The sequence below is a fragment of the Dicentrarchus labrax genome, unplaced genomic scaffold (genome assembly GCF_905237075.1).
Source record: "Dicentrarchus labrax unplaced genomic scaffold, dlabrax2021, whole genome shotgun sequence".
NCBI lineage: Eukaryota > Metazoa > Chordata > Actinopteri > Moronidae > Dicentrarchus > Dicentrarchus labrax.
Genome location: NW_026136710.1, coordinates 1,815,740 through 1,887,828, shown reverse-complemented (window position 1 = coordinate 1,887,828; position 72,089 = coordinate 1,815,740). Strand labels below are relative to the sequence as shown.

The window sequence follows — 72,089 nt, the reverse complement described above, 5'->3', positions numbered from 1 at the left end:
AACGGTATTTTTTAATTACTTTATATTTAATTTGTTATTTCAAATTTTCCCTGTAATCTATTATAACAATGTTTGAGTTAAAATAACTAATCACATTACAGTGCACTCATAAAAAACTTAAAAATAAAAAGTATTTTCCACATTATGTCAACACAACTTAAAGGTTTATTTAAATGATTTAATTAGAATGTCAATCTTACAACATTTTTAATTAAGTGGTGATAAGAGCTCTGGTTGACCTTCTTTCTGTTGCTGATCGTGTTTAATAATTATGTTGATCAAACTGAGTTAATAACCTCCCATCGAATATCTTTGGTGTTTCAGTTACCAGAACATTTCAAAGAAAATGACAACGAAGCATCGAAGCATCTCAGACTGACATAAGTTCTGTAGGAGCTTTATTTTGAGCTGCTTATGATGTTTTTATATGGACGTGTGAGAAATGTTTTTAAGACTTGAATAATGTGAACCTTTAATCCTGAGGTTGAGAATCAATTATAGATCTGAGTTCACTATTTATGACTTAAAATCATTACTGTATGATATCACTGCAACCATAAGTAATCCAATCTCTTAATATTTAGCAACTGAACACTATATACTGTGAAATCTAATCGCTAATGAATAATTAAAGTGGCTATAACCGCTATGTATCAAATGACAATGTGAAAGAGGTCACTCGTTGAATCACTCAGCTTTACGGAGCTTTAGAGTGAGTTTCAGCTTCATGGTTTATCTGTTTCACTGTTTGTCTCACAGCGTCATTTTCAGAAAGCCACCGTATACGACCTGCTCATCAGCCAACAGTGAACATCGGGGGAGCATTTAGCAGCTAAAGAGCCAGATATTCCCTCAGGAGCTAAAACAGAGTTAATATTGGACTAGTTTGCTGCCCCCAAGTGGCCAAAAAGCTCAGTTACTGCAGGTTTAATGTTTTATTTCATTTAAAGGTTTCATATATAACATTCAGTTGCCACTAGACGTCCCACATCAAGTATCACCTGACAGACACTTTTTAGTATAAAAAGCCTATAAAGAGGTAAAATACAGCGGTGCCCCACCAGTGTCTGATTTATATAAGAAAAACACTTTAATGCTTCAAAGGTTTCAAAATTCAAAGTCAGCATTGTTTTTGCATTGAACTGCATCTTTTTGATGAGTTGAAACATGAGCTTGTTTGAGGCAGTTAACTCTTACATTGAAAGAAGAATATTGAATAGAAAATTTGGTTTGTGGAACTTACATTAACTTTTTATTCTTATTTTTGAACTTCTAGTATAATTGTTTTAGGAAATATGCATGGCTGACCCAAAATTCCCCCGGGCACGGCTTCATAACGCTGGGGTTTGGCGTCTTCAAATCCCACAGAGAGCGTTTCATAAGCGGAGCGTCTTCAGAGCGTGTTGCTAAAAATATACAGAAATATATAAATAAATATGTAAATAAGTAAATAATAAATATACAAATAGATATAAATGAATAAAAGAAATACAAACACAAATGTAGCATTTATGTCTCATTTAATTAGTGTTTTATTTATGTATTTGAGATTTTTATTATATATCTTTCATGATTCTTATATTTAGTTTCAACCCTTAAAGCCTTCCATACATGCAAATTCCTCGTTTTATTCACACCCTCCTCCAGTTATTGTGTTCACTGTTTGGGTTCATTGTTCAGTTTATCAGCTGTTCTCTGCTGTTATTGTTATTATTCAATATAATATGAAATATAAATAAAATATAGTCAGTTAACTCGATGATAGAAAGCAGCTCCCTTAAGGAAAAAGGTTGGGAACCGCTGCAATAGAGCACTATTTCCTTCGTCCTATCCCCCCCCCCAGGACAGAAACTGGAAGCAAACACACAGTAAATGTTTCTTTGAGGAAAAGGAAGAGGACATGAGTTGTGTGCAGTTTCTCTCGTGTTTACGCTCCGTCTTTTCTCCCCCGTCGGCCCGTCTGGATGTGTCAGCAGCCGAGAGTTACAAGTGAAAAATCATGCAGAGAAGGGGCGAAACAGCTGTTGTAGCACAGCGTCTAATGAGGTGTGTGTGTTACTTCCTTCAACCCATGAAACCACAGACAGACAGACAGACAGACAGGCAGACAGACAGAAATTCTCTGGTTCCGTCTGTCTGAATTGCTGCTTTTTTTATAAATTGATATCACTGAATCATTGATAACCTTTTGTCATGCATTATAGACAGGCTGAGAGAGAGGCTGAGAGTTTGAAGCCTGTTATACAAATATATATATATATATATATATATATTCTTTTACATGAAGCTGCTGCTACAGATGAAAGCAAAGTGGGGCCCAGCCAGCTCAGATGTGTGCTACAGACAGTTCTGGTGACTCTGTGTAAAAGAGGTCAGTGACAAACCCAATGAGAACAATCACGACTCTGCAGTTCCCCTCGGCTGTACGGGGGCTTTTTGGTGCCATTCAGCTCGTTGGTTTGTGTTGGTTCGCTCTCACAGTGATCAGTGTTTCCAGCAGCAGGCAGCTGTTGTTAGAGAAAAAGCTGCTACCTGCAAACAGCAGCCAGCTCCTAGTGTCACCCATCGTCACCCCTTTTGTTTGTGGAGTACCGGTTTGAAGTCGAGAGATTGGTTCGCCATGTTGGAGCCAGCAGCGGTCTCGTACTGCGAGTTGAGCTTCGATCACTGGCTTGGTTTCGACTCATCCGTAGCAGGAAACAACATCGGCTTGTCTGGTCACACACAACCTCATATTGCGCTCGTGAAGCTCCCTCTGCAGTACTGCAAAGTACCACTAGGGAGACACGCATTTAAGTTGTTTTCGCTCTTCTCCAGACGCGGAGCAAAATGATGTCCTGCATTGTCATGAAAAACTGCTGGACAATGATTTGATTTGCGGGAGGAAACTCACAGAAGGTCTCACAGAATTAAGAAGGATTGGTCGGGGAAACACACCATCTTGCATCCCTTTTAAGGGCGAAATACACAAGTAAACAAAGTATGGCAGGCAACACGCTATGAAGACGCTCCGCTTCTGAAATGCTCTCAGTGGGATTTGAAGACGCACAGATTGCGGAGCCAAACCACGAAGTAGATGCAACTATGCAAATTTCAGCGTTACACAGAATGATCTGGGAATACGTAGTTGGAAACTGTTTGGAGAAGGCCAGGCACTTTCTATAAATCCCCGGCAGGTGATTGGATGAACCATCACTCCATCACAGAGCGAGCTTCAACCAATCAGATCAATAAACCAGATCTCTAAGTTTCCAGCTCTTCCAGGACACGCAGGAACCCTGCATACATCACCAAACTCACTTCTTCCTTTCTAGTAATGAAGATGCAGAGACGTGCAAGGAAAATTGCATTTTTATTCTCACCTGAACTAGAACAAGCTTTCAAACATCGTAATACACATCGCAATTTCTAAGAAAAGCTGCTGTAAAATCAGGCATTTTAGGCCACAACCATCCTGTGAAATCCTGGAAGGACTGAAATTTGTTAAAGAAGATAATAAATGCATAACCCCTCCGCCCGGATATGCTTTTGGTGTCACTCTGTAAGATTATCAGTGGCCCTATGGACCTTTGTTGTATGTATGCCAGTTCAATGTTCTCATAACAGATAGAAATTATGGCCAAAACTATGAAAATAAAAGCCAGAATTTCCTTTAATGTAAGTTCCCCTGCACAGCAACTGTTCAGAATATCCTCATTAACAGCGGTACATCATCTGCTAATGTCCCGCCACGTCTATTGTCCTGAGACTCTGAACAGGATCCTGGTCCACATGAATGAACTCCCTGATTTCTGCTGTTCTGTGCTGACACAGGCAGCGCTGTGTGTTCGCTGTCTCCTCCATCTCTGATAACAGAAGAATAAAATGATTAGACAACGGCCTCTGAAGGAGAAGAGATATCATTATTTCTATGAGATCAGCCCTCCTCCTCCTCCTCCTCCTCCTCCTCCACCTCCACCATCTCCCCCCCACAGCTCGCTCGCTGTGTCATCCGTCCTCATCCCCTGCTCATTCTCCCTCCATCTAATCCCTCCCCCCTTCTTCCATTTTACCCCCAATCTCATCTCTTTTATCTCTCTACTTTCCTCACATCGCTTCTGGTTCTCACGCTGCTGTTGTGTGTTTTCTCCTCAGATACATGTGAGTGGAGGATAAGCCTCCGCAGTGAGCCGGGGCTCAGCGACAGTCGGCTCGACGCTGCCACGTCTCTCTTTTCACGCTGCACAGCAGAGGTCACATTGAGACGAGGAAAAAAAACAACAAAAGTGTGGTTTGTTGAGAACTTTTTTTTTGCAAGAACACAGATGAGAGTGAACAAACAAGCAAAAAGCATTAAAGGAATTATAATCATTACCACAGACAGGCTGAGTGGTGTAGAGCTGAATATGAGGGTGGATGAATAAACGAAGATTTGCAGGCAGAGGTCGGGAAACAATCGTCAGTCTTTCTTGACTTATTTTTATAAAAGTTACCCACTGCATCTTTAATAATCCCTCCAGGAAGCTGCAATGTTGTTTATTCACTCTCTGTGAATTGTGTGCGACCCTGCAAATTTTGTCCAATCACCGCAACTTTTTCCTAAAATCTTTACCAGTCGTTGCAGTTTCCTGCAAAACGTTGAGTCAGACGTCACCAAACTCACTTCTTGTTTCTAGTTGCGATGATGCAACAGTAATGTCTTACATTTACCCCCCAAACTGAGTGATTTTATTCTCACAAATATTCTCTCTGCTGCTTTACATTTTTAATGAATTGTACAAATAATAAAAAAGTGCAACTGTCGGCAATTTTGCCTAAAAACTTTGCAACATGTGTCGCAATTTTGTAGAAAAGCATCAAATCAGGCAGTTTAGGCCGCAACAATCCCCAAAAAAGCCTGTGAAATCCTGGAGGGACTGTAAAATGAAATGTAATGCTGCCTAGATTATAGTTTTATCAACGTAGCAAAAAATATTGTTAATAAAAGTCTATAAGTGCTAAATGTTCACTGACAGTTAACCGCCTTATAGCAGCTACAGCATCATTACACTTTGTGTGGTTATATTTAGGCACTGATTGCACTGAATTAAAGGACCAGTGTGTAACTTGGAACCAACTGAACACCACTCGTGTCGTATGAGAATGGGCTGTGGAGTGTGTAGGAGAAACTACGGTGGCCACGAAAGGTCCAATCTAGAGCCAGTGTTTGGTTTGTCTGTTCTGGGCTACTGTAATAACATGGCAGCCTCTGTGGACGGCGACCGGCGGCATCTGTAGATAAAAACGTCTCATTCTAAGGAAACATAAGCACGAGTCCTATACTCAGGTGATTACACGCTATAGATCAATAGATGACATCAGTAACAAATAGTCCTGGTCCAGTAATTCCTTCAGTGTGATCCAGCAGTGCACAGACACTGAGGATGGACTTTACAGTGAACGGGGAGACATTTTAAGAAATGAATAGAATTTGCATATTTATAGAGTGTTGAATTTTTAATGAGGAAGAAGGAGTAGATGACTTTTTAAAGGATTTTAATGAGGAAATTATACTTTGTTGTGGAAATAGACCCACATCAGACCCACATTATTGTTCCAAGCAGACTCTTCGTATATATGTCTTAATCAGTAGCACATTACAGTTGCCTGATTACTAATACATTTCAGTCATAATATTACAGTTACTCCTTAAAAAATAACAGCAGTTGGTCACATTTGACCTTCTTTATTGTCTTTTTCCTCCTGTTTGTTTGTTTGTTTGTTAAAAACTACGACGAGTTGCTACTTTAGCTCTCTGTCAGCGTACTTTGTGGCCAACAGATTTTCATTTTGAAATGAGAACATCAGAACGAGAGACAAGCTGTTTCCCCGACTACCATTTATAAATAGGTTAACAAGAAATAGGAAAACAACCTGTTTTCTTTTTTTTTTTAAATTAAAAAAAAAAAATGTCCCGTTTTCTCTTTTGAAAATAAAAAACTAAAATAAAAAAACAGATTTTTTGTTTGAAAATAAAAATAAAACCTTTTTCATTTTTTTTGTTCTCCTATTTGTAAACGTTCAGAAAACAGTTTGTTTCCCAGTTCTTGTTTTCTCATTTCAAAAAGAAACCAACAGACTTTGTTCTGACTTTAAGACCTAACAGATTGTTGCTTTTAGTCTTTTATTGGGATTTATTGACAACAGTTAGAGTAAAGAACTTCACAAACCTTCTCCTTTAAGTGCTTTTGTTGCCTAGCAAGTCAGGAAACTGCATGTGGGGAAGCTGCTTAGTTCAACCAGAATCACCGCAGGGAAACAGAAACAGACGACAGCAATAACAGGCCGACAACGTCACGCAGACACTCTTTCTATTGTGCACACGCCACTTACTCAGACCACGGTATCGCAGACACAACGCCACGTCCACAAAAGCTGCCGGGGGACAATATTTTAGGTCACTGAGCTCCATCAACGGCCTGTCTGGGACATAAAATTAACCAACAAACCCTCAAATATTATCTCCAACACAGACACACACACACACACACACACACACACACACACACACACACACACACACACACTATGGCTCTTGCAGTGTGTGTGTTCAGATGCCCTGAGGCGGTGAAGATTTACTAAAGTGGAGATCCTCCATAGCTCCTCCATTGTTAAGATTCCCTAACAAGCCACATTTGGCTCCACTGGCCTGCAGCACTCAGATAAAGCACAACAGGAGAGCTGGAACGTTTGTTTGCCTCACACACACACACACACACACACACACACATACACACACACACTCTGATCTATGGACTGTATGAGCTGCCATATAGTAGGAAATCAATTAATTGCTTGGTTTTAATTTTATTTGCCTCCCCTCATCAATTGCATTAACAGAACTCTGGGAACACAAACAGGATCTATTTGGGACTCGTTATCCGCCGACAGTACGTTCAATCGCAGGAGTCGATCTGAGAGTGGGTGAAACACCAGCTCTGTGACGCATGACTATTACTGTAAATCATACGGCAATTACAAGCGAGGACAATCAGGCTCAATATACATAATTTCTGCTCAGTGTGGGGGTAGCGGGGAGGATGTGTGGCAGCAGAGATGTAATCACAGTGGAAGGTCTCCTACTGATGTGGCATACCTAATGTGCAGCTGTTCTCGGGCTCCTAATGAGAGCTGGCTGCTTCGCTCGCTGTTCACGGGGTTTCATATCTACGCAGGGATCGTGAAAGGAATACAGATTACACACACGTACAGTAAGTCGGCTGTGAAACGAAGACAACGCTCTCTTTACGGCGTATCATTCGTCACTGTCAAACATACTGTATGTACTGTATGTACTGTACATCAGCACCGACTTCTAACATTATTCACTATTATAGTTTATTCTTTTGCACGACCTGTGTTTGTTTGTTTGACTTCTATACAGATGTTGTATGTTGTTATTATTACTAATTAAATAATTAGTGGCCGGTTGGAGTGAGGCCAACAGAAGTGTCTCTAAATCTAGAGTTTGAAAGACATTTGGATTCTATACAAAGGAAGAAAAGTTGGACAAAAGCCTGTCAGTTTGTAAGATCTGTTGGACAGCAGTTAAAGTCCAGTTGAAATGTGCATGCCAGTCATAGCAGGACAGATATGAACACTCACCTGGTGAGGCGGTGATACCTGTGCAGGCGACGAGGAGTCTGTAGATGCTAATACAGCTAGCACAAGCAAGAACATGCAAGATATTCAAACACTTTCCAGCTGAAACTGAGCCCCAACTGTGCCAGGTCTAAAGTAATCACTTCAGAACGCCTTTATTGTCTGCGTCTGTTGGAAGACCAATAAACACAATGACATGTAATTCTGAAAATTAGACATTTATCTTCAGCAAAACAGCAAAAAGTTAATATTTTAAGGCACATTTTAGTTGAGGAATGGCAAATGGCTACACATTTTAACAACTGGGGAACGTTTGAGTCCCTTGAGCTCCAAAAGAAAGATAAATTAAAATTAAAATGTTCATTTACATATCATTTTCCTTGTCAGAGACACTAGAGAGGCACTAAAGAGCCGCAGCTAAAATGAATAAAGTCAGACCAACCTTGATGAAAGAGGTAATTCTTCGTGTAAAAGCAATAAAAAAAAGGAAAATTGAAACACATGGACAACTGCAGCAATATAGCAACATCAGATAATAAAGAATCCGTCTCTCTCCGCCCACACACACTCTGCAGATCCTTTTCATGCTGTCGGGACACGAGGTTGATCACGTCTTTTTGCAGGAGACAAAAGTCCTTCGATTTCACTGCCTGAAGGTTAATTCAGATCACCTGTTATTCACTGTTATAAAAGCAGTATTGATTAAGTTACAGATGCAGGTTCGTTTCACCGGTACAAAGATCAGCAGCGGTGCATAAAAACATTTACTGCCATTAAAGAGTTGGTTCTTTTCACTTGGAGAATCAGACTGAACAGACTTACATTAGTGGGGGGAATACAAGGTTTGCTCTTTGAGCTTGACGGGAACTCCCTCAGTATGAAGCTACAGCCAGTTAGCTTAGCTTAGCACAAAGACTTAAAATGGGGGAAACAGGCACGGCGAACTCCTCCTACCAACACCTCTAAAGTTTACTAATTCACATATATTATTTCGTATCTTTAATCCGTAAAAAAACAACAACAATTTTCTGTTTTATGTGCGTTGGCTCTTAGCTGTTGCCAGGCAACCAGAGGAGACTCCAGGAAGTCCGCTAACTAATGAATCGTGTCGCTTAAAGTTTAAGATGATTGATGGAGATATATATATATATATATCATATCACAGGTTGAAGAGAAATGCAATACAAAAACAAAGAAATAGATTTTTTTTCTTGGCATAAGTTGTTAAATATGTGAACAATATAACTGAGGATGTGATCTGAAAGATATACAAATAAAATACAGACATGAGTCTGACTGTCAACAAACATACATCCCAAAATATATAAATAATTATTCCTTACATGGAATGTACATGGCAACATTAAACTCCAATACACACCTACAGCATGAATGAGAAGCTAACACACAAATTTATACAAAAAGAAATTAAACTCTTACACATTTGCACATAAAACTGTGTATAATATATTCATGTTGTGCGTCACACATTGCAGGAAGGATCTAATGAAACAGGCCTGTTGCATTATGGGTAAAGAAGACTAAATTCAGGATATCTCTGCTGCTTTTATTAAGATCTCTATTTTTAAATAATCTGTCTCCTGTGAGTCACTCAACCTTTTAGAAAGTGCAGTGCTAAAACTGGCGGAGGTCAGATAAAGCCCATAATGGATTTATAATGTCATAACTGGAAACTTAAAAATAATAAACGTATACCAACTATAATAATGACCTTCTGGAGTCCCTCGGGCTCATTTGGCCAAGAAAAATGAGATAGAACGAGTTGGAGAGTAACCTTTAAAGTGGTCGTATTGTAAGAAAATTAATTAAAGAGCTTTTTTAAAAAAAGGTGAAAAGCAGCTACAGGTTGTGATTGTGTCTTCTGTTTCAGATTAACAACACAATGAGAAGCTGTATCTGTAGGTTCGTCCACAATCGGAAGATGAAGTCATTTAAACCTGAGAAATAACAGTTAACTTTATCTTAAATCAAACAGACTACACACACTTTTCCTTTGGATCCACACAAATCCCAGTGTGACACTCTGGGACACAGTCGTCTCGTAAAAAGTCACGTACCATTCAAATTAGAGTCGTCAAGAGGTCTGCAATTCAACAGAGCCACTTAAGATAATTAGGTCAAGCATCAAGCCAATCAGCGAGCACTAATGTATGATGGCGAGGCGGCTGAAGTGGGCCACGAGTTACGACACATTTCAACAGCTCGCAGCGACTTCAGTGCACACGTTAAAGTGGGGATAATCCACAATCCCTCCCAGGCATTCGGAGGGAAAACATTTAGTATAACGGCTGTTAAAAAGGGGGATTATCTTTATCTGAGTCTAAAATAAGGTTTTTTTTACAAAGGGCACTCAACTCCTCTGGAGATGGAGCAAAGAAAAATAAGTCGTTTTGAATTCTGACATAAGTTGCTAATGTTAGCATTTCCACACATATTTCCAGAAGAGAAGCTGCTTTCATCTACTTCTGTCTTAAATTGAGAACCACCACTTACACTAAGTAACTAACAATACTGAGAATTATCATAATTGTTGATGTAAACTGCACGACGGTAACAGAGGCTCCGTCTGCAGGCAGTAGGCTACTGTGAAGAAAAGAGCTCTTCCTTACAGATGACTTGACGGCTGCTGCAGTGGATGAAAAGCTGCGGACTCTCGGGAATTCACAAATAAGGATTTTTGAACCAACGCTACAGGATGTTGTGTTTCCTCTTTGCTGCAGTTTGTTTCATCTCCTTTCTTTATTTGACCGCTAGAAAAACAAGACGAGAAAGAGAGGAAACGAGCACTCAGCTCTTCCTCTGTGAACACCCCGTATTGATGATTTCCGAACGAGCCGATCAATCGGAAACTTCCAGCTCCGGCAGCCGGTTTTATTGTGCGACGGTAAAGATTACATTGATCAAACAATCGCAGATATATACAGGAGTTTAAAGCTGCTGAGTGGGTGCTGCAAAAAGTTGGAGACTGTGGAACCTCCAGCAGATCTCCAGATAATGGAAATCCATAATCCATATTAAGCCTTTAATCCACGAGCCTATCATCAGTAGTCGGAGATATTCTTATAAACTAATTATCCTGGTGGCTGTGACTCTTATCATTAATGTCACCTTAAGATTTCATTAGGTAGAGCAGGTTGAATGTTTAACGGCTGATTTCCTAAAGATCTGAGACAATTAGGTACATATCAAAATAAAAGCACTGAAAGAAAGTTGATTATATAAGATTTAAAGCATTATTATAACAGCTGTTCTCTATACAAAGACACAGAGTCACATGGTGTCTCTCTCCCTCTGCCTGTGTTGTATGGCAGCCTCTCTGTGGTTTGTTTCCATAGCCGGTCTGCTCCGACTGAAACTGCTGTTTTTATCATCTACGTCGGTGAATTAAGGATTTATTTCCACCAAACCAGAGTTGGAAACACTAACAGAGATGCTTTTAATCAGTTTTATTCTGTTTCTGTCCACCTTGAATGAAGTTACATAGCTTACGTTTCGTTTCAGCCCTTTTCATTTTTTAACCTAAATTGGGATTATTTCAACCAAACCAGTGTTTGTGATTGTTGGAAATACTAACAAAGATGATTTAGGTGAGTTTTATTTTGTTTCCGTTCAGTTTGAAGTCTATTTTATGATCAGGTTATCTTAGTAAAATTACCTGTTTTGTCCATAAAGTCTGGTAACGCCCATTGTTTTGGTGAAAGATACCAGTGCTCTAACGCAAGAAATATATATATTTCTAACCTTTAAGTCCAAAAAAAAATCACATAAATAAATAAGAAACCTTCAATGTCATGTTCCTTCTGTTTAGTAAGAAAAGCTGTAAAATAATTTAAGGCTTTTATTTGTTTCCATTTTTGCTAAAATGTTACAATAATCAATTACATTTAGTGTTGTATAATCTTTTCAAAAAGGGGAAACACTTCATTGATCTTTGAGAGACAATACATCATCTGTAGAACGATGCATCTGTAGAATAACGAAGCCTAAATACTGTAGAACAAATCTCAGAGTATAAAGTGGTGGAATATAATTTGGTTCTGGCTGTAATACAGAGAGCAGTTTTCCTTCAGACAGCGCTGACGTCTCTTCTGCTGCTCTCAGACTCGTTGTGCCTGCTGCAGATGGTTTTATCTGGAGTTACTTACAGTAAATGTTACCTCTAGCTGAACTCTGGCTCGGCTCCTGCAGAGCAACAGATGGGGATAAAGAACATAAAAAAACATATCCAGTGAAGTGCTGACAGTTTGGCCTTAACCCCCCAGACCTAAAAAAAAAGCTAACTTTAACTTTATCAAGAGTACACACTCCACCGTCATCAGCAGCTGACCGTGCACACGAGGCCAGCGCGTCGGTTTATGCTTCCAGTGTTTCACAACATTTTAATTGTCGACTGGAAGCTTTTAACTGTGGATAAGAAACCCAGATCAGGGTACTTTACTCTGAACGCCTTCAGCAGCTGTGAGTCCAGGATCACTCTGGACAGCTGCCATCTGTGAATATACACGATGATGATGGTGATCGGGCTGCGTGTTCTGCCATGTAGCAGCGCCGCCATTAGTGTGGTGGCGAGACGTAGTGACTGACTGCTTCATGGCAGCAGATTGACAACTTTAGGCAGGTTAATAAAAAAAGGTCATTTAAACGAGAAAGATCACATCCTCAGTTATATTCCCATATTTAACTATTTATTTAACGTAGCGTGCTGTTAGCGTGCAACCCAATCGAACACAACCTCCGGGACAGACAGAGGACAGTTTGACGACAGCGGTGCCGAGGTGATTTATGGAGTTTCCAGATGGACTTGCTGCTAATAGAAGCTCACTGTTGCCAACAGTAATGTTAAATGCTGTTAGCTGGTTAGCTCGTGCACCTAACATTAACCCCAAGGTGGGAGGAGTCAAAATAACACCTCAGTACTTTATTCCCTGTTGTCAAACTGTCCTCTGTCTGTATCAGATGCTGCATTCAGTCCGGGTCTATAGGACAACTGCGTCCATACTGTAAGGCGACCTCCTTTATTTCCAGTGTTTACTGTACAGAGAGAGTAAAAATAACACATAAACAAAAACTCACAAATCAAAACAAAATCAATTTCATTTTTTATTCATATACAAACAGTGCATATCTGAAAATACATTTGATTGAGTGCTTGTGGAGTGAATAAATGTATTTTCAGGTGGCTTTAACAAAAAAAAGCAACCATCCTTGTTGACTTCTGAAGTGTTTGATTCAGCCTCGACTGCAGCGCCTGCAGCCTGACGCTCACAGCTGGATGTGGACACACAGAGAGGCTGATGGGAAAGAACAAACAAAGACAGGATGGTCAGAGCAGGAAGGATGGTGTGAAACAGAGGGGAGCAGACACATATACAGGTCCAAGCCTGTATTTATCAAACACCTCAGAATAACTCCCAGGAAACGCACTCAAAGTTAAAAATACCGCTACCTCTGAGTCCAGATATTTATGAATCATGCTACACCAGCTCTCAGTGGGGAGCACAGGTTCTCATTTTAGAGGAACTGGTGTTACTGTTTCACAAACCCTCAGAACCAGAGAATGAATGACTCTTGTAGTTTCACATTTCCTGATAACGTGCTGTCTTGTATTGACAAGAAAACTCCTATTTTAGAAAGCGTGGGAACTCTGCAGTCATTCAGCTTGTGAACGCTCAAAATCACTTCCAATCAGAAAACAAAGGACAGCAGAGAAAGCTCCGAAGGGTTTAAAGACCGATTTTCTGGCTGACAGTATCTGCAGTCAGGTGAGGAAGGACCAGAATGCACCAGGTGTGCGGTCGCACCCTGATTGGCCGAGAGGAGAATGCACCAGGTTGCTCTCAATCATTGTTTAGGAGTCAGTCCTCACAAGCAACAGGTGATCTGAATAATCCTCCAATCAGCCCGGAGGAACTTTCACATTCAGCCATAATGAACAGAGGTAAAGGGAAATCAAATTACAGCAAGTACGAAAGAATGAGGTAATGCTACAAATGTTTTTCACTGCGATCAATCCAAGAGCTGTTCAGAGGTTTCAGTTCGGACCAAAGTGGTTATGGTTGCACCTAATAGGTAATGCATAAATAACAAAGTGAAAAATGTTGTAAATGTCTGCTGTATAATAAATGACGTCACCCACTGGTCTGTGAAGATTGAGGCCATAAACTGATTAGGAAACTGTTTACTGAGATAATAAATCAATGAATAGTAGTACTAATTTTTCATAAGGTTAAATACTATAAGAATTATTTTTGCAACCAGTGGAGTCGCCCCCTGCTAGCCATTAGAAATAATGCAGGTTTAAGGCATTTTCAGACCCGGAAGCTCCGTCCACTTATTATACTGCACTTTCAGCTCACTGCCTAATCTTTTCATCATTATGTGATATATTTGAGTATTTCACATTTTTGTGTTGTTTATTCGTCACGTCCCCGGTGTGTAAAGGCATTAAGAATTAAGAGTGGAATGTTTTTATGATCCTCTTAGACCTCGTAACTGGTTATAAATAAAGATCCTCACCTCATCTGGTTCAGTCAATCTCCTTTTTCAGGTATCGCTTCATGACTGAAGCCACGTCTCCCCCCTCACTGCCCTCTGCCTCCAGTCTTTCTCCCTGTGGCCTGTCAAACCTGCGTCTAGGCCCGCCGCCCTGGGAACTTCCTCCTGATCCACCTGAGCTGGAGGACTCGGTTTCAGAGCCCTTCCTGCTGCGGGAGGACGGAGGCAGCTCTCCGAAGTGGACGCTCAGCGCCCTCCTGCCTCCTCGGACCGAGCCGGCCAGGCTGCTGGTGGACTGAGCTCTCCGGATGGCGGGCAGGACGTCAGAGGCAGCGTCGTTATCCCCGGTCAGGCGGCGGTTTTGGAAGACCATAGGTTCTGAACCCAGAGAGACTTCACCTCCGTCCTCCGTAACCAGACTCCCCAGCATGCACCGCCTCGGTGCCTGAGGGGAGCGCTGTATGGGAGTCGCCACAGAGCGGAAAGGTTGCTCTGGGTCCTCCTCTGGGATGGACAGGGAGGGAGGGCGATGGCGAGCAGCCAGGGAGGACGCCAAGGAGGAAAGGCGTGGCAGCGAGGGGAGCGAAGAGACAGAATCACTCGAGTTGAAGCGGGAGAGTTTGGTGTCAGCAGGTGTCTGAGCCTCACTGACGGAGCGAGCGCTGGCGGCGCGAGGCATGAGCGGAGAGGACGGTTTTAGGATGCTGGGGCCGGGCCGGGGCTCCTGGAGGTCTTCTGGGCCGAGAGAGAGGGCCGAGGCTCTTCGTCTGAGGGTCGAGGCTGCGGTTGTTTGATAAATCGGCAGGGAGACGGCGCTACCTGCGCCGTCTCCTGCATCACCGCCAGCTCTTCGTTTACGAAGTCCTTCCAGCAGCTCGGACAGGGCCGAGGAGGACGGGGCTCGACCGGGACCTCTGGTACCTCCAGCCTCAGAGCCCTCGTCATCAGGGTCCACGCAAGAACTTCAGAGGGATAAAAAATAATATTTAATCAATACATTTATTGTTTAGTCAGGAATCAGAAGCAGGTTTATAGTCAAATAAGAAGTACTGCAAAAGTCAAGAATCATAAATATAAAATAGAGATTTACAATGAAAAATATTTAAAAAATATCTGAGAGACCAACAGTTCTTAACCTTTAGATATTCAACTGTCATATATGACAAAGAAAAACATCAAATTCCCACATTTCAGAAGCGAGAACCAGAGAATTTTTGGCTTTTTTGGTTAAAAAATGAAATGATGAAAAACATATCAAAATAGTTGGCAATTTATGTTCTATTGTTCAACTAATTGATCAATCGTTGCAGCTCTACGTACATCTGTGAATGCACCGTAGTATCGCGCTTACCGGAAGCTGTAGGTGCTCATGGTGTCAGCCACAGACTGGCGCCCCCCTTGGCTGCTGATGGTACTGCTGCCATATAGAGAGCCGCCACCACGGGACCCTCCTCTGGGAACTCCTAACCAATGACGAATCCCCTCTCCGACATCCTCCGTCCCGATCGAACCGACACTGGACACCGAGTCGCTGCAGAGCGAGAGCACACTTTATCACCACATTATGGACAGAGCGGAGACGTCTCGCCTCTGATGGTCAATAAATACTATATATAATAACAATAATATGTTAGCTGCAATGAGCATGCGAGCACATCAAGACTGCAGCTCAGCAAACAGCCGATGATTCCAGTGCAAGCCAGGGTTTCATTACAGTCAGTGTATGAGCCCTTGTGAGTCTGATACGCCAAACTCAGTCAGTCTGAACAAAACTGGCGAACATTGCGTGGATACGTCGTACTATGCACATACAATATGGTCTCAGAAATAGAAAAATTTAAATCAAACCATTTCAATGTGGCTCATCCTTTTTGGCAAATAAATAAGAAAAACACTTTACAATCTTTCCCACACTGACAGCCCCCCCCCCAGCTAAACAGCATGAATGTGCTTCTAGTGACTGTAACAGCTCCAGTAGACTCTCTGTTTTAGACTGTTTTACCAGTGTGGACACTGAGTCTGCAGCAGCTGCTCATTATCTCGCTGCTACGCTGCTGTGGTCAGTCTGTCGAGGCCAAGTCCTCTGCAGGTCTCTGATGCATTTTTTACATTTGCTGAGAGTGAACAGAGCTGAAGGGTTGCAATTACACTTTAACTGATGCAGTTAAAAAAACAGTTATTGGTTTGACAATTGCTCACTATCGTTCATGTGCTTATGAAGCAATAGTAAAGACAGTATACCTTGGATTTAAACTTACAAGTCATTATGGAGTAAAATACAGCAGTCGCTCATGGACTGTTAGTAGCCATGCACGTTGCTATTTTTACATGAGTCACCTTAAGGCAATTGTTCCCAACCTGGGGGTCGGGAGCTTCATGGGGGTCGCTAAAGCTTCACAGGGGCAGCGAGGCCTTCTTGATTTTAAGGGGTGTAAGAAAAGTTTATTGTAAACTTCAGAGGCTTTGGCGACCCCTAGTGGAGGTCCAGACCCCCCTGGTTGGGAACTGCTGGGTTATACCATTCATGGGGGGTTTGAGCAACAGACCCTTAAAATCTCTGCGCAAGTCCCCGTTTAATGACACTTCAAGGCCTGATGGGACGTTCCATCGACATATAAAAGAAGGACATCTCCAATTCCTTCCACTGTACAACAATGAAGCCAAAATATCCAGATACGGCCGCCGCCATCTTTCTCCATTCGGACCCAGAGTCTGTGCAAGGGTTGGCGCCACGGTATCGAGGTACCAACTCAATGGCGAGCAGGGCCCCCTTTTTATAGCTTCAAATAACAAATTAAAACTGATCAGAAAAATGGACACTTGAACAAACATCTTGGGCTTTATATTGCAGGCAGCCACCAGGGGGAGATAGAGATGTTTTGGCTTCACTTTTAGAGAGCTGTCACGTCGTCCATCTTTATATACGTCGATCTGATGTTCAGGTCACACACACTCTACCAACTTGCACACTCGAGAGGTTCTTACAGGTCTTTCTTTCGAGTCAGGGACTCCACAGCCGTCTGAACGCTGCAGTGAATGAAGGGCAGAGCGGCGTCAGGTTGAGTTCACACATACGGACGTGATGTTTGAGGCGGAGGAGAAGTTTTCCTTCTCACTGTTACCTTTCTGAGTCGCTCTCATCGCTCGACTCCACCTCCTCCAGGGCGGCCTGCAGGTCGACGATGCGGCGGATGGACGTTTCCAGGTCGGCCTGTAACGTCTGTCTGACCGCGCTCAGCTCCTCCACCTGCATTTCCTGTAAACAAACATTGACACAAACACTCACCTTCAGCAGGTCGGCCGTGTGTGTGTGTGTGTGTGTGTGTGTGTGTGTGTGTGTGTGTGTGTGTGTGTGTTTCCCGCCCTTCCCCCCTCCAACCTGTTCAGCCCAATCCGCCACAGCAATTACCTGCATTCTGGCCCATATTACCTCATCAGTCAAACACTGAGCATCCAATGGCGCGTCCTCTCTCTCGTACAGTCCTACGACCTACCAGCCCGCGGTGCTGATCGCTGCCCGGCTCATTTAGGGAGAAGATTGTTACATACGTGCGCTGACATTGAGAGAATAGGATTGATTTATTAATTCATCTGTTGTTGGGTTATTTTTTTGGTTCGTTCTGTCTCTCCAGTATCCTGTCACACACACACACACACACACACACACACACACACACACACACACACACACACACACACACACACACACAGAGAAAAGCTTCAAGGCTTTCAAAGTTATTGGCTTTGTTGGCTTTGAGGAGACGGGTGTGGGTGCAGCGGTTGTCATAGAGACACATAACCATGTATGAATGTGTGTGTGTGTGTGTGTGTGTGTGTGTGTGTGTGCCCATAACCTTGAAGAGACAATGAGGATTAATCACAGTCAGAGAGAGAAAGCAGGATGAGGGAGAGATGACGTTAAGAGGAGGAGGAGGAGGAGGAGGGTGTGTGTATGAATATGTGTATTAATGTGTGTGTGTTTGTATAGTTGGTTGGTAGGTTGTTAAAGGGCATCCTTTTGTGTGTGTGTGTGTGTGTTTGTGTGTTGCTTTCTTTGTGCTAATAACTGAATAATTATTGAAGCTTCTCTTTTTCTGAGCGCAGAGGTCACACAGAAATCTAGTGAGAACAAGACTGAGTCTGTATCTGACCTCCGCAGTGAGAACGTTCATCAGATCCATGTGTTTGTATTCGTTGATGTCATACATCAGATTGGATTTATTGTAGTGTCACTGGGTGTATGTAAACATAGCATAATTAAATCTGTGATATTAACAATAAAAGTCCCCCAGTCCAGCAGCTTAGCAGAGCTAACGTTATGCATTGTCCCCAACAATGATAGGACGGGTGTGCTGACGGCCGCAGCCTGAAGTGGCGGGCTGAATAGCGGACGAGATGTTGGAGGATCTCTGATAGAAAGTATCAGTGAGTTTTGAGGATGAGCCACTGAAGGACGACACTCTTTAACTCGCTAGTAGGTGTCCCTTTATCAGGTAATAATGGACACCCAGCAGCCAATCAGAATCCAGTATTCACCCAGACCATGGTATATATACTATACTATATTAAATATAGTTAACTATTTATTGAAATAATGAACTATTTTCAGTTTAATAATAAATATTTGGTTAGTAATGAGTATATTTAACTTTAAAATGACTCATGAAAAACAAGTTCAAGGATGTAACATGGAAATTAAAAAAATTAAGTAGTTTTTAATGAAAAACATATGAAACTTTTCACTCAAAGAAATGTTATAAATCAGAAATGAAGCTGAAAAGTAGGAAAATAAGATCTAAGAATATATAAATAACATTAATAGCTTATAACAAATACACACTTACTTCATACGTTAGATACCAGCGTATTTACAGGTACGATTATTACATTTATGGCTGTGTATCAGTTCATTTTCTGGCCTGTGTGGAAAGTCCACCAGTTACAGCAGCTCTGTAACAAACATATCCTACTTGGCAAACTGTTATTATGGAAATAAACTTCATCCCTCATATGAGGATGTAATTATCAGAGAATGTGTAGGAGTGTTTATGTGTGCAGAGGCCCTCCCTCCTGCTGTCAGCGCTTCCGATGATCAAACTTGTGCAGTAATGAAAGTGATGTTTTCTAATGTTCCAGATAATACGCCAGCTGTTGTTTTTGTTAATGAGAACAGCGGAGAAGAGCCCGGGTTTTGGGAGAGCGCTGTACTTTCAATCATAGCCCGGAGGAAGTGTTTGCTGCCAGAGCTTTTTTTTTTTTACCAGCCTCGCTTTAAAATGTTGTCTCGCAGCCGGGATGTGAGTAACGCCTGTTGGGGTTTATATTTAGCTGCCTCAGCGGCGCCCAGGTAGTAGCGGCGGTGATCTGTGTGCAGGTGGCGGGAATGTCAGACGACGAGTGAGGAACTGTTCTGTTCCTCTAACTATCTCCGATCCAGACAAGAGGTTGCTATTTGTCTTGTGATGGAACGCCAACACTTTTATCTGCTGCTTTTTTCCCTTAAATGTGCCAAGAGTGTGACATACAACAGTGGTTCCCAACCTGGGGGTCTGGATCCTCACTATGGGTCGCCAAAGCTTCAGGGGGGGTCCTATGGCCTTCCTGATTGTAAGGGCTGCAAGAAATCTTTAAAAATATTCAGGATAGGCCTAAATTGTCTCTGTGTTTTGAAGAAAACTAAATGAAAATGTTGTTATTAATGTTCAGATTATTATTTAAGAACAGAAGCTGTATCCTCAGAGCCTTCAGTTTCTGATAAACAACCTCATCCTGCATTAGAAGATGGAGAAGAAAACACTGAATTTCTTGAAAAAGAAGCCAATGAAGTGTATTTGATTGTTAAAAATAAAGAATACATAATACAGATGAAGAAGTTCCTAAAAAATATCTAGAACTTCCTGCTGTCGTCCTTTGTTTGGGTTCATTGTGCAGTTTATCAGCGGTCGTCAGTTAATTCATTGATAGAAAAGGAAATGATGAAGAAGGTTGGGAACCACTGACATAAAAGAATAAAATAAGGAGAGAACATTTCTGTGAGTAAACCAGGATGTCTGTCAGGCTGTTAGCTAGCTGTTTCCCTCTGCTCCCAGTCTTTGTGCTAAGCTAACAGCTTCATAGTGGACAACCATGAGTGTGGCACAAGCAGTGACCTCTGCGAATTTACTGACCAAACTGTGACCAGGGCTGTGTTTAAAATGGACAAGAATACAGTAATGAACTGTGATCCTAAAATACAGTACTTTAGATACAGTTGATTAAGTTTTAGAGGAAACTTTAATGGTTACAAGGTTGCTGCTGTAATTTACGGTGTTTAATACGGTATATATTGGTGTGAGGGTTTGTTACCAGCTCCATGCGTCTGCGGCCGCTGTCCTGCTCTCTCTGAATCAGCTCTTCCATCTCCAGCCTCATGTCCTGCAGGCGCTGCAGGTAGTATCGGGCGTTCTCTCTCTCTCGAGCTTCAGTCTGGGCACTCTGCTCCAGCTCCTCTCCCAGACGGACCACGCTGTCCCTCAAACGCAGCACCAGCACCTGCACAACCCAGGACAACGTTCAGATAAAGAGCCCTGCAAAGAGGGGGGGGGACACTGTGGAGAGTGGGAATGCATTCTCACCTCAAACCTCTTCACTTGGCCTCTCTGAAACTCCAGTTTATTCTCCAGGTCACATACACGTGCCTCCTGTTTACTGACGATGCTGCGCCCCACAGTGGACGACTCCAGGAACTGCACCCTCGACACACACTGCTGCAGCTGCATGATGGGTGAGGTGGAGAGAGGAGAGAGACAGATCAATGCACAGATACGCCACCGAAGGTCTGTGACAGCACATTGGGGTTCACGTTCTGATGGTCTCACCTCCTCGTGGAGAGAGTGCCGCTGCTTCTTCACCTCCTCCAGTTCGGCCTGAAGCTCTCTGATCTGAGAAATATCACTGGAGGACTAAAGCAGAGAGAAAGTGAGGCAGAGATTCAACTTCAGGATGAATTAAGGTTAAAGTTCAGAATTTTTAAACCTTTTTAAAAATAATAACCACTTTTGTTTTACTATCATCATCATAATTAACTAATTAATTCACTTGTTTCTTATTTCTGATCCCTTGTCGGTTCTTACTTTCAGAGAGTTCCTCACTCTATATGTCGTTTTATTTCTATTTCACATATGTTTCCTACTAACTTCAATGCCACACGCATTGTATGGACCAGTGTTTCCCAACCTGGGGGTCAGGGCCCCCACTAGGGGTCGCTAAAGCTCCACAGGGGATCTTGAGGCCTTCTTGATTTTAAGGCCTGTAAGAAAACTAAATAAAAATATACACAGAAGGCCAATATCTCAGCGTTTGGTTCATTTCTGTGAAGAAAAGTAAATTGTCTGATAGAACAATGACAGGATAACACTGAATTGGTCAGAAAGAAAGCAGATCAAGTCTGTATGATTGGTAAAAATGATTTAAAAAATACATAATACAGACAGAGAATTGTATAAAAAGTTCCCTAAACAGGAAATAATCTGCACAAAATCCATCCAAATCTCTGGTTTTACACAAACTTCCTGCACTTACCGAGTTCACTGTTTGTGTTCATTGCACAGTTTTAAATATAATATTAAAAATCCATCAAATATGTGACTGAGTCAACTGAACGATGAACACTGAAGGAATCCCTAACCAGGAGAAGCCGACTGCAACTCCCATGATCCCACACAACTTCACCAAGCTTTGTCTTTTGTTATTGTTTTGATGTGAGTGGCAGTAATTACATATTGTACGTTTAAGACACTTTAAGGCTTAAGATTATTGGAGTAATAAGAGCTAGAGAGAAACCGTGGAGTGACAGCCGTACCTGAGCAATGAGCGCTTTGTGCTTCTTCATCAGTTCGTTCAGGTCTTCCTGGTCCTCCTCGAGCCTCTTCAGCAGATCCACCTTCTCATGCTGCAGCAGAGCCAACTGCTCGTCCACCTGGATGAAGATAAACAGGTGTGATTTCAGCTTATATCAGCAGTGTTCCCCGCAGACACACTGATGAGATTATGTTCAACAAAGGTTCAGAGAAAGAGTTCAGGGAATTTTCCTCTACAATAAAGGCATTTTTAATTACCACTTACTTTAAAACAAGTTGTTTGGTTGATTAGATTACACTGTAAAACCAGATAAGTTAATTTAACTCCAAAAAGCACAAACTTAATTTTGTGAGTTAATTAAGCAGCTTAAGTATTTTAAGTAACACTTTATTTGTACTGGGAAAACAAAATACCCAGTAAAAAGTTCTTTAACTTACAAAACTAAGTTATTGTCCCTTAAAATCACTAGTAAAAGCTTCTTCATCAAGAATCAATTCAATGTAATCTATTTCAACATTTTTTGAGTTAAAATAACTTATTGCATTACAGTGTACTAAATACTAAATAAAAATTAAATTTTTCAACATTATTTATGTCAACATAACTCATCGAAATAATGTTTGCAACTAAATCACTTCATTAGAACCATGCATTTAATTAGGGGTGGAAATAGGTCCACATCTCAGCTTTTTATTCATTTCTGTGAAGAAAACTAAATTAAATTGTTATTTTTAAGGTTTAAATTATTATTTAAGATGTAAGCTTTGAAGACCTGAGCACAAACTTTATTCAGAGAGCTTCACTCTCTGATAAACAGCCTCGTCCTGCGTTAGAAAACAACCGAAGAGCTGATAGAACAATGAGCAGAAAACACTGAAAGTGTACAAAAAAAGACAGAAAGAAGCATATTAAGTCTGTTTGTTTAAATATCAAAAAAATTTGTTTTACACAAACTTCCTGCATTATTGTGTTTACTATATGTACAGTTTATCAGCTGTTCTCCACTGTTAATGTTGCATTAAATATAATATGAAATATCCCTCAAATTAGCCAGTTTACTCGTGATAGTAAACAGATAAGGAACCACTTCAATGAATACTGTGTGCTGACAGAAAAATCTCCCTCATGTCAGTTTCATCTCAATCATGCTTTTGTTTCTACATGTTTAATCTGTCACCTGTCTGCGTCCGTCAAACCCACACTCACCATACTCTTCAGTTTGCAGATATTTTCCAGTTCAATCTGAGTGTTCTCCAGCTCCTGGGACAGAGTCGTCTGAATGCTCTCGGCCTCCAGACGCCTCGCTTCGCTCTCCTCCAGCTAGTTGGAGACACAGAGAGTTTGTGAATCGCACGATACGTACAATATGTAATTATCTCCTGTCACAGTCGACCTATTGTTCAACAATGTCACCAAACCTTATCAAACATGATAAACAGCAGGGTTTTCCTACCATTACTGTATAGCCTGTTAGGGAATGAACAAACTCTATTAGCCTTCCCTTGTTTCTTTAAGTGCAATTTTTGTATCCATACGTAAGATTTTGATTTTACGTATTATTTTTATGTATTAATCTTTTTTCTTTGCCAATGTGTGAACAGGTTGTAACATAACTTAAAAAAATAATGTTTTTATTATGCTTCCCTACAGTGTGCAACACTAGTCATATTGTTTTACCTAGCTACAGGATGCAGACTGCAGTTCACTTAATGGCCACTGGTGGTGCTGTTAACAACAGTTTTATAAGTTACATATAGAGAGTCCATTTTATGTATTATTTTAGTTGTGTAGTTTGAATTATCAAGGATATTTTAGTATATTTTTCACCTTCTAACTGAAAGTTAATTGCTCTTTGAATCATTCAATCATGGTATTGTTACATCAGGTGAGTGTACCTGGCAGTGCAGACGCTCTATCTGCTCCCTGCTGCCGTTGGGCAGGTTCTGCCCCGGGTTGTCGACGGTGGAGAGGAGCAGCTGGGCGTCGGCCAGCAGCGCGTGAGTCCTCTTCAGGTCTCTCCTCAGCTTCTTCTCCACATCGAAGTCTCTGTGCCCCACCTGCAAGGCGAGACACCTTACATTAATCTTACCTGGAAAACACTTGAACTTGAGCTGTACGCCAGCTTGGCCACGGACCAGGACCGGGCCACTCATCAGGAGTCCATTACAGTGACAGAGACAGAGCGCTAAATTAGCTGCATATGCTTGTTTTGTGGTGCCTGTAATGTAGCGATGATGTATTCATCAGCTAGAGAACTTTAACCCACAATAATAATGATCTATGACAGACTCTCACTGTGGGAATAAACCTCACACACCCAGAAATCAACCAACGTAACGATGAGCCTGATTTCATATGAGTAGTTGTGTGTGTGTGTGTGTGTACCTGGTCACACAGAGTTGCTATGAGTCCTTCCAAGTCGTGCTTCTCATGAATCACCATCTGTTTCTCTTCGTACTCCTGTTCCAACTGCATCTCCAGCTGCCTCAGCTACACACACACACACACACACACACACACACACACACACACACACAAGAAGACAAAAATGATAAACGGCCACTCTGATTGAGCTTTTATTGTCCTTGACAGGAAGTTTCCCCCTGCAGCAGGATGCATAATGATCAGCATAAAAACTTCATCAGCGTCTGTGGAGGAGCGTAAAGACATAAACAGCACAGAATGGCGGAGTCCGCCAGTCCCAACGATCTTCTGTTGGATGAGTTTGGTGGTTTAAATTCTTCATCGAGGTACCAGACTCAAAAAGTCAAAGTCAAAAAAGAAGCTTATTAATGTCTATATTGTTCAAATTATTTTAAAAAACATAATAAAGACAGAGAATTGTATAAAAAGTTCCCTAAATGGGAAATAATCTGCTCAAAATTCATTCAAATCACAAATTTTACACAAACTTCATTTCATTGTACAGTTTTGCATAATGATAACAATAATATGAAATATCTAATAAAATATGTCCCTGAGTCAGTTTACTAAAAGAAAGAACTGCTGGTCTAGGAAGAACCTTACAGAATATATAACATATAAGTCCTATATAATCAATAAATAGAGACCATGCATGCGTTTACGTGCAGCAGAGGTTAAAACATTGCCCTCAATTTGTGAATGTAGCATTACTGGATCAGAGTCTAATTCTTTATTAAAAAACTGATTTTGCTGTAAAACTACTTTTACCCAGAAATCCTGTTTTTAAAGGTAATATTATTAATTTGCTTTAGTGGAAGAAAATTCTGTTCACACAGTTTAAATAAGTTTGGAGAAATGCTGAACATGAGTTTAATATACTTACTAGTTTTAAGTGCTATTAACTAAATGTACCTTTCCTTAACAATAAATGAGTTACTTGTACTCAAAGCTTTGAGTTAACTCATCAGGTTTTTACAGTGCAGTGCAAGTACTTTTGTTTTTATTTTATTTACTTTAATATTTCTACTTCACATCTCAGAGGGAAAATACTTTTTACTACATTTATATGATAATTTCAGCAACAAATACATTCTGAAGTACTATTATAGGTGAAGATAAAACCTTATTGATCCCTTGGTGGAATTTTTACAAGCTGTGCTAGAATGAATAAAACTAATGAGAACTAATATCAGTGCATTTGTCAATGTCTGGGGCCCCTTTCTCAAGTACACTGAGATTTATTCAAATATTCCAAACTAATGAATTAATTCTGGAGGGGTACGGCTGTCCCGGACCCTCGCAACCTGTCGCAGTCAAGCACTTCCCAGGTGACATCTGTGAGGGTTCAGGGATTTGTTTGCCTGTTTCGACGGCCTTATCCGGTTTTCATCTGTGCCTGTTTTGTTTACTTTTGTTATTACATCATCTGATCTGCCCTCCTTTGTCTGCATTTGGGTTCAATCTCCTGTTCTCTCCCGGCTCGACGAGGGTGACAAAAACCTGTGGGAACGTCGTGCTTTCTGCTTGATGTAACTGCAGAGAAGTGATGTAACTGCTGTCTGGTTGCATAACATTATGAAGCAGGAAAAAAAAAAACCTAAGTGGATCATTCAGTGAAAAGATTTGGCCGAGGAAGGACATTCAAAAATCTGTACACACATAACCAAATACTGCTCTCTTACACAACAAAAGGCTTTTAAGTTCAGCGTTACTATAGACTGAATTTTCTTTTTTTTCTGATTCTCTTGTTATCAGTTGAAAGACGGCATGATGTTCAGAACATGTTGTAAAGGTTTTCTCAATACAGAGAAAGTTCAAGCTCGCATCCTTGGAAGTTTGAATATAGCCGTTGAGAACGGAAAGAGGCTGAGAGTGCAGCTGGAACAACGGTGTCCGGCTCTGCAGAAGAAGGCTGGAGAGCTTGTGTTTGGATGCTTTATCCTATCAATGTTAAATCTAAAGTTCGGTCAGGACCACTTCTGTCAAAAGAAAACTTTATTACCAAATGCAGAACGTTATATTTTTAGCAGTATTGCTCTGTTCTGGGACCTCTCTGCCCTTTTATGTGCATACATGGAAAGTTTAAGACAAGGCGAGCAGCAGCAAGGAATCCTCCAGGGTACCAAACATCAGTGACAACCAATTAATTCAGATATCGCATAAAAGGAAGAGCAGCAAAGGTAGAAAGGCTAAAGCTGCTTAAATAAGGCGCCGCGAAGGACATTTATTATTGGATGCTTGAAGGGAATCAGCTGATGTAGCTGGAATTGAGATCTGAGCTTGACTCTGATTGTTGGAAAGACTGCTTTTATTCTGCTTCAGTCCACTTTGAATGAAGTTACAATGTTATGATCTGTGAGGTAAAATTGCTGTTTTTCTCTATGGAGTCTGGTGGAGAGTGATAGTGATCCTTTCCATAATCCTGTCAGACACTTAGAATAACAATCTGAGCCAAAGTACTTAATTATTTTCCACCTCTGGCTGCAGGTTGATGTGAAATTGATCCTGTGATGTTTGATTTTGAATCTGGACACTTGAACCTCTGTATGGCCTTCAGTTATGAATCAGTTATTACATGAACTGATTGTAATGTGTTGACCTACCCGCCTCTGAGAGGACTTGTGTACATCCTCTAACTCCTCTTCCTTATCCTCCAACTCCTTCTGATGGATCTGCTTCATCCTCTCCATCTCCATCTCAAAGCGCATGTGGACCTACGAGAGAGAAGAGGGCAGAGGTGAGGAAGACGGCAGCCAGTGAGTATCAATGTGAGCGTGTCTGCGTGTGCGGCGTAAGCACCTGTTGGTGCTGCTGTATTTTGGCAGTGAGCGTGGTGATTTCCTCCGCTCTCTCGCTGGCCTGGCTCTCCAGGAAGCGAAGCTGCTTCTTGAGGTCAGGTAGCGAATCGGAGGCGAGATCAACCGGCAGGCTGAGGTCACGGATCTGAGCGCACAACTCCTCCTTCTGCTTCTGGAGACGGCCCACCTCGGACTGGCTCTCCTGCACACGCCCACACAATAAGCACTGCTGATATCAAAAACACTTCAGTTCATCCTCCAACTTAGCGATTCTTGGTTTCTGCAGCGCGTCTGCAGCCGGCACAGGTTAAACAGCTTAATCTCGCTCAAGGATAGTTTGGCAGGTTTGGCCACACGGGAGAAACTGAAGCACAGCAAAACGAAAACAAAGACGGTAAACAGCAGAGTTTTGTGTGTGAGAGAGGAAACAGTTCAACTAGAAAAGCTTTTTATATAAACCAAACCTGCATTTAATGAGTATACAGACAAAATATAACCAACTAATGGATTTTTGTATATTATGGATTAAGCTGCCTTCCCAGCAGTATAAACAGCAGTTAGAATTAACTCTACATCTACCAGCTGCAACATTAAAGTGATAAACACATTAATGCATTGATAATTATAATCTAATTATATCATATTTATTATTCTGATCACTACTTATAGTGTTGACATTTTACTTTTTCTACACTGTGGTAATACTTTTACTTAAAGGACCAGTGTGTAGGATTCAGTGGCATCTAGCAGTGCAGATTGCAACTCCCTCACTTCACCCTTCCAAGCATGAAGTGTCACATTCAGGTGATTAAACACTAATGAAAACATACCATATTTCTGACAATAGATCCTCCTCAATGTTACACACTGGAGCTTTAAAGGCTCTATAAGGAGTTTTTAACTGGTTATAAACAGGTTCAGTTTAATACTGATGACTTTATATGACCAACATTTACAAACAACACCATCAGAAAGAAGATTGGATATTTCTGTATATTTATTCTTAATGAAATCAATAAAATTAAAATTCCCCATAAGTATTATAGTGAATATTTCAGTTCACCATTAAGCACAGACAAATTAACAAGTAATTTCACCAGAGTAAGCTAACAGCTAATTCACATAAAATGATCTGAATCAGTAAAAAGAGTTCCTGAGTGTATTGAACTGAGAATTTACTTAATTTATTAAATACTGTTTTATTTCCTCTTTTAGAAGTTACAAAGTCTTCATTTAAAGTTTGAAAACCTTTCTTATCTGTCCTTTTAGATTTAATTGAAGAACTAAATCATTGACAGGGAACAATAACATTATTAATTTATTACCTTTTATTTCTTTGTTCCTTTCCTTTCTCTGACTCGCACTTTTATTTTGTGTTTTTCATGTCTCTGTTTCTGATGTACTCCGGCCTGAACCACCATTATTGTGATGGCTCCCGTCCTCCCCTGCAATTATCCATTTAGTTTTATTATTGCATGTCTTTAACCGTCTTGTTTTAGTTGACAACAATGGGAAATTGCAGAGGCAGAGGAGCATAATTGGATGACTGGACTGTGTGTTCTGTGCAGGAGTGAAAGGTCAGATCTCTTGTTGTTTGGATACGATGACATAAACCTTTGAGTAGCTGCACAACATACCGTCTGTCATATGTCAGATGTCCCGTTGACTCCACAAGTCTCTGACTCATCAATCTACGAGGCAATTTACGTCATTTTACCGGCATGACATTGTCTCATGAATCATATGTGACAACTGTAATTTCCACAATAGATTATGTGCTCTTTTCTAGGTTTGTTTGATGAATGATGGTCATTGATGTTTTTCCTTGAAGAGCTTTATTTTATCTGCAGTGTTTGTGTGTGTGTTATTGTTTTAAGGAGTGTTTTAAACCTGCAGTCTATGTAACGGCCAGCAGGGGGCGGCTCCATTACCATTCAGTCTTATGGAGAAATGAGTCAACTTCTCAGTTGATTTATGAGCTCAGTAAACAGTTTCCTGATGAGTTTCTGGTCTCAGTCTCTAGTTTCAGTCTTCTTCCATACAGCATGATGTTCATTTAGTAACTGATGGTCCCATTTAGAGTAAAACAGACCATAAAGCAGGGTATGCTTTAGGGTGGGGCTACCTTGTGATTGACAGCTCATTCTCAGTGAGTCCGTCCAGCTCGACGCACCAAACTCAGATCAATCACCATTTATATTCTTTACCACACCGTATCCATGACTACACAAAAAGAGGACCCACTCCCTCTGTAGATAAAAATGTCTCATTTTAAGAACAGAAACATTCTCGTTTTCAGGTTCTACGCTAGTGAAACACACACCTGCAGGCTCCGGCGTAGGGTGTATATCTCCGCCCCCAGAGCTGTGTTTTCCTGACAGGCTTTGTCCTTCAGCTCTCTCTCGTTGTCGGCTTCCTCCAGAGCCTGAGTCAACTCATTGTCGAACCTGAACAAACACAACAACACGCAGACACAACAAAAAGAGGATTCAGGTCACATAACGAGAACGCTGAGTCATTTCCAGGATATTTGGTCATTTTACTACATTTCCAGGTGTTTCCATACTAGTCTCTAAATTTCCAGGTTTTCCAGGACCCCCCCCCCAGTGTTGAGAGTATAAAGAATAAGCTGATGAAGCAACAGGTTATCATGACTCAGACAGTTTGAGGGGAACAGGCGGACACAGACCTCCTCTGTTTGCGGTCCACCTCGTGCATGCGGCTCTGCAGACTGTCAGTGAGGACTCGAGCGTCCTGGAGGTCAGAGGTCACACGCCGACAGTGACGTTTCAGTTCTGTCGCACTCCGCCTGGACTGCTCCAGCTGGGCCTGCAGCGCTGCCACCTACACACACACACACACACACACACATTACACAGTGTTATTACCTTCAGACATTTAATCTGCCATCAGTGTCGCGGCGCACGTCACAGCGTCCTGTCTCACCTTGGTATCGAGCTGTTGTCGGGTCTGTCTCTCCGTCTCCAGTTTTTCCTCCGTCTGCTTGAGTCGTCTGCGGACAAATTCGACCTCCGTCTGGCAGCACTCCAGCTGCATGGCCAGCTCACTGTCTGTGTGTGTGTGGGGGTGGGGGGTGTGTGGGGGGGGGGGGGGGGGATGTGACTTTGTCAGGGGTGATGGACGGGGTCACTTAACGCCTGATGACATTCCTCTAGTCTGAAACCAGCTCAGGTGCCACAGCAGTTTTGTTCTTGTTAGACATGTTTTCTTTCATTTTCATGGCTTAAAAATCACTACCAATTATTTGACCTATGACCCCAAAACTGCAGCTCCTGGACTCTGTGTTTGTATTAGCATAAACAGATTTATAGGCAGTGCAAAGACAGCGTGCAGGGACTACAGTCCGACTGTCTTCTTCCTGATAAATTCTGATTCTTATTACATTAAATCTGTAATTTCTTGTTGTTTCATGTGTAAAAAGTTGAAATAGATGATTGATTAAGAATTTTATGAAGTTTAACCAATTCATTTTATTTATCGCAGTAATACCTTATCCTTTCCAGCTAGCATTAGCGCAGTAATGTCCGAACTATTGTTACAATTGTTACTATTAAAAATGGAAATTGATTTAATAAACTGGCCACGTGGCTCGAGTTCAATGGAAAATATACATTTATTTGAAAAAACGTCTGAAGATTTGGAAATAAAACCTTCAGATATTTATATTCAATGCTAACTAACGTGCTACAATAATGTTTTTGAGGTCAAATATCTTCATTTGGGTGTTTTTCCAAAGAAATATTAATAAACGTGATTGAGATTAAATCAGCACATATTTCTGACGCCCTCTGGCCACCCTGTGAATATTTCTCTAGATCCGCCCCTGTAAGGCCGCTGTGAGCCGACGTTATTGATCCATACAGCAGCTGTAAAGGACAAACTTCACTTCATGCAGTTAAGAGACTTTACTGTACGTCTATCTTTTCATCCACTCCACAATCTTTCCCACGTAACCCATGGCAACTGCAGAGGAACGATGGCCTTCAGTCAAACAACATCGGACACGTGACAGATTTAGTTTTTTTTGAGTTCTTAGCACTTCATAGACGACATCCTCCTCCACCGCCCCCCCACAGACCCTGATCTCTACCTGTCCCCGCTCCTCTCTGGCTCTCAGCGATCTGGACTCTCTGTTTCTCCTCCTCCAGCTGCTTCTCCAGCGTTTCCATGGTGACCTTACACTGGTCTAGTCGAGCCTGGCGGAAGAAGAAAAGAGATGTTTGACTGTGAAGAGGCAGCAGCAACCTCAGGTGTGTGATGGAGAAGTTGTTAAACAGCGAAGAGCTGGAGCTCGTCCAGTGAGTAATAGATTACTTTTTCCTACCTGCAGGTCTTTGTTGTCCCTGCTGAGCCGGAGTCTCTCTGCCCTCTCCACATCCAGAGCCTGACCCACCGCATCGCCACGGAAACGCTCATCGCTTAGCTCAGATGTCACCGCCATAACCTACACACACACACACACACACACACACACACACACAGCGACATGAGACTGTGTGTGTGTGTGTGTGTGTGTGTGTGTGTGTGTGTGTGTGTGTGTGCTGCAGCACAAACCTTGGTCTCCAGACTGTCTGCAGTTTGCCTCAGCTCATTCCTCTCCTTCTCTGATTTCTCCAGGCGTCGTCTCAGAGCCGATATCTCGTCCTGACAAGAAGAGGAAGAAGAAGAGGAAGAGGCGTCTCAAGGCGACTGAAACATCTTTTAAAGTTGCGTCTGAAAGGATTGGTTATATGAACTCTTTGTTAGCATCGGAGCTTTTACTGCGACGGTCACCTGTTGCTCTCAGAGGTTTCCAAACCAAATCAAATATGAAACAGCCGAGGTCAGCAGAGTCTCCAAATCGACCAGATTACTGAAAATATATTTAAACTCACCACTGATGTTTTCAGAGCCGCACAATCTGCTGGTTGTTGATTAAAAAAGTTTTAAAACTTTTAAGTTTTACAAAAAATAGCAGGAGCTCATGTAAGAGACATTACGTGTGACAGAGAAGCTTCAGTGTTTTCTTCTCGTTGCTCTGTTGGCTCTTTAATGGTTCTAACTTCTCTAATGCAGGATGATGCTGTTGATCCTTATTGGACAAGAAGTGACTGCACTGAGTCAGGAAACATCATTAACCTCTTTCACATATTAAACAAACGAGATTTAACGTGTTAATTAATGAGCTTCAGTGGTGTTGGTAGGACAGAGCCAGGCTAGCTGTTTCCCTCTGTTTCCAGTCTTTATGCTAAGCTAAGTGTGTGTGTGTAGTCCCGGATGTGTGTGTGTGTGTGTACCTCTTTAGCCCGCAGCCTTTCATTGTCCATGTTGACGTCGAGCAGAGGTCGCACTCTGCAGAAAAGTTTCCACCAGCTCCACTTGGCCACGACCCTCAGAGCCCTCAGGTTCCTCTGCAGACAGGTGACCGCCATCTGCTGCACCTGGACACACACACACACACACACACACACACACACACACACACACAAGACACACACACACACACACACACACACACACACACACACACTATTTAAATACAATCTGGTAGTTAAAACTACTTTCCTCCTGTGATGAATTCGGGCAGTGACCATTATCTAAAGTAACTCACATTTTGACTGAAATGACCAATAGAAATGTTAGCACTGTGTGCATTTAAAGGGCCGCATTTGGTGAACCTGAAGGACCAGTGTGTAGGATTTATCTCGCAGCGAATTTACCGCTCGTCTTTCGGGCATAAAGGAGAAACTAGGGTCTTTTTCCTTAAGATAACATATTTAACATATTTTATGACAACTGATAAATTGTACAATTAAAAAAAAACACACTGGCGTCATATATCTCAACATTTCATTCATTTCTGTGAAGAAAACTAAATTAAACTGTTATGTTTAAAGTTTATATTACATTGTAAAACTAGATCAGTTCATTTAACTCAAAGAATTGTTGAAACTGATTACATCAAAATTTACAAGTTACACAAACTCAATTTTGTAAGTTAAGGAAACATTATTGATCAAGTATCTTTAATAATTTGTTAGTTACACTAAATAACTTTTTATTTTTATATGTATTGTGGGGGAAAAAAACCTAATAAAAACTATTTCAGTGTACTAGTTTGTTTAACTTTTTTTCTGAGTTAAAATGACGTATCGCATTACAGTTTATTATTTAATATCTAAACTTTGATGATCTGAACACAAGCTGTATTAGAACAATGGCCAGTTATCAGGGAGAAGAAAACGCAGAATTGGTCAAAATTATAGACGGATTACCGACTTCTACAGCTGCACCAGAGCTTAAGCTTCTTGAAGGAGAAACGGTGTCTCATCAGCATACAGATTACAGACACTAACCTTCAGTTTACGGTATTTCTGACGGGCCAGGTGTCCCATGCAGGAGGCCTGTAGATGCACCAACCAGCCGGTGACCTGCTGGTCCCTCTGCTGCTCCAGGTAGCGCAGCACTCCTCGTTTCATGAACACCTGAAGCAGACACAACAGGAAGAAGATTTGTGAGTCACGTTACATCGGCCGGCTCTGCTGTTTGATCAGAGGAGCTCAAACATGTTCTCACCCGGCCGGCGCCCACGACGATGCTCTTTTTATCCAGATCCAGCTCGACCAGCAGCTCCTCCACCGCCTGAGACACACAGACAGGACATTTTAATTCAGAGCCACAGATCAGAGACGTTGTGTTTGTGTGACAGAGATGAGCTTCCTGACCTTTCTCTCATCGTGGCTGACAAACATCGAAGCGTAACGTTTCATAATCGGAGGAGACAACGCCTGGAAGTAACACCTGAAGTCACTCAAAGTCATGTGTTCTGGATAACCTGAGAGAGAGGAAGGCAGACAGACGGATAAAACACACAATTTATTTCCATATTTAGTTTTCTAAAGTAAGTAAAACTCATCCAAATAATGTGTGGGTGGATGAAACTGTATTGAGCCCTGCAGATAAAAACAAATGAAAATAAGATTTACATGCTAAATAAGGAGCAACACAACTCTGTAAAAAGAAAAATGTACCAAAAAAACCAACAGTAATATTCTGTTTTTTAGCTTTAATTTTACATAAAATCTTTCTTTAAATTTTTTAATTAATTTCAAATTAAAGATATTTAAAAGAAATTTAAGCCTGTATTTATAGGTAATTTCATTGTTTTTACATATGTAAGTAGATAAAGGTCAGATATTTTTGACAGTGTAGTCTGTTAAACTATTATTAATATTTTATAAATGAAGGCTTTTAATATACAATGCCAGTTAACTGATGCATCTAAGATAGCCCTACATTTGTGTCTGGAGTGAAATCTTGCTGCATTAACTATTAAAGTTAATAATAATAAGCTGAAGTGCATATATAACTTCTCAACATTAAACTCCTCCTTATTTAGTATTTCTGACCACGAAATCGACAGACTGGATGTCGACCGAAACCTTCATTTATGTCCAAATATATCACTCTAATTTAACAGTGAGCAGTTTGTAATATGTTTCTGATTGAACTGCTCCCAGATCAGCACCACTGCTCCAACTTTAATCCCATAATCTATTAAATTCAGGCTGTGGTTGCTTCCAAACTACTTGTAACTTAAAGCTCCTGTTTACTCAGCAGCACTGTGACAGTCCTGATAAAAATAGGCAGATTTTTGAAGGTAAAGTGGAGCTAAACGGATAAATCTGCTCACTTTATGAGTGTGGGCTGCATGTTCTTTGATTCTGCTTCTCAGGTAAGTCAGTTTTATTTTCATTTTGGCATCTGGACGCAAAGTTTTTCCTAATATTTAAAAAAAAGTTGATTTAAAGGGTGACACTTTACTTTGAGTCCACATATTTAGCATTTATAAGTAGTATATAAACATTTAATAAATGGTTTATAACATTATAATGTAGCTTTAAGATAACATGTAAAAAAAAAAGAAAAATTAAATGCAGTAAATAATAAAAATATAAACACTATGTACAATAAAAGAGAAAAGTAAGCCTGTGTTTGTACATGTGCAATAATAATAATGAAAACACATTTGTGTAATGTAACATATTATAACTGTTATTATAACTACATTATAGTGTGTTATAAACAATCTTATTAACTATTTGCATGGCTTATAGATGCTAAATAAAGGAAACTTAAAGTGTTACGAGATGCAGTGAAAGCTCCTCAAGAAATCAAGTAAGTGGTTGTTTAGTGAGCACTGCATTATTTGCTGTTAATTACATTCCAGATGTGCATTTTTTTTGTGCCCAAATATTTTAGTTTCTTAAGTAACTTGTAACTAAAATGTCAACTAATTGACATGAACAGTGCCTGAATTGAACCAAAAGAGGAGGCAGTACCTTCAATCAGCCCGACCCTAAACACAACACAACATAACTTAGCCTTTTTAAACGCGCATTTTCAGTGCTGTTTCCTTAATGTTAAGCTAGCTACATGTTTGCACAGAGACACAGTTGTTTAGGAGGACCTCACCAGCATTGCTGTACGCTGGGTTTTAGAGAGTCCACCACTGTTAGCAGTGTGAATGCTGACCTGTGCGGTGGAGCTGCAGGGCCGACAGGATCTGTGTGGAGTGCAGCTGGACTCTGAGTGCCGGGACGTCGAAACTTCCACCGTCACTCTTTGCAATCACACACTGCAGGAACACCGGCCTGGCTCGACGGAGCAGGTTCACCAGAGCATCCTGCAGGGTGGCGACAGTGACAGAGAGACTGAATCCAGCCCGAAGTATTCTCTGGAGATATAGCTGCGTGTACTGGTGCACTTACTGCCTGTAGTTTGACTGCGATACATTGGGAGTGTCTGCGTATGGCTGCCATCCCTCCGCTGAATGTTTTCCTGATGGTGCCGTTCCTCTGCAGACAGCGCTGGCTGCTGCCCTCCAGACCCCCCAGACCTCGACACAGAGGGGGCAGAGAGATTCTGGGGGTAAACATGGCCTTCACCACCCCTCTGAGGAAGACAAAGAGAGAAGTCATCACATGTGAAAGTTTGACATGAAAACTGATGGCACAGATGCAGTGATCAGATTCTCAAACTGCACCCACTAAAATAAGTGTTCACTATACATTGATGAGAAAATATAATTGATTATATTTATATATTTATTAGTTCTATTGGGGTATTATTGTAGCAAAATGATTGTAAATGTGTGTGGACAATTGTGAAGCTGTATCTCAATCTGTATACGTGTACAGAGATATGTGAATGTGTTAAATAATCTGTAAATGTGTACTGAGAATTTTTAAATTTATGCTGAGATTCACAGTTTTGTCTGAGAGTAAATAGACAAGATTGTACATACTTTTGGCCATCTAGTGCACTTTTAATGTAGTAAATGTAAATCTAAGCCATTCTGCCACCAGGCGCCTATTATAACACATCCACACATCCATTCTCCCACGTTCATTCTCCTGAGCCTTCAAACTGACTCACATGGTGGAGTTCTGGAGCAGACAGATGGCGTTGAGAGACGACAGGTTGTTCTGGATCAGACCAAACCATCCAGTGAGGTCATAGCGGACCGGGTCACAGCCCATCAGGTGGTTCACCTCGCACTGCAGCGGCTGCTCGCACTGACGCACTGCAGGGACATTCACAATATCCAACACTCAGATCACATTGTAAAGAGCTCACACACACTGGGAGGGGCTCTGAATGTGTGCAGCTGAGGGCTTTTTACCAGTGTTGCTGTAATACTGGCAGACTCTCTCCACGGCGCTGTTCTCACTGGAGGCTGGTGTCACCATCTCCTCATCCAGAACCCATAACAGACCTCTGGGGTCTCCATCTGCCGCCCGGACCTGAGACACACACACACACACACACACACACACACAAAATTCATCTCAAACTTCCTGCAGTTATTGTGTTCAGCTGTTTATCAGCTGTACTGTTATTGTTATGTGTTGAATATAATATGAAATATCCATAATTTAGTCAGGGGTCGGCAGTTTAGACAATGATAGAAGAGGTTGGGAACCACTAATTACTACACAAAGTGGAAGTGCTGTAGGTGAGGGTGGACTGTATGTTGTCTGAAAGGCTAGCTCTAATAATCAAAGGCAATTCAAGCATATCAACTCCTCACATCTCTTATCTGGATTTTGGCAGCTGGGATTCCAATTTTACGGAGATTTTATTTTGAAAATCAACCTGAAACTATTTCCCATGTGGAAATTATTTCCTTCTCTGGCATCATTTTTTCTTGATTTTGCAGGACGGTTGAACAAGTCAGACTTTTTTTCAATTCTCTTTTCTCTAGAACCTGCAGATCCAAAATGGGAAGAAAATAGAAGCAGCAGACATCCTGACATTTAGTTCCCAGAAAGGGTTCCAGCTCCAAAAACACTGGACAGACCTCCTGGTTGCAGTGAAGCCTTCCTGTTAAAAATCTGTCATTGTTGTGTTATTTAATGAGACTATGAAGCTGTTTTCAAAGGTCGAGTGATGACGAGTACATTGTCTTTGTGTATAAAATGAGTGGAGAGGCCCTTTAAGAAATGTGAGGGTAAGTTCTGTGAAGTTGTGGCTGTTCCCAGATTTATGTGTCTTACAGTGATTATGATGAGTTGTGTACCTGAGGAGGCGGCTGGTCGATGGCAGACACAACCTCAGCCGGGCTGTTCTCTGGATTCTCAAACCCCACCGGGATCTTCTCCTGTAACACAAGAACATATTATTATACAAATCTAAAGTACTTTACTGAGTGAGGACAATATTTTACTCCATTACATCTATTTACCCACTTTAGTTACTTTATTATTTGTGACAGCAGTTTTTACAGTCATCAATAATTAAATCACAATAACGTCTGAAGGTTTATTTACATTAAGGACACAATACAACATAAGACCAAAACATCAGGTGAGATAATTATAAATGTGTAAATTAATCTGTAAATGTGCACTATAATTAGTAAATGTGCACTATAATTTGTATATGTGTACTATGATTTGTAAATGTGCACTATAATTAGTAAATGTGCACTATAATTAGTAAATGTGCACTATAATTTGTATATGTGTACTATGATTTGTAAATGTGTACTGAGATTAGTAAATGTGCACTATAATTTGTATATGTGTACTATAATTTGTAAATGTGTACTATAATTTGTAAATGTGCACTATAATCTGTAAATGTGTACTATAATTTGTATATGTGTACTATGATTTGTAAATGTGTACTATAATTAGTAAATGTACACTATAATTTGTAAATGTGTACTATAATTTGTAAATGTGCACTATAATTAGTAAATGTGCACTATAATTTGTATATGTGTACTATGATTTGTAAATGTGTACTGAGATTAGTAAATGTGCACTATAATTTGTATATGTGTACTATAATTTGTAAATGTGTACTATAATTTGTAAATGTGCACTATAATCTGTAAATGTGCACTATAATTTGTATATGTGTACTATGATTTGTAAATGTGTACTGAGATTAGTAAACGTTTGCTTTGACTTGTATATGTAGAAACAGTTTCAACCTCAAGATAAATTCCCCTCAAATGAATTTGAATTTTTCAATTCAATCTTGAGGGGAACATTTAATGTCTCAACAACATTTAATGACAATCCATCCGATAGTTACTGAGATATTTCAGTTTGGACCAAAGTGGTAGACTGCTGCTAATGTGGCAAATAGAAATCAGTCCACAAACTAGTGAGAAACCATCTTTGCAAGGTCACTTTGAATATGCTTGAAGGAAAATGATTCCATTGTACAGCAGCAGAATAAAGACAATTTTACTCTGAAGACTTTGGTGCTACCTGGTTTCTGGTGAACACTGGAGAGTTTCCTGCAAGCAGCAGAAACTTAAAAAAAAAAAAAGTTTTTGGTCATGTCTCCTTGGGGGCTCTGTAATCCTTTCACTGTCAGAGAAGAAAGAGCTTTTGTACTTTTGGAGTACAAACTGTCACTGGGGAAGTAGCCTACATTACAAGTACACCGAGGTACCTTAGCTTGCAAGACAATTTTTGCCCTTCATCAGTTTGCTTTTATCTGTTCCACCTTTACTGACGGATATCAGTCATGTTGAATTAGGGCAGTAAAATATGAACTTTAAACTATCAGAAACTTCTTTAATGGTGGAACAAAAGCTACAAATATGATTTCTTATGTGCCTGCAATGTTACATCTGAGAAAAGTGTTCATCTCAGTACAAAGATAAACTCAAAAACACATTCTTGTGATGCATTATTGCTCAGTTTATGTCTAGTTAGTAGCATGGAGCTAATGTACAAATCAGTTATAGAAACATTGTATATAGTTAAGTTATTCTAAATATGATCAGTTATTTTACAGCGTTCAGTGTTTGACGCTGTTGGCCGACGCCCGGGATGATGCTCAGTTGTACATGTGGACGTGTAGACGCTACCTGTGCGTATCTCTCCAGTGTGTGTCTGAAGGTGTGTGTGTGGTACTGCTCCAGCAGCCTCTCCTGCAGGTAGTTGTGACACAGCTCAGACCAGCTGGCTCCTCGCTCCTCCGCAGAGTGTCTGGGGTTCCTCAGGCCCGGCGTGTCCACCACCATCACAGAGGCTAACGTCAGCTGCTGACCGCTCAGAGCCCTGCACGCAAAACACACACACACAGAGCACACACATATGCATGTTATAGAAAAGTGTGTATCTGTACGTACTGTAGAGGCTATGCACTGACGTCACTCTTTCACGTTAAGCCGCCCACGCAACAACACATAACAACAGGTGGTGGCTATGAGTTACTGGAGGGAAAACAAATGAATGTGTTCATGAAGTAAAGGTCATCGAAATCAACAAAGATCCATATGACACACCAGGCAGGCAGTGGTCTGTGTGGACAATAACCAGTGATGGAAGAGGTACTCAGATCAATAACAATACCACAGGGCAGAGATACTCAAAGTTTTGCTGTCAGGTTAAATATATATATACAATATTTGGAGCATTAATACAGCAGCTATGTAAACACATGGTGGAGTGAAGCAGTGGATGCATGTTAGTGCTCGTTGTTATCATCTACGTCGGTGAATTAAGGATTTATTTCCACCAAACCAGAGTTGATGATTGTTGGAAACACTAACAGAGACGCTTTTAATCTGTTTCTGTCCACTTTGAATAAAGTTATGATGATGTGCGAGTTTTTCTCTGGAGTGGCATTTGCTGGTATGGTGTTGAGCGATAGCCACACAAATAATGCCCCTCAATTGAGGTTTGTATTGCAAAAAATGCCCAATATTAATAGTGAAAGTGCAAACATAGCTCACATGTAAAAACCCTTTTTCACTTTGCACTACACAAATGTTAAATGTGTGGCTGTAGGATGGGAGAAAAGGGGTACAGGGCTGGTCAAAGGGGGTTCAACTACACTAGAGAAATAAAAAGTAATTCCTTTCATGGCCCAACACTGTTTGTTTCAGTAGTTAACTACACAGAAAATGCTTTACATCCAGAACAAATATGTAAATAAGAGCTAATTAAACTCGAGCTGAGCTGTAGGATGTGTGTGATGTAATCTAAGGTTATTTTGAGGTTTTCCTGTTGGATGAAAACAACCTGCAGATGCATCCTTACCTGTTGATAAATGAGACTACAGCAGTGAAGAGCTCTTCATAGAGTCCAGCAGCCATTCCTTCAACGCACTGAGCAGCGGTCAGCCTGGGACCTGCAGAGACCAGAACCAGTGGACATGAACGAAGACTCAGGCTGCACAATTAATCGAAATATTATTTAAAAACGAAATTGCAGAGGCTGAATTATTAAGGTAGAATATGTGACAGATCATTATAATGAAGTTGTGTAATTCTGAAGAGACCTGACCTACAAACCTTTAGACCTTTATGATGAGTTTGAACCTGAACATTGTTGGTGTAAGAACACAACTTAACTACATATAGAACATAGAGATAGAGTTTATAAACTGTTTAATGAGGAAATGTCACAGAGTATAGCTTTTAAATCTTGTTAGCACTGGTAGCATCCTCAATCTGATTTCAGTATCACCTCCCTCACCCTCAGGCCTGCCCTGGTTATTTCTGCTTGTGCCTCCCAATAGCAATGCCTTTAGAGAGAGAGTGTGTGTGTGTGTCTGTCTCACCCTCCTCGGCCTCTGCAGCTCTCTCTCTGCTGCCCCCGGTGGCTCTCTGCAGCAGCTGTCGGAGGTGATGTTTGAAGACGGCCGTGTGCAGCTCCTCTCCCTCACAGCCGAGCACACTGCTGGCCACCTGAGCGCTGTCAAAGCTCACAAACTGTCTCCTGCCCACTGAGCCAAGGAGGGGACAACGCAGAGAGCACACGGTTATATAAGTCCACTGAGGGAAGAGCTCAAAGATCTGTTAGTGCTGATACCAAAACGTAGAAAGACTCCACTGAAAGTAATAGTTCTGCATCCAAAATCCTACTAAACGGCTGTTTGAAGTAGATTAGTTGTATATGTCTTAATACATGTCTTTGAAGTATCTCTAGTAAAAGTTTCTGGCTGCTGTGACTGATATCTGACATTATTAGATCGTTAATATTGAGTGTGGCACTGATTTGTGCAGCGGTGGATGAATTATGTGTCTCAGCTTTCCATATATTCTCAGTTTCTGCAATTCCAACACTTTATGGACTCTAGTATGCAGGAATATTCAAATTCACTAAATTAACACATTTACACCACATGCAAAACACTGCATGGGATTAGCATAAAGTGTCTGCTAATGGGAGACTCGTGGGTTCCCATTTTCATTCAGATATCTTGAGGTCAGAGGTCAAGGGATCCCTTTGGAAATGGCCAAGCCAGTTTTTCCATCGGCAAAACTTAGCCCAACTTTGGAGCATTATTCAGCCCCCTTACTGACATGCTAGCATGACATGGTTGGTACCAATGGATGCTTTAGGTTGTGTACTTTCATATGATACCAGTACCATGAGTGGAAGAGGTTAGGATGGAGGGGAATATCTCTTCAATATGTTTTTTTTATGTGAAATTAATCTAAACTGTGCATCAGTTTTTCCACTCAGCATCAGCAGTGGATGAAGTAATCTGTCTTGATCAACCCATTTGTTATTCTATATTACAGTCACAATTATCCAGAGCTCAAAGTCTCGTTTTGTCCAAACTTACAACAACATTATTCCATTTTACTGTAATTTAAAACAAGAAAATATTCACATCAGAAGCTGAAACCATGAAATGTTTCAGGCATTTTTGCATTAAAAATGACTTAATTCTTCATCATAACAGTCACTGATTAATAATTTGATTTAATAGTTTGTCATGTGTTTTTATGAACACATTTCCCTCTGAACTGGAGCAGTACAGTACTTATATATATATATATATATATATATATATATATATATTTATGTCGGTATAGTATAAAGTGTGAACAGTGCGTGTGTGTGTCTGGAGGGTTTACTGACAGAGTGTGATGATGATGATGATGATGATGATGGTGATGAATCAGTGTTACCTCTACAGGCTCCGGCAGCTCCCAGATGGTAAATACCAGCCAGGACATGCCATATCGCCTTCTGCTCGCTGGCTGAGAAGCCGAGCGTTTCCATGGCAGTCAGCAGCTTGGTGAAGGCGACGGACGCTCGCTGCTTCTCCTCAACCTAACAACAGACCGACAGACAGAGAGACAGACAGGGAGACAGACAGGGAGACAGACAGGGAGGGAGGGATCTTAATAAAGTGGAAGAACAGCTGAGTCACATCTCATCTCCCATCACAGCCTGAGTCTCTTCAAGATGGGTCTCCTCACTGCATGATTTCGCCTCTTCAGAATCCCCCTTTTTATCTAATTTTTTCTTTTTTTATTCCCCGAATACGTCAACCTAACAAGCACTGCAGAAACAGCCCATCTAGAAACGAGCCAAATGTTCTTAAACAAAATAAAATTTTCTTGTATTGAGCAAAAACATCTGCCATTGGTGTAAAACAATTCTGCTCGGCTAAAATTATTAAAATAAGCATTAAAATCTAACCACTGAAAGACTGTAATGGGTGAATGTAAGTTGAGTTTATTACAATGAAAACTCAGTTTATTTAAGATTATTAAAATAAGGATTTTGGTAACTTTAATGAGCTGAATTTAAGAATTTGTACCTTAATCAGATTAATAATTACCAATAAGACACAATTTCTTCAGCATAATAAAAATAAATGACTTTGTCTTTAATGAAGGCACCAGAAGCATTTTTTATTAAAACAATGAAAAAGTGTTAATGTTTTACTACAGAAAAAACACTAGATAACTAAGCTATAGCACAAACCACTAGCTAACAAGTGAGCAAATCTAAGTAGAAAAGCAAATGGAAACAGAAACGATTAATTTTACCATCACGTCCTTTGCTCAGAGTTTTTTGTCTAAAAAGAAAAATAATCTCATCAAGCATGTTTTGTGATAGAAAAAAAATAATAATCTAACTAACTTTGTCTTAATAGGATATAACAGCTAACATTGAGCTTGATTTAACCAGTAACATAATATCCCGGCAGAGGAACAAGATTATTTTCAATATTTTCAGAGTAAGAGCACTCGCACAACTTCTCAGTTTAACAGAAAGTCGTCTGGTCCCAGTGTTGGAAATTAAGCAGCTGTTTAGTTTTTTATTGTTTTAACAAAAAATTATGAAAATAAAAATGCTTTTGGTGCCTTAACAGCGGCTCCGTTCTGTTCAAGTGTCCCAGTAAACCATGACAGTGTGACAGTCAGCAGGCTCAATAGCAGGACCCTGAAACTGAAGCAGCTAAATGGAACTCAGCCATAATTAAAGAGTAACTAAACCCCAAAACCAAAGCAGAAAACCCCTGTACATGGGTATTTACTGGTGTTGTTGATTGATTCAGGCCCAAATCTGGACATTTCAGTGCAAAATATTTTAATAGTGACCGCCCTCTACTGGTTAAAACTGGCAACTGCAATTGAATTTTGTTATTGGTTGATCTGGAAGCCGGTGACATATGTGGTGGCAGCTTTTGTAAGCAACCAACCCTGCTTCTATAAAACCAACGTCTTCACTCTGCAGACTGTGGCCTGCTATGTAGCCCTTAGCCTGACACTAGTTTAGCTAATGTTGCGACACACATAGCACACAGAAACTTGAATACAAACCGCCATGAATGTGCTTCTAGTGACTGTAAAAGCTCCAGCAGACGCTCTGTGTTTCCAGCATGGACACAGAAAGTCTGACAGCAGCTGCTTATGGCTGCTTAGCTCTGTTAGCTCCGTTAGCTCTGACTACCTATGTAGCCATATAAGGTAGCAGAACTTAGGGGTTTAGTTTTCATGTGAAAGGTGAGTCAGTCTGTTGAGGTCAGTCCTCTGCTGCACTTACTGTACCTTGGTGGGATGAACGATACCAAAAGAGTTGGACTCAGGAAGCTGATGCAGCTGCAGTTCTGTCCTGATGGAGGATATTTAGAAAGTTGAGTCACATAACATAACCTTCCTTCTGATACGTAGAAAGAAAATAGTTCCTACATGAAACTGCTCCGCTGCTACAGGTAGAAGGAAACATATGGATTTTGATTTTGGGGTGAATTATCCCTTTAATCTGAACCATTGGTTGCATTTTATGAGCTTATCATATATATTTTTTTTAAGTAAAAGTAACTATTTCTGTCAAATAAATGTAATGGAGTACAATATTTTCATCTTAAATGTAGCTTACCTCATCTCTGTGCTGAGTCCTGCCAGCATCTGACTGAAGACCAGGAAGTTACTCTCTCCCTGCGTTGCCTGACACACCCTCCATTTGTCCAACATCATCGTCTGATGGAGCAGCCGGAGGGAGCGTGAGGAGGGAGCAGAAGGAGACATGAGTGTCTTCAAATGTATCCGTGTTTGACTCTGTTAAATGTGTGTGTGTGTGTGTGTGTGTGTTTCGTGCCTGTAGGTGCCCGGCAGCAGCCAGTCCAGCGTGGTTAAAGTCCAGAGAGAAGACCATGGCGAATCGAGATGAGGCGTCGCTGTGCTGAGAGCTAACACAGCCAAAAGACTTCAGGATGGTGAACATGGCCTGCACGCGCTCCACTGGCGACACAAAGCAAAAGAGGAAATTTTTTGATGCCACGGACAGTCGGTTGAAACTTCAAGCTTTTTATAATATTTTCATCGTGAATGTCTTTAGATTGCACTGGAGTTTGTTAAAATACAACGCGTGGAACTGGCAAAAAACAGCGGCAAAATTTAATACTGAATTCAAAATGGCCAACTTCCTGTTGGGTTCGGTGTTTGGCACCAAGAGACTTTTTTGCAAGCGTAGACATGATACACGTGGCCACTGATGTTCGTATATCTTGGTCAAACGAGCTGCAGGGGTGATTCAGTGAAATTGTATTTAAAACATTTATGTTTAGTTTCATGAGTTTTGTTTAACCGGCTGGATCTGATCAACCTGCGAGTACATACAGGTATAGAACATATAATTTCATGTCTCCAGTAGGGGGCGCTATGACTATGACTGAATATTGTTATGTAGATGTGTTCAGGGCGGGACTTTTATCAAACTTGTGAAATTTGGTGCAAATTGGACAAAGTACACTGAAGTTACAACAACTTCCTGTTTCTTGGCAATCGAAATTCGGCGCCACGCCACGGACACGCCCTTCGACAGAAACTCAAGATTTTGATAACTTTTAATTGAGATTGTCTTTAGAACACGCTGACCAAATATGAAGTCAATGTGATGAATGGTGTAAGAGGAGTTTGTTAAAACACGTGTGTAAATCGCCGCACTTTAGGGGGCGCTGTTGAGCCCGGCTGCTGAACTCACCGCTGATCTTCTCGCTGGTCGTACCCGCCTGCTTGAGGAGTGCGTGAGTAAAGGCCTGGCACGCCGTGGTCTTGCCGGTCCCGCTGCGTCCCACCGCACACACGCTGTGGTCTCTCCTGGTCCCCACCATGGACACGTACACCCGTTTGACCAGAGCGGTCAGAGCGGGAGGAGCGTCCCACACCGACTCCCCTCGCCGAGACCTCGGAGTCTGACACAGGAGAGGAAGAAGAGGATGAATGATTCACCAATTAAGTGATTCCTATTATTGATAGTTTGCTGTTACACGGTCATGTTTTTGTTGATCGGGTGCGATTGATCCGCCGCGTGTTGCCGTCACCTTGCTGTGCGCCTGTAACGGAGGCCAGAAGTTCACCAGGTTGGGTCCCGCGTGCGTTAGCGGCATGTTGGCTTTAGCTCGACTGGTCAGAGTGTGCAGGACTCCACATTCGTTCACACTCTGGAGGTCGCTCAGATCCTCGCACAGGTCCAGCTCTGAGGGGTTACACTGAGGAAGAGGAGGAAGAGGAAGAGGAGGAAGAGACGCTGTCAGTCCACTGAAGTGTTAACGACACAGAAAGGTTCACAAGAGGCGAAGCTACCTTCTCAATCTCAAACTCTGTAACATCGTGCAGCGACCCGTCGCTCTGCAGGCGGACCCTCACTCGGCCTTCTGGGAGTTCAGGTGTTCCTTCGTCTGGCTTCAGCTGAGTGGCTGAAACGAGTAACCAATCAGAGAGGAGGTTATTGATCATTGATTGAACACCTACAGGTAGAAATAATGACCAGAATCCAAACTCTCCTCGCGTCCGCAGATGAACCTCCTTATGGAAATAGTTGTTTGGTCAAAATACTTCAATACCCATGAGCCTCAGCCACCAGAGTAACAGAAAAGTAATATAACTAGTAGAGTAACTAATTACTATTTCTACTTGTCGATCCGAAGTTGACTCACCTGTGATCAGTTATTTACAGTCAATGAGTGCGTGAGAGGAATAAGATTAATAACATTGTTCTGTGTGTGTGTGTGTGTGTGTGTGTGTGTGTGTGTGTGTGTGTGTGTGTGTGTGTGTGTGTGATGACTCACCGCGGGTGAAACCATCCTTGTGAACGTACCACACAGTTCCAGCTTCGTACCACACATCCCTCACCTGAGGGAGCACAGACGGGTACAGGTTAGCTCTGTTAGCTCTGTTAGCTCGCTGTTCCTGCTACACTGCTGTGGTCAATCTGATGTCACTCTCAGTTGCCAGGCAACCAGGAATCCAGGAAGTCACTGCTCCCAGCCCAGAAATAATAATCGAAATAATAGTTTTTGTGCGAATGAAACAAATGAGATAGACTTTGTTAATAACGAGCTTCGAGCGAGGCTAGCTGTTTCCACCTGTTTCCAGTCTTTGTGCTAAGCTAGGCTAACTGGCTGTAGTTTTAAAGTGTACAAATACTTTTCCTTTCCTTACATTTTCAAAACAGGCTTTTTACTTCAGTTTTAACACATTTGAGGTGAATTATTGATTAGTATTGTGCATCACTGCAGCAAGTTTCAGTTAGCAGTTAGCTTCAGTTAGCTTCATTCAATTCACCACAAAATCAATTAGATTTTTGTATTTCCTGTAAGTTTCAGCAATCATAGCGAACTACTACTGATTTTATTCTTGCTTGAACAATAATAACAGAATATACTGTTCAATAAAAACTTCAGGAACATTTTAAATGATGCTTTAAAGCTGCTAAATTAAATTAATCAGCTTTTTAAAAATGTACTTTTTAATGAAACAGTGTAGACGTGAGTAATTAATGCAGGGTCAAAGGTCAGACTCTGGATGATAACTGCCTGTAGGACGAACCTCTCTCCTGTCTGTCTCTGTTACAGTCGTGTCTGCCTGTCTCCCCTCCGGCTCCTGCCTCTCCTCCTTCTTCTCCACCTGCTTCACCTCCTCTATCCTCCCCTTCGGTTGCTCGGCCGGCGGCGTCCTCTTGCTCCTCTCTGACCTCATGTCCTGATGCTTCTTTGGCGGCTCCGGTGTGACTTCCTGTCCGGTGTCCTGTTTGCTGGCGGGGTCGGGACTGACGATGTGTTTGCTGTTGCTGATCAGCTGTTCGGCCCGCAGGGACATCTCGGCCTCGAGGATCGGAGGAGTCTGATCCGGGAGGAGGAACTGCTGCACCAGGTTGTCGCTCAGTTTGCTTGGCTGATGGGAAACAAACAGGAATTCTTGTGTGAACAGGTTGTAACTTAACAAATGAGACGTTCCCCGACTGAGTTCTGTGTCTCTATGTAGGGATGAGGGTCAAAGGATGTGACCTTTATGCTCCCGAGTGCTTCCCTACAGTGCCAACAGTGGGCTGTATAATGACAGTTACATATAAAACTCGCTACCACTGACTTGTCTCTCGTCTTTGACCTCCGGCTCTTTCTGTTTGGTCTCCTTCTCCGTCTCTCTGACCAGCTGTTTGAGGAAGCCGCCTGGCAGAGCGGACAGAGGCGGCGGAGGTTCGGCTGTTGCCACCGGCGTTTTCTCCTCCTTTATCTGTTGGATCGACGGATGAAAGGGAGGTAGAATTAGACACAAACAGCAAGTCATTGAGGGATATTTACATACAACAAAAGACGGTACATGCACACATTCACGTCACATTAAAGGTTCAAATTACAATAAACATATTTTATCTCTTCCCTCCTGAAGGGTTTTTATCTTTTATCGTAAGAAATGTTGAATAATGGGAGTATATCGGTGGATTATCAGAATAACAGGGACACTGTTTGTGACGACAGATGTTTATAAAAGCTGTGAGCAACACAAAAGAAGATAAATTTGCCTCCACTGTATCAGAAAGGGTTCAACGTTAACGGGAGTGTTCTGTTCCACTGTGAATGAAGTTACGATGATCTGTGAGCTAAAATGATCACTTTTCTCTATGGAGTCTGGTGGAGAGTGATAGTGTTGCTAGGTTTATACTAAGCTAATAAAGCCTAATCGTGTCCTAACATAAAATGAGATAATCCAGGCAAAAGAAAGAGAAGACAAATATCTAAAAACCTGCACATTAAACTATGTGTACGACTCGATACCACCAGAGGAAAGAGAGAAAATATGGTATTTAGTCATTTGCGTGAGCGGACCCTTTAAAAATTCTTTCTGCACATTCACTACATTTGCTCTGCGAGGCCGGGCGTGGTCTGGCCCCCCGATGGCTGACTGTCGGTCACCTTTAGATAACATCAGTGACTGCTATCTTCTGGAGTAGCGTGAGTCAAACGCTGTCGTCTTCAACTGTAATCATTTCACAGTTAATTCTCAGAGCTTTCCAGCGCGGCTTTTACGAGGAAACATGAGTCAGCGGCCGTGACGAGGGAACGCAGAGAGGTGGCCCGAGGCCTGACATTTAACTAATAGGTATCACCTGCCGACACAATAGGGAATATCATAAAGGTCAGTATAGGACAGCTGTTTCACATTCGACGACGAGCTACAGTCGGAGGAACTTTGGGAGGAACTTGCTGAGTAACTGACCGGGCTGCAAAACTAAACTCATCTAATGGATCTGTTCGGATATCTTTTATTCCTCCTCACACAGCTCATAAAAGTCTGGTCCTTTAATGCCAGATTTAGACCAGGATCCACACGAGTGCGCTTGAAAATGCTTTTATCCCTCTGTGTATTGGATGACTAACCAGAGAAAATGTGGCAGCAACGGTAGCAGTTTAAAAAAAAACACCTGCACTGAAGTGTAACTGAAGCCAGGGCGTGAACTTCAGTGCTTCAGATTTTCATTAAAATAGATTTGAGCAGAAGGATTCAAAGTCCCAGCGTGGTTTAAAACAAAGTATTCAGACCATTTTACTTAAAGTGTGAAAGAAAAATGAACATTCAGTCATAGGCAATTAAAGGACTGCTGACGCTAATTTAATATAATATATATTACAGTTTACTGATACTCTACAGTGTATTACATCGTCTTTAACTTAAAGGGAAGAAGATTGGCTGTTTCTATATTCTTATTATTGTTGCGGTGGAAACACAAGCGCTTTTGTTTCATTTCTATTTTACAGTATTTGGCAAAAAGCAAAAAAGTCCTAAAAATGACATTTATATATAATTTCTTCTTTTCTCTCCCATTAATAATCTCACAACCCCTCACTGGATTAAACTAAAGACTAAAACTGGCTCCTGCTCGAGTAACTACAGCTGTAAATATAATAATAAACCTGTAACAGGACATTTTACTGCAGAATTAATTAGTGGATTAACTAGTACTACTACTAAAAGTAGCTTAAAACTGGTTCTACCTCAAGCAGCTAAAAATGGTAAAACTTAAAAATCAGTATTAACAATCTAATTACGTTATATATATAATAATAAACCATTAATGGGACATTTCACTGCAAGTTACTACTTTTACTTTCATACTTTAAATATATGAATTAGTGGATTTAACTACCTAAAACTAGCTAGAAACGTGTAAAAGTTGGTATTAACAATCTAATTATGTCATATATAAAAGAATAAATTAGTAACATTTTACTGCAAAACAAACACTTTTACTTGAAGTATATTTTACTGTTAATTAATTAATCATCTCACAACCCGTCAGTGGATTAAATTAGTTAAACCTGGAGCAGCTACAGTAAAATGCTAAAGTAAAGAACAAACACATTTGCATTGAGTGTATTTTCGAGTACTCAGTAAAAACACAATATATCAGCCTTTAAGTACAGAATAAGTAGAATTTAAGTGCTTTACTCATAGAAAATGTATTGATTGCACAAAAGTATTGAACATCGACACAAATATCCGCCGCCGTCAGCCTCGAACATCGGTGACGCTGTGCGGCTTTAAAAAGCTCAAACATGCAGGATGACTAACACAGCGATCACAGCAGCGACAGGCTTCACAGTGACATGTTCTGATGATTCAGGGTTAGAACAGAGGGTCCACTCACCATGTAATCAATGCCTCTACACAACACAACACACACACACACACACACACACACACACACATGCAGTCAAGATTATACATTAGTTGTTCAATTAACGCAGCATGCAGAAAACTCTGCACCTCCCTTCTGCTCCCACAGTTTTAAGCGTGAAGACAGAGCCATGGTTTCACACGAGGGTGGGTGGGTGGGTGGTTGGGAGGGTTCAAGGGTGGTGCTGTGAGGGTGGCAGGGTCAGCCAGATGTGATGTCAGAGTGGTGGCGTGTGCGGGCAGAGAAAGACAACCTGACAACGGAGAGAGACGGGTGACAGAAAGTGACAGAAAGTGACGCCTCGGTGTTTTGCGACTTGCAGATTGTGACAGTAAAGAGAACATTTAATTCCCTGCAGAATGAAGTCAGATCGGATCAGTTTTTTTTCGTTTCCGAGATGTTTCACAGTCAGTTTGTGTCCATTGAGGCATCGTTATAATCTTTAAGAATCCGTCTCCTCATCCTTCTGTTGAGAGGTCTGTTGTCACTTAATCTTCAGAAAACTTCACTTCACACCTTCTTTGTTCTTCATTGTGGTGCCATTAATCATACTGAGAGCTTCCTGTTACAGTCTGTGTAAATCCTGACATCATTTAAAGGTCTTTAAAAAGTATTAAACACAAACACAGGGATTAAATCTGCACTCATACCCCTTTAACAATGGATTAAATGGTCTGTATTCGAATTAAAGATCCTCATTAACTTCTGCATAAACAAGGTTGGCTCGTTGATTTCTCTACATTTGGCACCAGGGTTGGAAGTTAAATTTACAATTACAAGTCAGTGACTTAATCCAAGCATCATAATATTAAAGCAACTTGATTACGTTACTTTTGGATTACCTCAACAGCAAATATGTGAATAAACAAACAAGAAAAGAAATGTCAATAAAAAGTACTGACGTAAATTTATTCTATAAAACAACAGAACAACCTTAGAAAAGCAAATGGAAACGGAAACAATGAATTTTTATCTCCTCAAGCAAGTTTTGTATTAGAAAAGTAATCTAACTAACTTTGTCTTAATAAGATATTACAGCTAATGTTGAGGTAGATTTTACCAGTAACCCGTATGGTTTGCATAATATCCCAGCAGAGGAACAAGATTATTTTCATTATTTTAAGATTAAGAGCACTTGCACAACTTTGTTAACACAGTTTAAGAGAAAGTCATCTGTCCCGGCGCTGGAAATGAAGCAGCTGTTTTTCATTGTTTTAATAAAAATAAGAAGCTTCTGGTGGATTCATTCAACACACAGTCATTTATAGTAGTTTTAGTTTAATTAGTGTGTGCACACGCTGGTCCTTTATATTAATAATTAATTAATAAGAGGAAAAAAGAACAAAACAAAGAAAATAAAAATAAACAGGAAGTTAAAGTTTATTCAGGTCCAGTGTTGTTTCTTGTGGAAACAAGCTGAGCTAACGTTAGCAGCAGCTGTCAGTTTACTAAAAGACAGAAATGTGGTCATTTTAGGGAAAAAGGTTGGGAACCATCGCTGTAGTCCAACCCGGGTCCACTCAGTCTGAAACCTCAACCTGTAAACAACTCGACCGTCAGTTTCAACAGGACGAGGCAGCGAGCCAATCAGGACACTGCGAAAACTCCTCCAAATGATTTCCTATGTTCCTCCGTGGGTTCTATTTTAACTTTAAATTCACTCCACAAGATTAAAGTGCCAATTTTTATGTCTTGTGTGACCTAAAAAGTTCCTAAATGACCAACTGTGCTGATTTTAAACTGTTTCTCTCACACATAAGTGGATACATTTGCTCCTAATAAGCCCTCAGAGACAGATTCTCTATAAAAACAACGTTATATTGTGTCTGAAGCCAAAGTCAAATCACAGCCCGGCTGTTTCTGGCACACGGGCCCTCGTCAGGCCTCGTCGCGCCGCCAAACTCCTCTATAAATAAAACCTGTTGAATGTCATTATCTCTAATTGTCTGCTGGACGGTAACACACAGAAAACACACACTGCGTACCTTCGGACACGGCAATAAAAAATCAAAAGGTCCAGATGGTTAAAGGCGAATCCGGAGAGTCCCACAGACACCAGCACAGACACACACCGACACACAGAGACCAGGGTCAGAAATAGAGTGACACACAGCGATAAGCAACACGGTGGGCCTGACAGACGACTCCTCTATAAATATCTGCTGGCTGAGGGGGGGGACAGGGGAGACGACCCTGTTTGGAGAGCTGCTTGATACCGAACCACAGAGGAAGAGGAGGAGGAGAAGGAGGAGGAGGGAGGAGGAAGGAGGTTAGGGGTTTAAAAACAAGCAGAATGAGATGTTTTTGAGATTATGTGAGTATTCTGAAGGTGTGTGAGTGTGAGGGGGAGGGCCGGGTGTTAATGGACGCCGGCTGTTCCGACAGGACTGCACCGTGTCAGCTGTCCGGCTGTGATTGACAGCTACAGCTGAGGGCGCGAGGTGAGGAAGAGGAGGAGCCTCCTGGTTCTCTTGTGAGGAAGGGAGGCTGTTGGAAATGTGTTTATAATGTGCAGCGCTTTAAAGATGAAGTAATGCTGCCTGGATGAGGTTTTATTAGCCGCCACGCTGCGAGCTGCGAGCTGCGGCGTTGGGTTCAGAAATATTTCAACGACTGGATGAAGTTTGGTTCAGTTTGAGCAACTTAACATGAAATTATGTTCAACAAATGTTAGAATTATTAGTTTAGGGAATTAGCTTAAAATAATAAAGGTATTTTTAATCAGCATTTACTTAAAAACTAGAAACCAGATAAGTTAATTTAACAGAAAAATGTAAGTTAAACAAACTTAATTTTGTAAGAATAAGTCATTTTAAGTGACACCGACTTAATTTTTATTTGTGCTGTGAAAACAAAATATCCAGTTAAAAGCATTTAATCAGGAATATTTCTGTAACTTGAAAAACTGTCACTTAAAATTACTAATAAAAGTTTGTTACTTAAATCTTATAACGGTGTACTCTAGTTCTTCCAATTATTTATGTCGACACAACTCAAAAAACACATCGAACTAATGTTTGCATCTTCAAAGGTTTATTTAAATCAATTAATTAGAATGTTAATCTTGCATCTATTTAATGAAGTGGTGTTAATCAGTCTGTGACAGATGAACCTGAACCACTGGATGAAAACCACGACGTTGTCCTTCCAGTCTTAGTGAGATGTCAGTAAAAGACCAACCAGAGCTTTAATGTTTTTATTCTGCAATCTGTAGTTAAATTAACTTATGTGTGTGTGTGTGTGTGTGTGAGATTAACAACCTTTATATAATCAAATAGTGTAAAGGGCGTGTCCAATGATACAGCGGATGCTTTGACGCTCCGTTACTTTCTGTCATTCACCTTAACTTTGTTCTGTTGTTCAGAGTTCGGGGATCCGAATAACCTCCAGTTGAGGTCTGTAAAACTCTTCTTCTTCGATGCTTCTAAATGTTGATCCTTCGTATGTAAACCAGGAGGTTGTGGATGTTTCAGGACCTTTACAGAGAACTGTGGGAACTCTCAGAGGGATCATCGAGACGTTTGATGAAATGGCTGCGTATGCATGTATACAGATTTCTAGATATACATTCTTTACAGAGAAGTTAAACTGACTGGTATCAGGTAACATTACTGTTTATTACTGTTGTTGACTTTATTACTTTAAATCTCCTCATTTATATACAGATCAGTGTTATTTATGATGTACTTTTATTAGCTGTTAACTGCACAATAGAACTCCACATATAGGTTTGTGTGATGCTACGACACTTTGAGATGAACTGATCCAGTAAATGAATGTGTAGATCTCCATATTACATTATGTGAGAATAAAAAATGATTCAATTTAGTTTTTAATAGTTTTTCAATCATGTCAAACAAACAGACTCATGTTGGTACATCACACCACTTAATGAAAGACAGCGTAGGACACACCGGTGTCTCCTCGAGGTGCGTTCAAGGAACTTAGAAGATCCTTCATGATGGCGGATGGGGGACGATTTCCGGGTCACAGGAGGAGAGAGGACTCGAGGAAGCATCAATTAGCGCAATGAAAAGCACCCAGAGTTTTAATGCATCTGGACCCTCGTGACCCTGTTCCTTCACAACCTGTGTGTGTGTGTGTGTCCTGATCTCAGCTTCTCCAACCTTTAAATACGATGTCATGATGGAGTCTAATCACCACAGACACTTCTCATCCTCACTGTGCACCCGTCAGTTAAATATATTTACTCATTTGAAGTCTCTCCTGATTGAAGTGACTGTAAATACTCAAGTACGAGGAGGGACAGTAAAGTACTCGAGTAAATGTGTTTATTTCCACCGCCGGTTGAACCCAAACGTCAGCGTTCAGAGACAGACTCTTCGTCCTCCGTCAGTGTGAGCGTCACTCTGCAGTAAAACCCAGTTAGAGAGCGTCTGAAGGTTTCTGTCTGCAGATTTTAGCTCAGTGAGTGCGGAGAAACCCACCGGCACAAAATGTTAAAGAAGAACTTCATATTAACTCGTTCTGGAGGAAGAAGATCCGGGCTCACTCTCTTTAAGAAATCATTTTCAGGGACCTTATAATAATGCTGCTAACGGCCCACTGCGGATATTTTATACGTTTTCTTAAAGCCCTTAAAATCAAGAAGGCCCTGCGACCCCCTGTGAAGCTCTGTCGACCCCTCCTGGGGGTCCCGACCCTCAGGTTGGAAACCACTGATGTAGGCGATCTGAGTGAGGGGCTAAAATACAATTAAAAGTTTCCAGGACAACATGGATTATTTCGAGGATTTTTGCCCATTTTAATCAAATTCCAGACGTTTCCATGACTGAAAACTAGTCTGGATCCTTTCCACTGTTCTCATTCCCACAACTACGTTAAGTTTTCTGCATTATAACTCACATATTAATCTGAATATCTTTGGGTTTTTGGACAAAATTACATTTGAAATGTCAGAAATTCACTTCAGCCTCTCCAACGGGAATATCTTGTGTTTTTTTTTTAATCTTCATTGATCTAAATTTCCATGTTCTTCCAAGTGGGAACCCTGCAGATAGACGGCTCATTCCCAGCCTGAAGGTCTCTCTCTCTTGCTCTCTCTCTCTCATAAACTTATTGTTTGCCTTTAATTGTCCCACTCTTTAATAAATGAACACATTCTCTCTGCGTGCTGCTGCGAAGGCGAGCAGCAGCTTCATCGTACAATCGACCTGAAACCTTTGCGAGCTGAACACAAAGCAAACGTGACAGAAGGCAACACGGAAAAAGGATTTTTATTCATGAACTGTTTTTACAAGCAGTCCAACACGCAACTTCCTACCTGTCTCGAGAACAAAACAAAAAAAAATAAAATCATTGAAATAAAATAAATTTAATAATAATCATTGAATAATATTGTCAATTATATATCAGTATTATCATAACCTTAATGGCAATAATAACCCAAAGCCAGTAGTATCTGTGTTTGTCTGTGGCGTATGAAAAACAAAACGAGGGTTTCTGATGGCGATAACCAGAGGGGTTCGTCTACAGCGAGCTCTCGGCTGAGGGCTCATCCACGCGGAGGAGAGACGGAGCGAGAGAGCTCCCCTCACGCGCAATAAATATGAAAGAGCAAAGAGTCCTGTATTCAAACAAAAATAATCATCTGGAACTCGCAGGTACAATATCTAAAGTCTTTTATGTGCAAGATTTGAGCTGAAGTCTTCACCACAAACAATTATACTCACATCAAAACCCCCGACCTCCCCCGCACAATTTCATTTTGTTTTCTACATTAAATCTTTTAAATAAACCTAGAGCATTTTGTCATTTCATATACACATATATTTATATATACTTTGAATTTTTTTTCCTATATGCCATCCTTTTTTTAACTCGTCTCGTGCTGAGCGTGTGTGTGAATCTGTGTGCGACAGGAAAAAGAAGAGAGAGTCCACTGCGTGAAACATACAAAGCGGTACTGAAGCGCACGTATGCTCACACGCTCACAGTTTTGGACCCTTTTCGAAGACGCCGCCGCAGCTTCAGAGTTTGTGTGGCGGCGGCGATGGCGGTGTTGTTTTTTCTTTCTTTTTTTTTTTAAACGTTGGCTGCTGCCGAGTCCGCGGCGAGAAGGGTCAAAAGTTCAGAAAAGGAGGCTTCCCCATTGGTTCCACTCAATCAGCAACAGTTATTTGGCACATTGAACAACTATTAAGTAACACATTGGGCTAAAAAGGTGCAACAACATAAATTTCAATGAAAACAATAAAAACCATTTTGGTTTACAAAAATAAAAGACACCTTGAGAGGTGACAAAATTTCTCTATAAGACGATAATATCTCCCCCTGACTCTGGTAAAGGCTACAAAGAAAAAAAAAAAAAGGAATCACAATGCACCCCTAAATCAACCCTTTCCTACTGCAGGTCACACATCACAGCTCTGGAAATGCATGGACATCACAGACGAGGACACTGTACTGCATGAAAAATAAAAAAACCCTGAAATTAATGAATGTATCCGACGGCAGATGGGTTCCTCCCGCTCCTCCGCCGCGTGCTTTTAACACCAAGATTGTGCGCGTTTCTGCCCTTCGCTTTGTAACGAACTCCCGACGAGGTTCGTGAGAAAAAAGCCCCGATTAACAAAATAAATTCACCTCATCTGAACTGTGTCACATTTAGGAAAAATAACAAAAGAAAAAAAGACAAAGTCATGAACGTTGAGGAAAACTCCACCCTGAAACACTTTAGTGGGAGATAAACGCTGATGAGTGTTAAAGTGGTGCTTTACGTTGTTGTTCTGCTCGTCTGATTTCTGTTGATGGGAATATTTTGGGACATTGGGTCGAATAAAACAAGCTACACGAATGCATCATTGACACGTTTTCACTATTTTATCACTAATCTATAAAATACTTTATTCAGATTAATCAACTGTGTTCAATGTAACGTTGCATTTCCAATACGAGTGAGCTTGTTTCTTCCTGGAGAAACGTCTTCCAGCTGGGCGTACACTGTGCGATTTAAGAGACATATTTCAGCTTCGTTGGGCGCCGACTCCTCCCGAACTACCGTCAGACGGTCGGATGAGTTTCTAACGCCTAAATTCCACTGAGGTTGACCGAGGCGGTTTGGCTCCTGACATTGTGTATTTTCTCCTCCACATAAGCTCCAACCGTCCGGCCTGGTGCCGCAGGTTGTAACGCAATAACCCGGAGTCTTGCATGGGGTGTTTTATTTTGAAAACTAACTGGATTCTCTACGCTGTTTCTGCGTCCGACTTCCTGCCAGCCTGATCTGCTCGTCTCCATCGTCTAGAACGGGCGCCATCAGCTCCGGCCCGGTGGATTTCTGCGTGCTTTGACTCGCTCTGGCACAGTTGAAGCAAAACTACGAGTCGATTCCCCAAAGTCTGAAACTTTATTCTCTGTGGGCAAACAGCGTCTGAAAGCGCTGTGGCAACAACGTGTCACGTAGATGGGAAATACGGAGGCTGGTCGAGATGTGGCTGACGTTTCCTTCGATCACCACAGATATGAACGAGTTTTTACAATTGGCACAAATTATCTAGCCAGCACGATATTTCTGCCTTAAACATTACTGCCAGCAAACTGCTTCGAAGCTTTCAAACAAACAGCCACGAGCCAGAACGGTCCGCAGGACGAAGTGACGTTTTATTTTGTGACTAAATATCATCTCAGTGTTTCTGTTGCAGTAAATTGATGCAATTTTCTGAACTTAGAGGATTTTTTCTCACTGTTCCACATCGCTGATCATTAGAAATCTCACTGTGCAAATATTCTGTGAAAGCACCGATATTCGTTCCTACGATATCGTCACATTATCGATATCGAGGTGTTTGGTCCAAAAACGTAATAATTTACTTCCTAAAAATTGTACAGCGTGCGCCCAGCTTTACCGTTTCCCCTGTAGGATTCCCAAAGGCATTCTGGGAAACGCAGGCTAAGTAAAGCAGTCCGTGTAGACGAGGCAGGCCGTGGGAATGAGTGCAAACATTTTCAACCCTTCGTCACAAAAACAACCGATCTGAAACGGCTCGAACGCAACGGAGACGAGTCTGTTCGGTGTGTTTGAGGGTGGACGTTTCCTTTAATTAGCTTCAGCTCTCCGTTCTCGCGCCGTAACCCTAACAGGATGATTGTGTAGTCATCGAGCGGGGAGGTGACATCTCCGAGAGCGCTGGCGCCGACGCGGCGCTTTCTTTCTAACAGACGGAGCGCGACGTTTGGCCCTTAGAGAGGTTTCTCGCCTCCACGTGTTCAAACTGACACAGTCCGACTGAGGTAACGCAGCAAGTGATTGAAACCCCCCCCAAAACCCACCCGGGCTCCCCCCTCCCAGCAGGAAAACAAACCTCCTCTTCCTCTCCCCCCCTCCCCCAGAAAGCCAGGACAGATTCACGAACAGAGAAGTCCCCAATAATGCAAACACGTTGGACTAAAACACTGGAGATGCACAGAGAAAGGGTTTCTTATATACACTCAGTCCTCCCTCCCTCCCTCCATCTGGTTTTCCCGCGAGTGTAGCCTTCATAACACAATAGTTACACCGTTGTCCTTGGTTACCGATCCCCCAGGTATACCAGTCTCCACGGTTCCCGTAGCAACCGGCTGCTGTTTGTCAGCCAATGGAACCTCAGTCTCTATGGTAACCGGCCGTTACAGAAGCCTATCTGAAAAGAGTTCGCGGCTCCCGCACTTCCTGTATTGGAATGATGGACCGCCGCCTCCGCCCGCCTCAGGCCCCCTCAGCCCGCCACCAGGCAGAGCGCTCCCAGGCGCTCAGGTGACTCAAGTAAATGTTGATGTTGGCACTTTGCGCACTTCAGTAACGGAGGGAGGAATGGTGAGAGGGAGCGAGCGGCCTCCTCCTCAAGCCGTCAGAGGAATGTCTCAACAGCGTTCAGCTCTGGGAGAGAGTCCGTCAGGAGCTGCTGCGGCGGGTTCACAGAGATCCAACACACAAAAAGCCTCAGGGCGAGGTGGCGGTGGAGGAGGAGGAGAGAGGAGGAGGGAGGAAGGGTGTGCAGGAGGAGAGAGAAAAAGAGAAAGACAGGAACAAGAGAGGAGCGGGTCCTCGTCACATTCATGCAGAGGTTCTTCACATGCTGAGTCCTCCCGAATGTTTCTCCCCTCGCCTCGGCGTCCGTTCTTCCTCTCAGTGAACTGGCAAGGTCCCACGGCGGACAAAAAGAAAAAAACTATATCGCGCTTATGATTGGTCATCGTGTGTGTGTGTGTGTGTGTGTGTGTGTGTGTGTGTGTGTGTGTGTGTGTGTGTGTGGTGAGAGGCTGGTGGGCGTGGTCCGTACACACACTGCGAGGCGTGGTGGGAGGGTGGGCGGCGGGAAGGTGTCCTGCGGCTGATGAGGAGGTGGGATGCAGTGTGTGTGTGTATCGAGGTGTGTGTGCATGTGTGTGTGTGTGTGTGTGTGTGTGTGTGTGTGTGTATTCACAGGCCATTGCTATTGCGGTGTGTGAGGGGAGGTTTGGAGAGCTCCACCACTCCGGCCCGGCCTTTGCCGATGACTTTAGGGGCGCGGCGCAGAAGCTTCTGGGCTTCTGTGAACGCTTCGGTCAGCTCTTTCTTCCACTGCACGTACTCCGGATCGCTCTGCAACAACGAAACAAAGGGATCAGCTCTTTGTCTTTATCCCGCTGACAGCAGAAATAAACAACAACAACAACAACAACGTGTCCTACCTCACACTGCAGCACAAACTGCTTCCCTCCCTTGATGCGCAGCAGGATACACTTCTTGTCTTTAACCTGCGTCTCTTCCACCGTGACGATCTGCTCCATGGTCAGCAGGTTTTGCTGTGGGAAGAAGTGACCGATGGAAAGTGAGCAGAGGCAGATACTGATGAACACAGGCCGAGCTGCAGAGGTCAGACTTTAGACTCCCAGAAGTTATGAGTTGGTAGAACAATAAAAGCATCAGGATATACTGAATATTTATATAATATCCGATTTATTAACCCTTTGAACCACAGTAACTGCAGCTCTCTGACTGGAGTCAGTCCACAGTGGAGGCACACAGACTTCATGAGTCTTGGTTGCTGCACAGATAACTTCACATCCTTCCTCCTGTGATTAAAACTCATGGATCCATTAATCATGCCACCAGTCCTGTTTTGTTCTGGGTGCCCACATTGTGATCAGGTAGGTTAGAGCAAACCTTCTTTCTGGGGACAAATAAATGCCATTCTGAAGAGAAATACGTTTAATAAATCCCAACTGTATTTTATAAATGTGTTATTGTGAACAGGACAGAGGAATCAGGAGGTTTATAAAGAGGACCTGCACCCGTTTTGACCTTGTATGTAAAGTTTCAATCTGTTCTTAATAGTAACTCTGTTTGTTGTAGTGATTTTTAAATTGTATCTCTAGATTACTTTTATTGTTATTTTCATCGTTGTTGCTGCTTTTGGGAAACTTTACGAGGCAGCTGGAGAACCATGAGAATCCATCTTGCTAGCAGGGTTCCCGCTCTTTAAGACAACCGAGTTATTCCTTGATGAGGACGGCGTTTCTGAGACTCTCGGCTGTTCTCACCACAGGCTGTTTGGCGACAGTATTCTCTAACTGTAACAGTGATTTGGCCGCAGCAGAAGATAAAATACAGCAAACATTAATTATTTCCAGGATATTTAATCATTTGAATCAATTTTGTGCGTTTGTACAGCGGCACCGGACCAATCAGCGTCCTATGAGGAAGTACTGGCAGCTACAACAACAACAATGGCGGCTGCTAAAGAGGCTAGCTGTATAGTATTTCATTGAAAGAAGAGCAAAGAACGGCACTGAAAGTGGTGGTGGTGGTGGAAGAGATGTCTTTGCTCTTCTCCCCTCTTCAGTAACAGTATGACTACGTTATCCGGGTTCTTTGATCTGATTGGTTGAAGATCAGTTGAAGTAAAAAGACTTCCCCTGAGGCTCCTGCGCTTCCTGTTGCTACCAGGAGCAGTTTGAGGAGGGTGTAAAGACTGAAGCAACACTACTGAGTGTGAAGCAGGGAGGAGGTCTACAGCGCTAAACGCCGTCTGGACAAAGACAGCGGGGGGGAGACACAGCGGGGACCTGGTGTGAACACTCACCCCGTCTTTCTGCTTTTTAAAATGTCTTAGCCACTTCTCCTTCAGTGTGGAGGGAGGACAGAGACAGACAGACAGACAGACAACGCTCATACACCGACTGAACAGACATGAACATGAGATTAAACGTGTGTGCCGGGAGGCGAACTCACCCGCGACTCGCCCTCCCCCCTCCACTCCACACGGTTGGGGAAGAGGTAGAAGTATCGACGCTGCCACTGGGTGAGGAACGGGTTCCCCAGCTTCAGCATGTAGCCGTGCATTATGCAGTCCTTCCCCAGGGCGTAGTCTACACACACGCACACGCACACGCACACACACACACACACACACACACACACACACACACGGGTTAGAATATCTGCGCTCGTACGTGGAAAACGATTTCGGGATCAGGTTTTCGGAGTGGTCGTCATTACCCTCCTCGTGGCCCAGCTGCTTGTTCTTCGCCCTCTTGCGCGCCTCGTTCTTGTCCGTGTCCGAGTTGACCGCCTCGTACACCGTCTCCGCCACCTCCTGCTGCCAGCGCTCCGATATGACCAGAGGGAAGTTCTTGTACAGCTCCTGGTCGCTGTCCAGCAACTACAGGACAGACAGACAGACAGACAGACAGACAGACAGACAGAAGTGCAGGATATTAATAATAAACAGCCTCAACAGCAAATGTGTTTGTTTGTTTGTTTGTTTTGTGTCTTCCAGGAGACAGTAATGCACTAAAATGGGTTTCTGAAAACATTTGAGGACAGAAACAGGCTCATCAGCACAGTTTAATCTGAGTTAGCTGACAGAGATGGTTTTTGGTGAGTTTTATTTTATTTCTGTCCCACTGTTTTGGTCTGAGTCCAGTGGAAAGTAAGTTTCCTATACGGAGCCTTTAACCATCGTTTGCATGTACAACCCACTTTGTAATGACAGGATGACTGAAAATTGGCTAATTTTCCCTTTTAAACAACCAACTTGTGATTTGACTTTACAGTATTGGTTCCTGTTGCTGCGTCTTCCCGCTCTCACAGCACTGTACAGCGCTTATTCAGATGATTACTCCGGCGCTAATGCTGAGCACCGTCTGGGGAAATGTAAACAAGCGCTTTTGTCTCTTTATTTCTCGGCGCTGGAGCGTCAGAGGATGAATAACTGCACTAATGTTAATGAGGGAGGAATCTGATGTTCCAGGAGAACCAGGGAAGGAAAGCCTGCAAACACAGATACACTTACAGGCAAAGTAATGTAAAGCTAGTGAGCCACAACCTCCCTGCACTCTACAACACTTCACAGCTGATGGGTTCGGACACGAGGGACAGACAAAATGACTGAGAGCTTGCAAGGAAAACAACTCATTTTAAAAGTGTTTTTGTGGCTTAAAAGAATCGATATGCCAAGTAGGAAACATCCCTGTCAACGGAGAGTGAAGCTATTAGCTGTTAGCATGCAGGGATGTGGCCGGAGCTCTGGATTTAAACGAGGTGGAGGAAACCGGTGACGATATGTTGTAAGCTCACACTTCCAATTTTTCATATATGACAAAGAAAAAGCTGCAAATAGTCACATTTGAACAGCTGGAGGCGCTGAATGTTATTACTTCAAGGATCATTGAAATAACTGTCAATTAAAGGGCCAGTCTGTAGTTTTATTCCTCCCTTTCTAATGATGTGGGTTCACAATGAAGGGTCTCATTACAGATAGGTGGTCAGCGTTTATGTGCCGTTCTCACGTGGTGATTTTACTACAGTTTCCCCTCTAAAGCAGGTTTACGGCGATCTGAGTGGAAACTCAGTTTCCAGGACAACACAGAGGTACCGAGGATGCATACAGATGTACTGTCTGTGGTGTAAGGAGCTGGGTAACGGATGAGTGGATGTGTACTGGTCTGCTTTACCTTGATGCCCTTGGTGTCCTCCTCATCAAAAGAGCCTATGTCAAAAGCATCTGCAGCGTTCACCTCGCCCCTGGGAGGAATTAAAGGAGGAGAGTACTACAGAGCAGAGAGGAGAGGAAGAAGAGAAAGTGACAAAGGAGGAGAGAAAGGAGAGTGTGAGCAGAACAACACGGCGACAGTCCCACAGCAGCGCTTCCCTGAACTGATGGGGTAACCATAGCAACTGTAACTGTACTGGACTAATGACGAGTGCGGCTCCGTCGCTTCAAACAGAGACACGACTTGTCCAGACGAAGATTTTATTATGATCTATATTTTTATTCTTTAAAAACAAGCTGTTTGCTTTTCAAGGTTATTTTATTGTCTTTATACAACACAAGGTTGTAAAATGAAGTTTGAATATAGTTCCCTGTATGCCACAAATATCTTTTTCCTTTAATTATAATAATCGATATATGATCGGGCCCTGAAAAAAAACACAGTGGTCGAGCCCTAATAGAAACATGGTGGTTCAATATGACCGACTCCACCAGAAGAGGACCCGCTCCCTCTGTAGATAAAAACGTCTCATTCTAAGGTATCAAACACACAATGATTCTTATATTCAGATCATTATAAACTAATGAAAACATACCTATGAATATTATATTCCTGACAATAGATCCTCCTCAGTGTTGCACACTGGAGCTTTAAAGGGAGATTTATAGTTGTGTGCTGCTTGTTTACGGTACAGCTGCCATAAGCTAACTCCTCTATGTGTCAGGGTTGCTAACACTAACACTGTGATTGGTCAGCTTTGTGTTTGTGATGCTGCTACATGACGCAGGTTGAAGGAAAATCTTCTTACTCAAAACATTTGTACCACGAAGCTTCAGTGAAACACGATCACTGCTTCCCGTCACAGCTCGGGTTGTCGTCCTATATTCAAACAAGGCCGCGGAGTTTTTACCTGAACGTGACCGCGGTTAAATAAGAACGTATGTGTAACTTTATCACAGAAAATTAAGGAATGTAAACTGCGTCTGTCTAGTGTTGCAGTGATGATATCAACGGGTGAAATCTAAGACACTATAAATCTACAACTTCACTGTAGATCGCCTACAGCGGGATGAACATTAACCCCTTCAGCAGTAGAGAGCCGGTCCACCAGTGTTTACACTGCTTATTGTGAGTATCTTCAAATGATTCATGTCCCTAAAATCTGTACAACCTCAGCTAAAAAACCACAGTTTTAGGTATAACTATACAATAATCTGACCTCTTCTTCATCAAATTGCATTAAATAAAATCTAGAAACAGTGATTTAAAACATTGCTGGATGTAGAAACATGGACAAAATATTTCTGGACACTCTCACAAAGAACTTTGAATGCTTTAGATTTTATAGTTTTTATTTTAAAAACAGGATAATGTTGGTGGGAAGTCTGCTTCTAGAGGGTTAAAGGACCAGGGTGTAAGATTTCAGACAGAATTTTGTGAGTTTGGGGGAAACTTTATAAACTTTAAACTGTCTATTACAAATTCGTAATTATTTGTCCTTCTTGTAAATCCAGCAAATGTTAGAAGTTATTAATTTATTTGTATAAAACATATTATGTAACTTTGTGCTGCTGTGTGTCTAGACACAGTTCTTAATGTACATCATTCATTTCCACCAGTATTTATTCATCTTTCACAGTTATGTAGAATATTTTTTGGTGCTTTCATGGCACAGAATAGATGTATAATCTGTTATTATAGTGTTAATATCAGGTGTAAATAGTGTGTTTAAGTGCTGGTGGAAAACTGGGATACACCATTTGATTGATTCGACAATATTTATATTAAGTCTTTTTTGTGGCTTTAATTTTAACTACACAAACAAAATTACTCATAAAAACATTTGTAAATCTTATTTGTGCATCATGACGCACGTTATTTGTCACCAATACTGAGAGTAATTTCTCTTCACACACATCCATCACGGATATGCAGAGGTGGACCGTATTGACTTGCCATTATCCGATCATTCCCTCCAAAAACACAGCAAGCTCACGGGTTCAATAATAAAAAAAAAGCCTGCAGTGGAGGGAACAGAAGAGGCTCGCTCACCTTCTGGAGGTACACCTGCTGCCAGTCAATGCCTTTGAAAAACTGATGCTCCTTCACCTCTGGGGCTCTGCGTGTGTGGGACAGACAGACAGACAGACAGACAGACAGACAGACAGACAGACAGACAGACGGGGGAGGGAGGTCGTGTTAATTCACCTTCGTACACTAGGTGGCAGCGTTTGCCACATTACACCCCCTCTGACAAACACTCATAATCCTGCTATTTAGCCCAATACCCAGAGCAGACAGTGATCCATCACTCGGGTTTGGTCGTAAGCTGATGTGAAACGACAGCGCTGATGAAATTAGTTATGAGCTCAGCGTCTGTCGGATCACTCGATGTCCGTCTTCACCGGGCCGCAAACTACACCACCCAGTGTTTAATGAGCACAGCTAGCAAAACACGTCTGACTGATGAATTCATTTGCACGCCGGTGGACATAAACGTCGATGTGGGACGGTGTGTGTGTGTGTGTGTGTGTGTGTGTGTGTGTCGTACCCTCGGCCCTGACAGCCGAGCCTCTTGGATACGTCTCTCTGCAGCAGCCCCTCCAGCAGGTCTTTGAGCTCTGCGGTGAACGAGTCTGGCAGCTCCACATTCTGCGAGAGACAACGGGGGAGGGAGAGAGAGCGGGGGGGGGGAGAGGGTGAAAGTGAGAATGGGTTGTTTTAAAATAGATTGACATCATTTGCACCTTTTTACTATAGTACAAGGGTTTTCAAAGACGTCTGACACTGTCCCACAGCCCCAGACTAAAAACTGAGAACTGCCCCCCCCCGCCCCCACACCTCCTGTCTTTCATGTTCATGTTGTATCATGTTTTTAATTTTGGACTTTTGTGTGTGTATGTAAATATGTGAGAGGATGGAGGAGAGTGTGACAGTCTCAGTAATGTCAGACAGTATATTGGTAGTGGAATGCTTTGGGGGGGGGCGGTCTGGTGTACGGACAGAAGACGTATTGATTTTTGTGCAAACCGACTGAACTGGAATTTGTTTATCGCTCTCAGCAATGTCAACACAATACTCTCAACTCCGCAGCGTTAGCAGAGTTAGCGTCTGTTGCTAACAAGTCTGTTTTAATAGTCAACAGTTAGCTGGCTGGCTACAGATTGGAAAAGATTAGCTAACCAGCTCACTCATATTCATAAATCTAGTCTAAAATGATGTGTATCGCCATGTGATTTCAGATAGTTATGACTACTGCGTGTAAGTTATGTAATTCAGCTACTTTTGATGGTAACTAGACACAAACCAACGGGGTTGGGTCAGTTTCCGGTTTTCTCGGTGCGGTCTGGTACAAAAGGGACTCAACCAGCATTTGTTTATCGTTTCTGTTCATTACGAGCTGTTCTGGCTCATGTAAGAGAGACAGGAAGGACAGCAGTTATTATAAAACTGCTTCAAACTCCTCTTGCAAACGATGGACAGGATTTATGTTCTATGGAAGTCAACGTATGATTTTAATTAACTTTCCTGTAAAGAGTCAGAACTGTTTGTTTGTTGTGTCAGATTTGTTTACAACAGAGCTAGAGAATATTAAATTATACATATCAGCCTTTCTGACCCTCAGCTGTGTAAAAACTACACGTTATGAACTTTAAAACAGAAGAATGAGAAATGGTTGTTATCTCAGCGGCTGAAATTAAAATCTTCCTGGGAAACGATGCTCCGCTGAGTGTTTGAAAGCACTTTCTGAGCTGTGAGTCGGCCACTCTCTGACCCGCTGATAACTACAATAAGTAACTTCCTGTTGTTCGTCATGCACTGTGCCTTCCACCACAGATTGTATCTCTCCCTCGCGGTTCTGCTACAGTACAGCCGCCGCCCTCTTATTCTACGTCTTCTGCTTTACGTTCTGTCAGCGGCTCCGTGGAGACATTTCAGAGAGCAGATGTGCCATCTATCGGGATCTGTTCCGCCCGTCCACCGGTCCATCCCCTTCCTGTCTTGGCTGCTCAGTTCTCAGCCTTTTCACTGCTGTCTGCTCCCATCGTGTTTATGTAATGAGACCATTCATCATGTTTAATAAACACAAAGACATATAGAGCAGTATTTTTAGCCTGCTCGGGGCTGAATCTCAGCCCCCCCCCCCCCCAGCTCCCCCTCTCTCACACACATACACACCCACAGACGAGGATTAAAGGGATAAACCAGATTAAGTGGCTGGATTAAAAATCCTAATCTGGATTTATTGTGATATGAAAGATCATGCTTTCTCTGTTTAGAGGTCCTGCTCAGGCAAATAGCGCCTGAGTCTGTGTGTGTGTGTGTGTGTGTGTGTGTGTGTGTGTGTGTGTGTGTGTGTGTGTGTGTGTGTGAGAGAGAGAGGGAGCAGCCACCATTCTCAATTGCTTCATGTCCTGACAAAACACATAAATGGACACAGAGATTTGGACGCGTTCCACCGTGATGGACAACTGCTGCTGCTGGCAGGCGGAGTGTCGAGGAGCAAAGCTGTGCCGAAAATTCGCTCTACAGTTTGTCATCGTGAACTCGTCTGTGCTCGGCGGCGTCGCCTCCGCCAGGCTCTGGCCTGGATGTGAGGAGTGTAGGAGGGGGAGATAAAGGGTGGGTGAGAGCAGATATGTCACTGGGTGGGCTCAATGGACGCCATTCATCCCCGAGTGTTTGCTGGATCTGACCTGTGACATCAAAAGGCTCAGCGGTGTATTCCTCTAACAGATAATGAGACGTTAAATACGCACTCCACTCACTGAGCCTCAGGGCTCCTGAAAGGCAGCACCAGCAGTGTTGTGGTACCTTATAATCAGAGCTGGGTTTGAAAAAAATATTAAAAGTTACACATCCAGTAACCTGAGTTCTCTGAGAACACGCAGATGCTTACTTTTGGTATTTGTTAGTTTAGTCATAAAGCCACAAGGTCCGATGCAAATTCTCATATTTGAGAAGTACGAACAAACTAAGATCAGCAAAATATTGTAGATTCATTTCCTGTTGATTAATCAACTCAAAATATCTTTTGATAAGTCTGACTCAGATCTTAATTGGGAAGTTGGAACCAGATAGTGTTTTTGTCGGCATCAAACTGTCGGAAGGACAGAGTATCAAAACATCATATAACGTTACTAATCCAGTAACCTGAGTTCTCTGAAAACATGGAGATATTAACTTTCGGTATTTGTCAGTTCTCTTTTAAACGTTTGTCTCGATCAGAGGAGGGTGGCACAGAAGCAAATGTGTCTTATTTTTGTAGCGTCAGGTCAATTTCCAGGTGTTTCCATGACTGGAGAACTGGTCTGTAAATGTCCAGGTTTTCCAGGATGCAAGGAGAACTGTTTTTACAACCAGGTGTTAGAACTGAGATTTAAGGTGAGCTCAGAGAAACTTTCCTCCTTCAGCAGAAAACAAACTGAACATAAATCATTGTGCACAGGGAGGCTCAAACATCTGAGCGAAACAAGAAGCAAAAAAAGTTTCTGACTGGAGGTTAATTAAAAATACAGACTCAAAACAGATGAAACTTTAATGCCTTGTGCATTTTTTATCTTTATTTTTTTGGCCTGGACCACAGATCCCAGACTCTCTGAGTAAACCTGTGCTGGCTGTGGCTATAAATCCATTTGACCCAGAGGGCGGGCCAGGGGGGGCCGGGAGTGTGTGTGCTTTAACTTTGAAGCTTGGCTGCTAGTTCAGTTTATCTAAGCCAGGGTTTCTGTCATACTCCTCATCTCCTGCGTCTTCCCATGACACAGCAAAGTAAACACGCAGCCGAGCGTCCGAGAGGCAGCGAGAGTAAAAAGACGACCCAAAAACAAAGCCGGTTAGCTCAGGTAGATATACCTCTTCTAACTGTGCATCAGGTGTCTGTTGACACACAATACAGTATGCACAGGGACATAAACATCTGTGTGCTTTTGGTATTACTGTAAGGTAAACACAAGCCAAACCCATGTGCTCGGGGTTAAGCAAAGATTCATATTGCCTCTGTGCTTTACGGTGTGTTTACACAGAGACTCCTTGTAATATGTGCATCCGCCATCGTGTGCACCTTCGTGCACCAGCGACTTCTTGGAAACATGCAGCGTGTAGATGCCTCTTACCATGGTGAGCGTCATGCGGTCGATCTCATGTTTGTCTTTGGTCTTGTGCTGTCTGAAGGGACTGTGCCTGAACAGGAGAGAGAGAGAGAGACAGAGAAAGAGAGAGATACTGACTGTGACTGGAGATTATTGAAGAAGAGGAGAGAGGACGGGGTGAGGATGAGGCGATGCAAAGGAGGAATAAAAAGCAAGAAGAAATCTTTAAAAACTCGACCTGCTTTAACATCCTTGGTTAAAACTTGAAGCTCATAAATATTACAGCGCTGTAAATTAAGAAATGGTAATTTGAAATGACCTAGATCTTACTCATGCTAATTAGCCACCTGCATGTTCGAGTGCTGACTTGGAGCTTTAAGGGTTTTTGAGAGTGTTCTCATTCAGTGTTTGGAGGAGGGAAATTGTAGGAAATTGTTATGCAGTCCCCCAATTTTTGGACGGTGGGGGGAGGGGATGCGGCTACGCTGCTCACTCAACCTGCATGTAATCGCCCTCGAATTAAAGCTGAGAGGAGGCTCTTTAACCTCAGTCATGGTTTCATTTCACATCCACTGAGCTGCAGCCAAAAAAGTGTCCGAGACTTGGCCTCTGCAGGATGTTTTCTGTTAGCATTTACAGTAAATCATTTATCAGTTCACTTATACTTGTTTCTTATTAATATATTGTAATGTGGGAAGTATCAGGTGGCAAAACAATGCATTGCAGGGTTTGAATACCGGCCAAAATGGATCTGATACCAGGGCTACGATCCAGCAGCACTTTGAGCAGCAGTGAACTCTGTCTCAACCTCAGGATAAAAAAGCATAAGAGAGACTTAGGCATTTCTGAAATGTATTTAAATGTAATTTTGAATGTTTGGATGACCGATCCAAAAGGAAGTTTAAATAAAAAAAGAAGCAGCAGTTTGAATAACATGTGTGCTGTGTACTTCTGCCTTCATGAGAGTGTGTGATGTTTTTAAGATGGCTAGGTTAAGCAAAGTGCATCCATACAAATGTATTAGTAACAGCTTAGTTGTTTGTGAGAGGGCGGTACCGGCAGATAATCGAGGCTGCGGTATCGGATAGGGTTGTCGTGGTAACTGCAATAAGAAGCGCCGTTAACTCCGGTTAAAAGGATAAAGAATATTTTGCTGAAGCGAAGCAGTTTGGGACCAGATTGTTGGTCTGAGTGCTGAAGCAGCAGCAGAGCGGCTGAACAGGACGGAGATTTACTCAGACAAACACGCTGTGATCGGTGCTGCCTCTGAGGCCCGTATATCAAGCGAGCGTATAAACGAGACACAGCAGCATCTTTCCATCTGAGTTGCAAAGAGCGCCTGCACTCCACTTAGTAGAAGTGATCAAATGACAACTGGCAGCTCTAATGGGAGAGTAGCAGCTTCCAAACGACATCTCCAGTGAGTCTAATTGTTCAGCCTGAGCCAAATGACATCAAAATCCACCGCTGAAGACCGGAAGGATGCTAATCGATAAATCCAAGACCGGACTTTTACGGATGCAGCCAGAGAGCTCATTTCAGGAGATGTCCACATTTAAGAAATAAAGAAAGGAAACATGGTGCTGAAACTGAAACTAAATGGGATCTTTAGAAGCCTGAATTTACTCTGCAGAGGAACGGCGACGTTGTCTGATAAAGGTGCACCGAAGCCCACGAGGAGAGACAGAAATCTGAGTTTAGCAGAGGACAATATGGATAAAATCTTCAGTTAAATAGCAATTACAATATATATTGTGATAAGTAAATTAAATCTAAAATAAAAACAACTGTTGGAGCAGCGAGCAGCTTAATCACTCCATCAAATGCTGAGCAGATGGATACACTGTTGTTCAACAAGAAATAGTTCCACCACAAAACCACCCCTAAAACGCTCGAGTACAGAAGCTTAAGGTGTTGGTAGAAGTGTTTTTGAAGTTTAGACAGGCTAGCTGTTTCTACCTGCTTCCAGCCTTTATGCTAAGCTAGGCTAGAAAAGAGAGAAAAAGACAATATTTAAAAGGTTATATATGAGATTTAAAACATTAATATAACAGCTATTCTCTATATAAAGATTTACAGAGTCA

The 72,089-nt window shown here is 41.9% G+C and overlaps 2 protein-coding genes across 4 annotated transcripts in view; both read right to left on the bottom strand.

Annotated features, from left to right (window-relative positions):
* Positions 1-12,728: 12,728 nt before the first annotated feature.
* Positions 12,729-53,055, bottom strand: LOC127369995 (unconventional myosin-XVIIIb). 3 transcript variants are annotated; one of them, XM_051411624.1, is made up of 44 exons: positions 52,921-53,055; positions 51,031-51,188; positions 48,349-48,494; positions 47,809-48,153; positions 47,049-47,112; positions 46,564-46,676; positions 46,302-46,469; positions 45,962-46,172; positions 45,077-45,219; positions 44,858-44,958; positions 44,527-44,590; positions 42,652-42,796; positions 41,292-41,456; positions 40,769-40,859; positions 39,592-39,784; positions 37,780-37,860; positions 36,883-37,003; positions 36,636-36,783; positions 35,969-36,152; positions 35,733-35,883; positions 33,923-34,032; positions 33,774-33,839; positions 33,554-33,682; positions 32,495-32,638; positions 31,773-31,862; positions 31,543-31,662; positions 31,309-31,414; positions 30,144-30,268; positions 29,887-30,041; positions 29,521-29,644; positions 27,199-27,399; positions 27,003-27,113; positions 24,361-24,465; positions 23,871-24,032; positions 23,182-23,295; positions 21,977-22,093; positions 20,994-21,077; positions 20,751-20,888; positions 20,482-20,667; positions 17,259-17,392; positions 17,122-17,163; positions 15,488-15,667; positions 14,158-15,098; positions 12,729-12,932 (listed from the first exon to the last, which is right to left on the bottom strand). In XM_051411624.1, exons 2-43 carry the CDS (start codon positions 51,065-51,067, stop codon positions 14,168-14,170), a joined length of 6,345 nt encoding a protein of 2,114 aa, XP_051267584.1. In that variant the 5' UTR covers positions 51,068-51,188; positions 52,921-53,055; the 3' UTR covers positions 12,729-12,932; positions 14,158-14,167. The 3 variants fall into 3 exon arrangements, with proteins under 3 accessions (XP_051267584.1, XP_051267585.1, XP_051267587.1); XM_051411625.1 differs by lacking the exon at positions 17,122-17,163; XM_051411627.1 differs by lacking the exon at positions 51,031-51,188 and having other exon boundaries at positions 48,349-48,492; positions 52,921-53,043.
* Positions 53,056-56,154: 3,099 nt separating this feature from the next.
* Positions 56,155-72,089, bottom strand: part of grk3 (G protein-coupled receptor kinase 3) — a 63,788-nt gene continuing 47,853 nt past the window's right edge. Inside the window, exons 14-21 of the mRNA XM_051411953.1 lie at positions 70,030-70,096; positions 66,465-66,565; positions 65,966-66,032; positions 63,875-63,970; positions 62,418-62,580; positions 62,151-62,287; positions 60,608-60,721; positions 56,155-60,518 (exon numbers count right to left, since the gene is read on the bottom strand). Of these exons, the coding sequence (XP_051267913.1) occupies positions 60,357-60,518; positions 60,608-60,721; positions 62,151-62,287; positions 62,418-62,580; positions 63,875-63,970; positions 65,966-66,032; positions 66,465-66,565; positions 70,030-70,096 (907 nt within the window). The 3' untranslated portion in view covers positions 56,155-60,356. The remainder of the gene's footprint in view (positions 60,519-60,607; positions 60,722-62,150; positions 62,288-62,417; positions 62,581-63,874; positions 63,971-65,965; positions 66,033-66,464; positions 66,566-70,029; positions 70,097-72,089) is intronic.

Excerpts from the sequence above, each read along its gene's own strand:
- LOC127369995 (XM_051411624.1), bottom strand. The coding sequence starts at position 51,067 with ATGGCTCTGTCTTCACGCTTAAAACTGTGGGAGCAGA. Across the intron at positions 40,860-41,291 it reads AGCTGCAGAGGCCGAGGAGG|GTCCCAGGCTGACCGCTGCT; the intron begins GTGAGACAGACA and ends TGGTCTCTGCAG. Across the intron at positions 23,296-23,870 it reads TAGAGCGTCTGCACTGCCAG|CTGGAGGAGAGCGAAGCGAG; the intron begins GTACACTCACCT and ends GTCTCCAACTAG.